This window comes from Oreochromis niloticus, linkage group LG22 (genome assembly GCF_001858045.2).
Source record: "Oreochromis niloticus isolate F11D_XX linkage group LG22, O_niloticus_UMD_NMBU, whole genome shotgun sequence".
NCBI classification, from domain to species: domain Eukaryota; kingdom Metazoa; phylum Chordata; class Actinopteri; order Cichliformes; family Cichlidae; genus Oreochromis; species Oreochromis niloticus.
This window is the reverse complement of record NC_031985.2, coordinates 2,097,503-2,169,591: the sequence shown is the minus strand read 5'-3', so window position 1 is coordinate 2,169,591 and position 72,089 is coordinate 2,097,503. Positions and strand designations below refer to the sequence as shown.

The following is a 72,089-nucleotide window of genomic DNA, read 5'->3' as shown; positions in this document are numbered from 1 at the left end:
AACTGTATTCTGATTACCACCTATTTAAACTGTAATTGTAAGGGAATACAGTTACTCATATTTTATATTTTAAATAGGTAACGTTGATACATGTGTTCCGTTACTCCCCAACACTGCTTGGGGTTTGGTACCCAATCTCAGGTGAGGTGATGACATCTCCTCCCTGACCTGTCATCCTGGCTCCCCCTTGCCGTAGCATTTGTGTTGTACCTTGTCAATCTCTAGCTGTGATAGCTGTTGCTTCTTCCAGATGTTGGAACACTGAGGTAATAGCTCTTTTGATGTTAGTCTAGATGTTTGATGTCGAAGAATCAATCCCTCACCAATCCAATCGAGTTAAAAAATGCAATAAAAAACAGCGTAGAAAGAAAACTCGACTCTGCGTTTTCCAGTCTAATGAAGGGAATCCCAAACAACTCTGCACAGCTGCACACAAAGTTCAGCCTGAAGCAGCAACTGCAGAAACAAGCAGAAGCTGTTTGTTTGTTAGTGCAGTTGCTGATGCTAACTAAAAACTTGCTAACTGAACTGTGGAGAGATCAGACATGAAAAGAGGTGGACAGACAACACTATTTAATTGTTGTTCCAGACCAACCGCTTGTAAAAAGAAAAAAGTCCTGACCAAAAGGATGTAAATACCTGTGTTGTTACATTAGCTGATGATTTGTTGACTGGAGTTGGTCTCCTGTGAGGAAAAGTCAGAGGTTGCCAGTGATGTAGCCCACTGTCTAGGACCAATGTCAGTTTCACTGAATTGTAACTTAAGTAGCTGTTTGCTACAATACAGTCACAGGTTTTGGTTGTTGATTTTCTTTAATCATTTCAATTATTTCATTATTATTTATTTCAACAAATAATTATTTTATAATTATTTCAACACTGTGCCGTATGTGTGGGGAAGGGGCCTACTGATGATGCAGTGGGGTGGAGGGGGGTTGGCAGTGTGCTGTGTGCACGTGGGGAGTGGGCTAACTGGTGATTGCAGTGGTGAAAAATATAACACCCCAGGTTGTGTCTCAAATTTGATTGATGACCCTAGCCTTGACCTTTTGACCCCACCGGAAGTACTCCGGAAGTGTGTAATATGATCCATAAGCATGACACCTGTTGTGACACCTGTTGTGAAAAAAAAAAGAAAAGTTTTCTACACTTTTCTATGCGCAGACACAAGATGGATCCTTTCATTCTGCACCCGTGCGTTCCTCTGTACTTGGACGGGGAAGAGATCTGCTCTCCCGAGGCCGTTAGCATGGGAGGCAGCAGCGGCGAGTGGTCTTCGTCGATTATCAGCGACACCCCCGTCACCGTCTACAGTAACAGATCAGAAGCAACTGATGCTCCGCGGAAAGAAGGGAGAAATAAGCGCGTCTTCATATTCCGCAGCCAGATACCGGCTCCGAGGAGCTTGCGGGGAGAATGGCCTCTGCCTTTTGAGGGGTGTGGAAAGTGGGGCTACATCTTCGAGTATGACATATTCAAATACAACATATTTACTATTGAAGGCCTCAATCCTGACCTTTTGACCCTACCAGAAATACTCCGGAAGTGTCTAGTCATTTTTAGACCTGTGCATCATGTTCCATAAGCATGAGGGGAGGGGTATGGTTCCTGGGGGGATCAGAGAGGGAGGGGGTTCCTGAAGCATAGAGGTGACGCAGCCGTTGAGTCAGTGCTGTATAGAGAGACAGAGCGGCAGTTAGTTTTCCACAAACTCATAGTTTGAATTCTGTTTCAGTATTATGACAATTTTCTCAGTAAAAGAACAATTGTTTCAATAGCGGATGTATTTTGCTTTCTTAAGCTGCACCAGCGCTTGTAATGAAAACAAAGAGTGACTTCCTATTGTCTGTAGAGAACCATTTCTTTCAATAGTATTTTATTTTCTTATAATACAGACGCAATAAAAAAACCTTTAAGATTATCTGACTAGCAACAAATTGTATTTTTATAGAGCGGGGTGGAGGCAGGCGCTTGTGATGAAAAGAAGAACTTTCTATCCGCTTGTAACCTACCGGCCGCCCACCTCATTCTTGTAAAAAATGAATATCCCTTAGTGAATACTTAGGAAACTTACTTAAACAATTAAAACACCCTTGGATGCGCTACTTTTCTTTTTGAGAGTCCCTTTTACAACAGACTGAAAAACAAACCATAAAAGATCATTGCCGAGGCAGGTGGTCTTGTTTCACTCTCACACACACACACACACACACACACACACACCCCCACCCCGCGGGTCAAGGAGGAGTGAGACAGCAGATATCAGTTTTTCTCAATGCTTATAACCTATAGCGCGCCCAAAAAAATATTATTATTAAAACACCTATATGAGGTATGTTTTGTGCAGCCCGCTCCTTGTCAGACCAAAGTAGAGAGTTTTTCTTCATTATTTTGAGCTACTTTTACAGCAGGTTTTTCTCAATAGACAGAAAATGATCTTGTACAACGCACACTAAGGAGTCAACAACCAATATTATCATTTCTCATTGCTTGTAACCCGGTAAATAATTTCATACATCTCCCCATAAAATAACCCTTAGTGGAAAAAAGCTCATATTCAAGTAAGTTTATTAAATCAACCCCCTCTGTGGGAAAGAGTTCTTTTCTCAGAGTCAAGTTTACAACAGGAGGCGAGTTTTGTCATGAGCAAGAACAAGCGCAGACAACAGTTGCCCATAAAGTAAAACAAATATCCACCTCTAAGTCGTATTTATTTTACCGTCGGAGAATGTGGAAAACAGACCACCCTCACAAGAAGGCACCCAAAAAAAGGAAATTGGACACCTCAACTTTCTTTTCCCCCCTCTCCCGACTGCGCACACGCACACACACACACACACACACACACACGCGCGCGCGCGCGCGCGCACACACACACACACAACAGAGAACCGAAGGGTGAGAGAAAAAAAACCCTCTCTAATTGACGATATTGTCAGGAGAAAGATGCGAAAAAACAGATGCCTCGCTGCACAGGGATAAAATGAGAGAAGAAACGAGAGGGCAGTCAAAAGAGCCGTTATCTGCTCAGACCCTACTGTGACAGTTCTACCAATCGTGAGGAAGAGTCCGTGAATATTATGTCGGCATTCCGTCCAAACAACGCCGTCGATCAGAGCGCCAGGGCCAGCTCGCCAGAACTTTTCCTGCCTCACCCCGGTAAGTTTTTTTCTTTACAATTTTAAATTATATATCAACAAAGAAGTCAATAATTTGATTACTTTCTTTAGATTTCTACATCGATGATTTCACGCAAGTGGACTACGGTGCGTTTAAATAAGCATATATCATTTTAAAAATAAGTTTAGATAGACTTGGGTTTTTTTTAAAGAAACTCTGTTACTTACAGAAGCTATCGATAGCACGGTGAGGAGCAGCATAAATCCGGCCATTTTCCGAGGCAATTTAGAGACCATCCTCCCCGCAGAACCTCCGCTGCCGATCAGCGAAAGACCGCGGCGAGAAGACGACGTTATTTTCGTCTACACACACCAAGAGAATTGCAGGAAAATACGTTTTAAAACCGAAGGTAAACAATATGTTGTATTATCCGCCATTTTGTAGAATAACAGGATGTGACGGAGTAATCAGAGAATGCTATACCGCCCCTCCCGACCTGGAGCGGATTTTTAAAACTTTTTGTTTTATTTCTTGACAGCGGTAATCGAGAATATACAGACCCAGCCACAGCGAAAAGAAGAAGAAGAAGAAGACGACGTTATTTTCGTCACCGCATACCAGGAGAACTGCAGGAAAATACGTTTTAAATCCGAAGGTAAACAATATTTCTAAAAAATGACGTATTCGAAAAGCCGAGCATGCTATACCGCCCCTCCCGACTTGGAGTGGTATAACGTGTGCTAGAAAGTTTTTTAAAATCTTTTTCTTTGTTTTATTTCTTGACAGCTGAAATTGAGAATATACCTATTCAAACCCCCGCTACAGACAATCGGGCGGAGGAGCGAGGTAAATAATGTTTTTTTTCTTTTTAAAAGGATGTGAGATAACTCGCGCATGCTGACCCGGAGGAGAGGTACAATGTGTTTTCTTAAACTTTTTTCTCTTGTTTTTCATGACAGAGAATATACCAACCGATACAGAAAATCAGGCGGAGGAAGCCTCCGGAGCTCCTCCTCTCAGGAGACTCAGAGGTAATTGACGGGGGGATGAATCGGCCCTAATAAATAAAAAACTATTCGTTTGAAAAATAATTATGTTGTATCAATAAAGTTCTCTGCTCTATAAAATAAAATTTAAAAAAAATGTGTGGTTTTTTTTACTCTCAACTTTATACAACAAGAATAAATAAAATGTTTGTGTAAAACATGATCGGGCTATTGTCCTTTCGAAGGAGTAAAAAATACATTTTGTTTGTCTTTTCTTACAGGCCGACGGCGATTTCATAAGAGGAGGATCCTCGGAGACCTCACTTTCATGTACGCCATAACCGTCCGTACCTATGCATCAATATATCGACACAAGGATCTGTAAAGGGATGCAAAGTAAAAGCATACACATGTAAAAGTCTGTGAATTAAGAAATAAAGAAAATCATGTCGGAAGAACACAGCATTCCTGACGCTTTGTTGGAAGCCGTGGCAGAATTGAACAGAGACGTTGATCATATAGCAGCACCGGTCGACCCCCTACAGCCTTTAGAAAACGCTCTCCAGGCCCTCCTCCAAAACATTGAAAACGAACGGCGTGCTGACCGACAGAACTTTGACCCTCTGCAACCTTTAGAAAATGCTCTTCAGCTCTACGGCCAGCAGAGGGAGGAGCGCTCTGCGGAGCGGCAGCAGCAGGTGCAGCCTGCGGAGGAAGAGCGGCAGGTGCAGCCTGCGGAGGAGGAGCAGCCTGCGGAGCATCAGCACGGAGGATCTCGGGTACAGAACGATGCGGTGACTCGCCGTGAACAATTTAATAATTTTGAAATAAGACGAGTCTTTAACATTCCCTCTCCGGATGACGCGGCCGACCTCGCTCAATTTTACCTCGACGTCAGGGACAATTTTGTAGATCTAACGGATAGGGTCAGACCCGAAGTTAGCCATAACGATCGCGTTCAACTGGAGATCATCAGCGAGCACGCGCAAAAGCATGCCGTTTTTAACATCGACGATCGCACCGAAAACATTGTACCGGCTTTTGAGGACCTGTTGGCCAGACTGATACAATCAAACGGCGCGATCGTGGTCAGCTCTCCCCTAGAAATTGTAGTGCAAGTAATTAGAAATCCTAGAGGCGGCAGCAATGGCCCGCGTAAAAAGATTCACAAAACATTAGATAATGAAATTATAGTCAAAAAGCGACGCTGTCTGTACGTGGTAGAAAACAAAAACGACAATCTGTGCTTCGCCATTAACTTGGCTCACCTCACCGAGCCTCATTTCACAGATAAACAGGCCCTGGAACCCGGCAGAGAGCTGCAGCGTTTATCGGGGTTGAGTGATCGGACCCAGGTAACCCTCACCGACATAGATAAATTTGAGCAAATACTAAATTGTAAAATCGTTGTGTTTTACCGCCCTCCCGAGGACAGGACTCTTTTGCTAATCGAGACAGAGTCCCCAAACACGCCTCACTCGCTGTACTTATTCTTATTCCAGCATCACTATTACGGGATAAAAAATCTAAAAACATTTTTAGGAGTCAAACACATTTGCGAGGAATGTCACCGCGGATACCATATCCTGGAGAAACACGTTTGACAAGATCGCTGCAATCTCTGTTTCGACCCCGCATGCCCTGCTCACTTTCTGGACGCTGTAATCTGTCCGGATTGTAACAGGCCATGTCGCACTCACAAGTGTTACTTGAAGCACAAGCAACCCAGAATTCACTCTAGTTCCGACCTCAGCATTTGTCAACGACTGTATAAATGCCCGGACTGCAAATTCCTCTCCCATCGCGGAAAGCACAGGTGCGCTGCCGTCAGATGTAAAATCTGCCGCGCAGAGCTTCCTCCTGATGAAAATCAGCACCTGTGTTACATTCAACCTCTGAAACACGAAACCCTCGATACCGCTTCCATAATCTTTTATGACTTTGAAACCTTCCCAGACCGGGAGGGGACGCACGTCCCTTACCTAGTGTGCACAAAATCGCTAGAAGGAGAAGAGTGGCACGCTTACGGTGTAGACTGCGTTGAAAAGTTTGTTCAAAGATACAGAAGGAAAAGATACAGGGAGACCACGTTCATTGTGCATAACGCCAAAGATTTTGACAGCTACATAATTCTCAGCCACCTGGTGGAGGAGGGCATGACGCCTTCGCTCATCATGCAAGGCAGTAAAATTATATGTTTCACAGAATCCGATTTCCTTCTCAAATTCATAGACTCGCTGTCTTTCCTCACCATGCGTCTCAGCGACATGCCAAAGCTTTAGGCTTTGAGGACAAATCCAAGGGGTTTTTTCCCCACAAATTCAGCTCGCGGGGTCGTTTAAAATACATAGGCCCATACCCCCCTCCTTCGGATTACGGCGTAGAGCGCATGTCCCTCACCGAACGGGAGGAGTTTCTGCGTTGGCACGGCGAGGCCTCGCGAGGCATCTTTAACTTTGAAAAAGAGTCACTGTATTACTGTCAAAACGACGTTAATATCCTGAGGGAGGCGTGCATAAAGTTCAGAGACGGGTTTATAGGCGAAACTAACGTGGAGCCTTTCAGCTGCATTCAATTCAATTCAATTCAATTCAATTTTATTTATATAGCGCCAAATCACAACAAAGGTCGCCTCAAGGCGATGACTATAGCTTCCGCGTGCATGAAAGTGTTTCTCACCAATTTCCTTCCCAAAATGTCTGTGAAGGTTCTCAGTCATCCAGGTCATCGTAGTCAAAGGAGTTTGCAAAGAAAAGCGTCTGGACTTCTTTAAGTTGCTTGAAGACGTTTCACCTCTCATCCGAGAAGCTTCTTCAAGAAGAAGAAGAAGCTTCTCGGATGAGAGATGAAACAACTTAAAGAAGTCCAGACGCTTTTCTTTGCAAACTCCTTTGACTTCCTTCCCAAAAACACTCTGGCCATCCCCTCGCCCGACAACTACGGACGCACCTCCAAAGCCTATTCGCACGCGTCCATTCAGTGGCTGGAGTGGGTAGCTCGCTCTCAGAAAATCCCCATTCAACACGTTCTCACAACTGGAGGGGAGAAAAAAATAGGCCCGTATTTTGTGGACGGATATGCGGTGATAGATGGTGAAAAGTGGGTGTGGGAATTTCTGGGGTGTTTTTATCACGGCTGTCCAAAGTGCTACAGGTCTGAGGAAATCTGCCCTTTGACCCGCGCTCCTTACGGGAACCTGCACGCCTCTACCGAGGCGAGGCTCCGGGAGCTGAGAAACGTTTACCGCGTCCGCACGGTCACGCTGTGGGAGCACAAGTGGAGCAAGATGAAAAAATCGGACAAGGAGGTTAAAAAGTTTTTGCAAAGCTACGAAGCTCCGGAACCTCTGTCTCCTCGCTCGGGTCTTTACGGAGGACGCACTTCGGCCTTGAGGCTGCGTTACAGCGCCTCGCCCGGAGAAAATGTGTATTATGTAGACGTCACATCCCTGTACCCATACGTCAACGCCAAGCGCGCTTACCCTCTGCATCACCCTAAAATCATCAGAGAGAATTTTTCCGACCCTCGCCATTATTTCGGGTTGATCAGAGCCACCGTGTACCCGCCGCGTGGGCTCTATTTCCCCGTTCTACCTTACAAAACCCCCAGAGGTAAATTAATATTTTCCCTCTGCCGCACCTGCGCCGAGACTAATCACCAAAGCCGGTCCGTGCCCTCACGATGACGAGGCCAGAGCTCTCACCGGGGTCTGGGTCACCGTCGAGTTTAACAAAGCCTTAGAATTGGGTTACAGGGTGGGTAAAATCACAGAGGTCTGGCACTTTGATCACCACAGCAGCGACATCTTTGCCGGCTATATTAACACTTTTCTCAAAGGCAAACAGGAAGCCTCCGACTATCCTCCGGAAGCTCGCGACGAGGAGGAGAGGAGCAAATACGTGGAAGAGTACCTCAGGCATCAGGGAATACGTTTAGACCCGTCTAAAATCGAGAAGAGGCAGGTGTCTAAATTGTGTCTCAACAGTTTCTAGGGAAAGTTTGCTCAGAGAACCAATCTGAGGCCGACCACTCAGGTCAGAAAGCCCAGTCAGTTTTTTAACTACGTCTTTTCGGGCAAGTACGACTTTAAACACGTCTCTTTTTTAAAGAGCAAAAAAAAAGGACGTGGCGTTAATTCAGTGGAGTTACAACGAGCGTTGCGTGATACCTCCCGGCGCGTCCAATAACGTTTTCATCGCCGCTTTCACCACCACCTACGCCCGCCTAAAACTCTATGAATATTTAGAAAAATTGCAGCGCAACGTTCTGTACACCGACACCGACTCTCTGATCTACATAGTGAAAGAGGGGGAGGAACCTTTAGAGCTGGGCAACTATCTTGGCGATCTCACAGATGAATTAGACGGGGACACCATCCAGGAATTTGTCTCCGCAGGTCCAAAGAGCTACGCCTACCGGACCAGAAACAAGAAGAAACTTGTGGTAAAAATGAAAGGTATAACGCAGACAAGAGAATGTTGCGAGCGGGTCAATTTTGACAGTATGAGCGAGCTGGTGGAAAGTTACCTTTCGGGGATGAAGGAGGCGGAGCTCGAGACCCCTCAGCACGGCATTCAGAGGGATAAGAGAGGGTTTGTGCTCAAAAACAGAACATTTCAAAAAAAGTTTCGCGTGGTCTACAACAAGAGGCGCCTCTTTCCAGACGGCACAACTCTGCCTTTCGGGTACTAGTGTGTTTTGTTTTGGTTTTTGGTTTTTTTGGTTTGTTTGTTTGTTTTTTTAATTATCGTCGTTTTCTTCTAAAATGGAGGAAATTGATTTTGATCACAGACTGAAAGTGCCTTTTTCCTGTCTCGTTGTGGGGCCTAGCGGGTGTGGGAAAACTCATTTTGTAAAGTGTGTTTTGGAAAACTGAACGCGCCATGAATACTGTGCCCGCGAATATTGTGCCCGCGAATATTGTGTGGATTTATACTTCTTTTCAACCCATGTACGAGGAACTGTCAAAGACCAATAAAAACATTAAATTTGTCGAGGGGTTGCCTGATTCTTTCGAAGATTTCCAAGACGCTCTGGTGGTGCTGGATGATGTCATCTTTCAGGCCTCGGATCACCCGGAAGTGGTTAAAATTTTCACTCAATACCGCCACCATAAAAACGTCTCTGTCATGATGCTGACCCAGAACGTTTTCCATCAGGGCAAATACAGCCGCACCATCAGCTTAAACTCCAATTATATGGTGCTGTTTAAAAACCCCAGAGACAAGCTGCAGATTGAGATTTTGGCCCGTCAAATTTTCCCTTCGCAAAAAACATTTTTCTCAGACAGTTTCAAAGACACCACGGAGGAGCCCCACGGGTATTTAATCCTCGATCTCACTCCCTCCTGCCCAGAACGCTACAGAGTGCGCGCCGGTCTGCTTCCAGGACAGCAGCCCGTCATCTACCTGCCCAAATCCAAGTAGCGGCTCGCCATGTCTCAGCGTATAAAAAGGAACGCCGTCTTACTACAGGCTCTGTACCACGCGTCGCCGCAGAAACGCAAAGACATTCTCGCTCACAGCTCCCCAGATTTCCTCCAGGCGCTGTGCGAGATATCTTTTAAAGGGGAACATACCTCTTTCCGCTTCTCAATACCAAAAACTGAAACGCCAGAAAAAAATCATCAGACTGCTGGCCGACAAGAAAACGAGCTTAAACCGTAAACGCCAAGTTTTAAAGAAACAGACGGGAGGGTTTCTTTTCCCTCTCCTGTCCGCCGCCGTGCCTATTCTGGGAAACCTGCTGGGAGGAATATTTCAGAAACGCTGAGATGTTTTATAAATGATTCTCGTTCCCTCTCACGAGATGAAAAAACTGACCCGACCCGCCGAGCCCACGGTCAGAGAAGCCGCCAAAGACGATTTGGACGAAAGGATGAAAGCTATACTGGAGGATCCGCGGCTAAATTTGTACGAAAAAAGTGAAAAGATACGAGTCTCTGCTGCGGAAATATCTCACGCTCTCTAAACAGGGTCGGGACGAGGAGAGTCGGGTGACTTTCCACCTGCCGCCCGAGGAGCCACAGCAGCAGCAGCAGGTGCAGGTGCATCTGCAGCAGGTGCATCCGCACCAACAGGAGCAGCCCAGGGAAGAGGATGAAGTTGTGGAAGAAGTATTAAAATCCCTACCCCCTCGAGACCGCAAAAACGCTCGCTACATCATGCAGAAATTAGCGGAGGGGGGAGGAGGATGGACTAAGAGGGGGAATTTGTTTACAAGGGGGATGCGGTGCGGGGCTCTCACATGATCGACCTATTTAAAAACCTCTCCCTCTCTTTTAAAAGTAAAAACCAAACGCGCCCGAAAGGATGGACGGCGTTTTTAACTACTTTGGTCGAATCAAACATCCCCTCATCCTCCATACATAACCGTAGAGCCCGCGACCAGTATGCGCGTCTTAAATCTGAGGAGGAGGAGGGAGGACTGACACCTGCGCGAAGGGGGAGAAAACCCGCTCGGTTCAAAAAGATGCTTTCCCCGACCTGGACCTCTATATAAAACCGTGTTCTGTTTTTTTTTTGTTCTGTTTTTTCACAAATGAAATAAAAAACGCTGCAAACAAATTGATCATTGTTTACAATTCTTTATTTGATACATGCATTTTTAAACTTTTGTAAGGAGCACGCCCCATGATGACTTCTGCGCGATCGAGCGGGACAGGGCCCTTTCAGAAAGTCATACACCATGTCATCATTTTTAAACACATCGTTATAGTACAGAGAAAGTATTTTGTCGACGGATAACCCCTGAGCCTTGTGACATAGATAAAAAATGCAATGTTGCCCGCAAACGACAGACAGAGGGTGCTGAAGCTGACGATTATGATAGAGTATTTTGTCAGAGCGGTCTTCCAGAAACTCTGAGATGACCGAGTGAAGAAAGTCGGGAGGGAATCCGTAAGAGTCAAAAAAAGTGGAGGAGCCGTCCTTTTCCAGAGTCAGAGCTAGCCAGTGTTCTCCCCTCAAGTGAGATGGGTGAGTGTTTACTATAAAGTAGGCGGGTGCTTTAAAGTCGTGTCTCAAAAAGGCCAGCTGGTCCGAGGCCCAAACCCCACAGAAAACGTCTCCCAAAGCGCGATGCAGAATGTGCTCCAGCTGAAGATTATCCATGTATTTTAATAATAATCCACCAGCACCTGCCTGTTAGAGTCAATCTCCAAAATGGAGTCGTAGCAGGCGTACACGATGAGCGTGGTGGTCTGAGGCAGAGGAACTCTGAATCTCATTTCCAGCCTCAAATTTCCGTTGGAGACTGGAGACAGGGCGTCCGCGTCCTCGCTGGGCTCCAGATTAAAGGCAAACAGGGCGTACCCCTCGTTAAATTCCCGGCGGTCGATGCTCAGAGGCAAATCTTTGAGGTGTCTCCCAGTGGCGGAAAACATGTGGTAAAACTCTCTGACCGAATTTCCGCGGTCAAACTGGGGCTGGAAAGCTTTGGCGGGCACCTGCCTGCCGTCCTGACACAGCGCCAGATACTCCACGTCGTTGTGTCTAAAGTTGAAAGGCGACAGGTCCCTCCTCCCGGTGAAGGCGTCGTGATGAACCATGCCCAGGACCACGTATTTAGGCATGGCTCCCAGAAAGAGATTCTCTTGGTTGCAGATCCTGGAATTTTCAGGGATGGAGTAGGTTTTCACAGAAACGCGTGAAAGAGGATAGAGGGCATTTCCTTTCATCAGGGCCGTGGCGTGGCCCAGCCTGACGGCCGGGGAAACGTCACCTTTTTGACGAATAGAGAGGCCGAAGTTATTTTCAGGGCAAACTGTGAATCCTGAGTCCCCATCAGGGAAAAGGCGTCTCTGTTGCATATCAATTTAATTCTCAAATCCACAGAGTTCAGCAGGAGCCTCTCACAGAAGAAAATGTCAGCGTGAAGAGGACCCAGCAGGTCCACTTCTCGCGACTCGGTCGTGAAAGCGGCTCTCTGCTGTATCCCTTTGTTCGGCCCGTTGTTTATAACTATAGAGTCCATGGCTCCCGCCGTGTCTTTGTAAAACAGGCCGGCGCTGAATTGACTCTTTAGAGTGTCTTCTGAAAAGTTGAGCAGCGTCTCGATCATGGCCCTGTAAGGGTGGGTGGCGCTGGACTGTGAAATCAGACGATCCCCCAGAATAACGTCGCACTGACTGAAAATTGTATTGAGGGGGTGTTAAGAGATTTTTTAGGATTTTGGGATTTTTATTATGTTATGCTTAAAAGTACGTTTCATTATCTAAATGTGTTTGCTCTTTTCAGTATTCAGCTTAAACTCTGCAACTCTGTGCAGACTCCTAAATGGGGAAGTTACACAGGAAGCCTGCAGTTCTATTTTCTCTCTTCCTGTATGTGCTCTCTGAATAAAGACTCTTTCTTTTTACTGCACGGGGCGAGTCTCCCTGAGTCTCACCCGTGTACACGTTAAACCTGTCTGAGCGTTTTTATTCCGACCTGAGTTGCAATACAGGAAAACTCCTGACAGGGGGTAATTGATGAGCACTACGCCGGCATCGGGTGGGATGTCGGTCCCATCTCTCTCCGTAATCTTTACCCTCAAATGGAGCATGGTGTAGTTCAGATCGAGATACTTTTCCCCGTCTCCGGGGATGAAAAATTCAATGGGTGAGTTGTCATTCAGCGCAGAGAGGGGCTGGCATTCTTGATATTTTTTATCCTCTATGGACACTTGGGTCATGGGAGCCGAAAATAGATCCAGTTCGGCCAGGGTGCATTCGGCAGATTTCTTGTGTAAGAGAGACATTTTTTTTCTTTCTCAAAAAATATGCGTTATTAAAATATGTCTGAGCTCCGTTGAGGGATCCTTCTCTTTCCGCCGCCGGTCTTGACTGATTTGGTTTTTACTCCAGGGCTTTTATTTTTAACCCGCTCGCCCGGAGGGCGTTTCCTCTTCCTGCGGGACAGCACCATCATGCCTCCCGCCCCCTCCTGGCAGGGCTCGGTCAGCTTCCCCATCACTCTTTTCACCGCGTCTGTAGCGATGTTGGTGGCGGCCGTTTTCAGATGAGGTTTGGCTACGGCGAACCCCGTTTTGAAGAGAGGAGATACGAAACGAAACAGCCTGGAGAAGATGGATCCTATCCCTCTGCCGTACATCACGGGGGCTCCGTAAAAACCCGGAAGGGATCCGCCCACCTGCCCTTCATAATATCGCACAAAACGGTGGGGATGCTGAGGGAGGCGCGCCGCCATTCTCAAGCGGGTTTAAAGTGCAGCTTGACTATCGTTTTCCCGTAAACAAAATCCACGAACCTGTCGCGGTCCGTTTTAATTTCGACGCGAATGGTTTTAATGTATTTTTTAGATACGCGCAGGTAATGCACCGTGTTGTGCCTGATGCTCACCACGTCTCCGTAATCACCTTTCACGTACACTATGCTCAGCAGCGGGGAGTAGCTGTCACCGACCGGTTGATACTGAACGATGTCAGTGTAGAGAAACAGGTCATATACTCCCGCGCTCATATCGCACGGATAGGGGGTCGAGCGCTTCAACAGAGTCCACCACTCGTTCGCTCTCAATCCCAACATGTAAGCCAGATGAGGGAAGGCCTTGATTTTATCGCTCCCGTTGCCTTTCACATCCAGACGTTTGGTGATGTTGTTGAAAGAGGCCTCGAATGAGGGGTCATACTTTTGGATCACCGGCACCAGGTGCTCCAATAGATCTTTAATGCGGCCGTAATGACCTCCCCTGCCAAATTTTAAAATCACCAGGGGCTGATCTTCCTCCTCCTCCTCCTCCGTCGTTCGCATCAGCTCCAAGTAGGAGGCGTCCGGGGGTAGGCTGCACCAAGTGCGCAGGTAAATAAATTCGCAAAGACCCACGGTTCATTCTCCGGTCAGCTCGATGGGTTTGGCCAGGTCCACGGTGTAGTATCCGCTTGTATTATCTTTAAATAATTCCTTGCTGGCGTTGGAGGGCAGGGTCACGTAAAACCCTTCAGACTTCATGAGGCGCGTGAAAATAAAATGAGCCGAATGATCCGGGGGGCTCTTTTTTTATACGCCGACCACTTCCGAGGCTTTCACCCAGCTGTTGAATTTCTCCGGCCAGTTTTTCCACTTGACAAAAACCTGCTTTTCGCCTCTGACTGTGCGCCGCTTTAAAATCTTCTCCACATGAAACGCTTTGTCCTCGGTCATTTTCACTTTCTGCAGCTCGGCCTCATAAAACGACCCTTCGATGGGCTCCCCATCATAATCTTCCAGCTTGTACACGGGGGGTGAGCGCTGAAGGGCCCGGGTCACAGTAAAGGTTTCGTCCGTGAAACTCTGCTCGTATTTTTTTATCAAATACTCCTCTCAATTTAGATATTCTCACCAGATCCCCCCTCTTAAATTTCATGTTTATTTTCGGACGGGCGGGGGTCGTTCCGTACAAGTTGCGAAACACTTGATCCGCGTTCTCGGGGCACACCTCGGCAGGTCTCATTTTAATGCTGGTGTGATAACTGTGGTTATACCCTTCTAACAGATCGGGTAACACCTCCAGATAGCGTCTGGTATTGTGGGCAGTGAAATACCTACACATTCGCGGTTTTAGCGTGCGGTTAAACCTCTCCACCACTGAGGCCTTTAGGTCGCTGGCGGTGGCAAAATGAGTGATGCCGTGATTTTTCATCAGAGCCTGAAAACTCTTGTTGAAAAACTCTTTTCCCGCATCGGTTTGTACATTTTCGGGTATTTGACTCTCTCTCAACACAAACTCGAAAGCTTCAGTCACTTCTGACCCCGTCTTCTTTTTAAGGGCGCGCGCATAAGCCTTTTTTGAAAATACGTCTATGACGGTCAATAAATAATTAAATCCGCCGTTGTATTCAAACAGGTGTCTCATGTCGCACAGGTCGGCCTGAAGCTGCTTCAGCGGTTTGGTCACAAACACTCTGTTTCTCTTAAATCTTACTTGCGCCGGTTTGTGCAGGGTATAAGCGTCCTGCTCGGATAAAAAATCTTGCACCTTGCGAACATCCACTTTTTTACCCATCTCCTCTTCCACACCGAGCCTATCTACTCCTCCGAAACTACCGGGGTGAAAGGGGTCGTAATACACTTTTTTCATCACTCTTTTCTCAGCTATCCCGTCTTCTGATAAAAAGCCGTCTGCGTTATCGCGTCGCGGGAGTCGGCTTTTATTATTTTTTATTTTATTCAATAACCGGGGATCTGTTTAAACATACTTTTATATTCAAAAACCAGAGATGAAGGCTTTTTAAAACTATTTTTATTCAAAACCAGAGGGTTTAACATGCAAAACGGAAATACATTTTATTTTTCAAAACCCTGAGATAAAACACGCTTAAAGAATCAAACGGGATACATTTTATTCAAAACCAGAGATAAATGCTTTAACATGCAAAACAGGAATACATTTTTTAATTAAAAAAAAACCTGAGATCAAACATGCTTTTGAAAAAGGTTACAAGAAAGAAAAACAGGATACATGTTTTTAAAAGTGTGCTAAATGCAGGATGATCAGCGTTTTTTTTAAAAACCCTGATATATGCTTTAAAAACAGGATACATGTTTTTAAAAAAGCAGCATACATGTTTAAAAAATACATGATTAAAAAAACGAGGTAGGATTTTAAGAAACACAATACATGTTTAAAAAAAGCTGCATACATGTTTGTTTTTTTTAAAAAGCAACATACATGATTAAAAACGAGGTAGGTTTTTTAAGAAAGAGGATACATGTTTAAAAAAACAAGGTTAAATATAGGATACATGCTTTAAGAAACCAAAAAAAAGAAATCAGTCTCCTCTGTAGCACTCTGTGACCAATCGCAACTGCCCGATTTTGACCACATCCTGTCCCACCAGATTGTCGTAAGCCTCGGTGATTGCGTCAAAAACTCTCCTCACCAACTTCAGTTCATGGAGCAGAGTCTCCGCCACCGTGCTGACTTTGACGTCGTCCCTCTTGATGTTGCGGGCAATCAGCAGACGTTGAATGGAAGGGATGAAACGAGGGGTGAGCAGTTTCTTCCTGATGGTGTAATAGTTGTCCGAGTAAAAATCATCCTCCAAGTTTTGCAGACACTCATGTTGTCTCTGGCTGGGATGATCGATCTTGCAGCCGTTGCATTCCTCGGTGCGGTACTTGTTGATCGCCAAGTTGACCAGATGATACACAGCAGTTTTCACAGCGTCGATGAATAAAGAAGACGCCCAGCCGTCCGGCTCGTCGGCATGCTGCTGCTGCTGCTGCTGGTGCTCCGGAGGTCTGTAGTAGCCGGGAGTGTCGGGTACCAGCTCACCCTCCTCCGAGGAACTGACCTCCTCATCGCGAAGCAGGGGTGCAGAGTCAATCTCTCTCTCTGAGCTACAAAAGGCTTTTTGAACGACTGTGGGCTTCCTTTTTAAAACAAAAGAAAGGGGGGCGTGGTCCGGGATGGGCGGGGATTTTCAAAAGCTCAGAGATTTTCTCACCGCTACAGCATCTCTCCAGCAGCGGCAACAAAAGAATTGTAATATCCTTCCTCACTTGCAGCATCCTTACGACCCACTCTTTGGCGGGTAAAACCATCATGCTGCGAAATGCATCAGACTCATCCGTTGAGCGCAGGCTGGCCCCCAGTCTCCATCTCCCCGTGGCTGTAGTTCCTGAAGACCAGACGGTTGACAAGATTATTTTAGTCTTGACCAGTTCTCCGTCCTTGAAGCGTATGCCCCCATTCCGGGGAGGAGGAGGGGGAATATCCTCTTCTTCTTCTTCTTCTTCTTCTTCTTCCGAAGCTTTCTCCAGAGCTTTTTCTGCAGCTGGGGGAACATTTTCTTTATCCTCATCCGCTGAAGCAAGGGTATCATCTCCTTTCTCCTCTTTTTCTGGAGCTGGGGGGACATCCTCCTCATCTTCTGAAAGTTTTTCAGCCAGGGGCTCATCTTCTTCTTCTTCTTCGGTAATGATGTGGAGAGGATTATCATCCTCATCGGAGGAATCTTCCTCATCCGAGGAGGAATCATCCTCTACAGGAGGGTCCTGTTTGTCCGGAGTTTTTTCAGCAGGGAGGCGAGGAAGAGGATCATCAACCTCTATTTCATCGGAGGAATCCTCATCATTCTCAGCAGCGATGGGGGCAGGAGGATCAACCTCTATTTCAACGGTGGAATCTCCATCATTCTCAGCAGCAGTGTGGGCAGGAGGATCATCAACCTCTATTTCATCATTCTCACTAGCCTCTTGTTGTATTTGAAGACGTAGCCCCACTTTCCACACCCCTCAAAAGGCAGAGGCCATTCTCTCCGCAAGCTCCTTGGAGCCGGTATCTGGCTGCGGAACATGAAGACGCTCTTATTTCTCCCTTCTTTCCGCGGAGCATCAGTTGCTTCTGATCTGTTACTGTAGACAGTGACGGGGGTGTCGCTGATAATAGACGAAGACCACTCGCCGCTGCTGCCTCCCATGCTTACGGCCTCGGGAGAGCAGATCTCTTCCCCGTCCAAGTACAGAGGAACGCACGGGTGCAGAATGAAAGGATCCATCTTGTGTCTGCGCATAGAAAAGTGTGCGCCGCCCTCTCTGTTTTTATTCTCCTCCCTCCACAGACCCCCCCCCTCCCTCTAAGGGAGAAAACTTTTTTTTTCACAACAGGTGTCGCAACAGGTGTCATGCTTATGGATCATATTACACACTTCCGGAGTACTTCCGGTGGGGTCAAAAGGTCAAGGCTAGGGTCATCAATCAAATTTGAGACACAAGCTGGGGTGTTATATTTTTGTGGTGTGTGTGTATGTGTGGTGGTTGGGGGGCATTGTGCTGTATATAGAGGTGAAGGGGAAAGAAAGGCAGGTCAAACAACAGAGGAATGTTATGTATATGTACATGTTATAAGAATATGACATTGTAAAAAGAATGTAGACTAAATGTTACTGTATTACAGTAAACTTCTGTGGGAAACACTGAAAGAGGCCAAAAGGTGTTTCAAATGCATTCCAACTTCTTGGTAAGGGAACATGCATTCTGCAAAACCATATATATGGAATATACCACCCCTCTCAAACCATTTAAACATTAACTGAGCTTTTTTATATCAGGTTCAAGAGGTTTGCAGAGCAGGTGATCAAAGAGGGACTCAAGGAAGCACGATGGGGAGAGAGGAGGCAACAGAGGAGGAGCAGAGGAGGGTGAAGGTGGTGGCAGAGGAGGTGCAGCAATTGAAAAAGGAGAGACACAGAAAGGCTGCACAGGAGGCACGGATGACCAGGTAACACACATACAGAACAACAAAAATGATTGTGCATGCAAACACACACTGTCAGAACACTGAACTGATGTGTATTTGGTTCGTGTGGTTTCCTCACAGAGGAAGGTAAGAATGCAAGGACATATTAATAGATTTTTTTTTTTTAATTTAACAATGTCAGTAATGTTGTTAATGTGTGCATAATGTGCAATACAATCATTTAATATACAGCTAATATACAGTTATTTCAGAGAGTGACAGGTTTTCTTGTTATGTTTACCACAGGGTCTCAAGCCCCATGTCAGGAACCAGTCACACAGATGACAGGGACAGAGAAGGATTTGATGTTTAGACATCCTCAACTGGACGAAGCCTGCACAACCTGATCCTGAGCTTATAGTAGTGCAGAAGCGAGCTAAATGTGTGTTGTCTTTTCAACAAAAATGGTTCACAACTTTTCCCGGGTTGCATTACAGTGCCACAAGGGGTGCTGTGTTTTCACTGTGCCAAAGTTTATTCAAATCAGTCAACATTTGCAAGCAAGTGTGAGCCTGCCTTTGTGAGTGTAGGCTTTAGAAATTGGAACTAGGCGATCTTCAGGTTCTCAGGATGCAGAAAGTCAGGTACACATCCATGCCATGAACATCTGTGCTCAAAAAGGGAACACTGTAGCTTCACAGCTTTCTTCGGCTGTTGCCAGACAACAGGAAGAAGCAAGGTATGGATTATTGAAGATTGTGGGCTTCATCAAATACTTAGCTCAGCAAGGTTTAGCTCTACGAGGTCATGCAGGTATACTTGTTGGTATAGTTTATTGGTGTCAATACAGTGACGTAAATGATTGAATATATACATAAATAAGCAGAGACACCATGTGGCATTTTTGCCATCTGGAAATAATTTCCTTAGGGATTAATAAAGTATTCTGATTCTGAATACAGCAGTGGAGAGCCAACAAGCAAAAATGCTGGTGATCCTCTGGCGTTTAAAACAAATCTCTTCATTTAGACAGAGATCTTGAGTCCCCCAGTGTTCAGCACAAAGTTACGCCCATGTCAGACCACCTCCGTTGCTTTCCACTGGCGTGTTTCTTTTGAAACTTGACAGTGGGGCGTTCCACCCGGAAACATTAAGCTGGGCGTCTTGTCAGAGGATCTTCACTCCAAAAGGAATATGTGGCGTGTGTTTGTACCATATGCATGAAGAGCAATCAGGCATCAGTCAGCAATCAGGCGTCACACAAGAGCAGGTGGGAAAAGGACTTTCTATGGCTGATTTACTATGCGAAGGCACAACTTTTATTTTTTCATTACTGCTCAGAAACAGCAACAAAAAAGTATATAAGACAATCCTTATGTCGTGGAAACAAGATATTTAAAAGAGATAATGTTAGATCATGTGAAAAAAATATCACAATTAATGCTTGTGCTACTACTTTTTGGTCTGCGCTACAAAACGAGCAACCTTTGTAGCACCGGAGCTATAAACCAACAAAGTTAGGGTACAGCCCTGCATATTTTGTTCAGTGTGCTTGTAACAGGGTCTAGGGGTTTGAAAACTTTTTTTTAACATGAGCAGGAGCCCACACTTACACTGGTCACATTCCCAGACTGAAGACGCATTAGTGTCCTGATATCAGGCAGAGGGATCACGCTGACTCTTCTGGCAAACACAAGAGAGGACAGAAGAAAAATCATGTGAATGAACAGTTACATTAGTGGACTCCCACACATGCTAGTTAATACGTAGAGCCCCAGTATTTCATTCTTCTAACACTGGCCAGAGTTCATGTACGACTTCAGCAAAAGAGGACGTGTCTGATGCACAAACAAAATTAAACAGAAAGCCATCTGCAGATTTTTCTTTTTAATGCCGTCATCAAAATGTCTCTTCAAGGTATTTATTTTCCATTTCCTTTTATGAAGTCTGAAAGCACAGATTGAAAATGATTCATATAAAAGCCTTTTATAGAGATCGACAGACCACGTGACTTGCGCGTGTTGCATTGTAGGTACGAGTGGCAGCAAAATCAAATCAAAAATCAGTATTTCCAGCACTGGTAACTATTCATTCTGCGGTTTTGATCCCTACTTGCATTTTATTTGCCCCAAAAACAGTTATGTACAAAACAATGGAGAACACAGCAGGTCCGTACAAAGACAGACGTGACGAAAGGCAAAAAAAAGGTACGAGGAAAAAATCAAAGGAGTGAAAGGGTCAGACCCATACGAGCATACAGAGTGGAGTAAAGACGTTAGCGTGCTGCCCAACTTTCATATTTATAATTATATGGTCCTAAGTGTGAGTGCAGACACTCATAAAGTGTTTAGTAATTCTGAGTTCCGAGAAGAACATAAGACTGTCGTCCATGTAAAGGTTTACCAGTCACACAAATTGTCTTCATAAATACCCATTAGAAAACCATGTAATAAAGTTCTGTGAAAATATGACAAAATATATCAAATTACAGATGTTACACGCCCTTCATATCATCCATCCACTTCTGCTTATCCTTTCCAGGGTTGCCAGGGGGTGTTAAAAGATTATTGAACATATATGTGATCAGCTCCATGAAATATATTCCTTAATTCATTATTAAGCACATGTCTAAGTGACTTTTCACCTAGTAACTTGTGTGCAGCTACTAACCGCTTCCTGTCTTCAGAGAACATTTAGAAGTGAAACCTCAGCTCTTTTACGAGTAGAGAAGGGAAAAACCCGCTGCTCTGAGTGACGTTGTTACCTTGACACACACACACACACACACACACACACACACAGAAACATCTTGTATAAATAAAGAACGCAGACAGAGATGGGACGCAGATCCTGCGTTCCATGGCTGCCCTCGCGAGTTACAGAAAATCTGCAGTGTTTGTATTTTCTACCTCAGGTGTCTCAGCCGAACAAAGAACGGCAGGGTGATTTAAAGAAATCCCCTGTCATTCAAATTGGTCCTTCGAGCCTAGCGATGGAAACAACAGACACGTTTCTGTGACTCCAATAAGGTCTGACTGCTGCATCCTGACGTCGTGGGTAAACCAGCACCGAAGTCTGTCGACAACCCTCTCCAGGTAGAGGTGAGAGTCCTGGAACATTGAATTCGGGTCCAGGCCGGTGATTTAGTTCTGGTCCACGACGTTGGGATCCAGATGACCTGAACAACCAGCAAAAGACGACTGAGGGTGAAAAAACACTTTTTTGGTTTTAAACTGCCGGAAGGGTTTAGAAGAATGCGCAAAGGTTTGTTGTAGCCGGAATTACTTCGTGAAATGCGCAAAATAGGTTTGTTGTAGCCGGAATTACTTTATGAAACACGTGAAATAGGTTTGAGTTCGCCGGAAGGAACTAAGTTTAGGTTGGTTTTAGAGGTAGCCGTCAAATACTTTGTGACAAATAAGGTTTAAGTTCGCCACAAGGAACTGTGTTTAGAGTGGTTTTAGAAGTGACCATGAAATACTTCGTGACAAATTAGCGCGCAAATGTCTATCTGTGTGTATGTCTATGTGTGTTGTGTATGTCTTTGGGAGTAAGTTGATTTTACAGCACACTACGCTGCTGAACTACTTCCATTGTTTTTTGTTTTTATTGTTTTCTTTGCTGAGGCTCACGTACTGGTGACAAAAGGGAAAGGTTGAGTTCCGCCTCATAAAACTGACACCGCTCCGTGTGCGGAGTAGAAGGGCGTGTCAGCCACCACTCTGAAGTCTAGCGTGCTAGTAACGGCCCAGCAAAATCTTTGAGAATGGAGAATAAACAAGCAAAATTAACACCTGATGAGAAATGTTTAGAAAAACAACAAACCAGATCAGGCCTAATCCAAAAGACAGACAGAGGAATGCATAGTGGAATAAACAAAAGGTTAAATTAAATTAGAGCTTATGTCTACTATATTCAAAATAATAATAGGAAGGATAACAACCTGTAAATTGGTATTACCAAATCAAACAAAATTGGGTAGATAACCATGCCCAGAATGAACAGAGTGAATGAAAGCAGATAATTCACACGAAAACATATTAAATAAAATAGAGAAATGCATAAGGTATATTAAGGCTGTGTCATTGTTCAGCCAAGGAAAAGGTAAATGTCTCCAGCTTGGGAAGGTGTGAAGCTGCAGATCACGCCGGCCCATGATGGATACATAATAAAATATAAAATAATAAACTATTGTATATTAGTAGTATAGTAGTATATTGTAATATACTAATAAATATTGTGATATACTACTGCTGTTATAAAATAAACAAAACAATGATAACATTAATAATGACATAATATTAATAAGACGAGGCACCTCAGTCAGTTATGATGTGAAGTGGATAATTGTTAAAAGTAGTCTGATTCAAGCTTAAGGTTTGCTCAAATTCAGTATAATGATATATGAAATGAAGAAAATAAGGAAAATAACTAATCAGGTGCATAGAGACACTTGACCAGACTGAAAACCTGTCATCCTAGACGAGACATTGTTGAGATATAGAGCACTCCTATATTAACAACTACTAAGCCAAACCCTGTATACAACAGCTAAAGCTACAGGTGTGAGAAGTTGTCAGGCCTGAGAGTGATTATAAATAAAAGACGTCTGTGTAATATAAAATAAGAGATCTTTGTGTGAAAGGAGTCTCTGTGTCAACAGTGCACTGCCTGTTGACTTCTATTTTTAGATGGCGTGTGTGTGAATGCAAATGAGGAGCGGTGACGCACATGGAGATTGTTGCTTTCGGTTTAGAGTGTTATTGAGCTTTATAACTATTGTTTGCAAATATTGCTAAATGCCGGTGACTGAGATGCTGGTTTTGCTCACTACAATTGTATAAATAGAGTTTGAATTCATTACTGTGGATGTATCTTGAGCAATAAATGCCGGTGTGTTTTAGTTTTTTTTTTCCAGTTTATGTGTGTGCTGTGAGAAGCTGTGAGAATGATTAGAGGTTTCAGTTGTTTTTCTTTGACTTGCTCTTTCTGATTATGAAAAGCATGTCTAAAATACTCGTATGAAAGCATATTTTGAGTGATTTTAACTGTGTGAATGCTGTCACTATTTGATTTGAGTGACTCTGTGTGATTTGTACCAAATAGTAAATAAGTAATAATAACACTAGGGAGGTTTATAGTGGAATGAGTGAAAAAGTAGAAGTTTGAGAGAAAAGGCAGTGTGTGTGATGATCAGAGATGGGCAGTAACGCGTTACTTGTAACGCGTTACTGTAATCTGATTACTTTTTTCAAGTAACGAGTAATGTAAGGGATTACCATTGCAAAAACGGTAATTAGATTACCGTTACTTTCCCGTAGGAATGCTGCGTTACTGCGTTACTAAAACCGTGATTTTTTGCCAGAATGTCTCATGACAGTGACGTAAGCGAGTGCGACGTTAGTGACAACAGCTGTTCACAGATCAACAATGGATAATATATCGAGTGCGGGAGAGAGTATGAGCATGCAGCGTTTAAAGCGTGGAAGTACTGACCTTATTTTGAGTTTGATTCCATAAAAAGTGACAAAAACATTAGTGTCCATTGTGCGTGGGAAGAAAACTTCTTTTTACAGCGAAAAAAACCCCTAAACTTCCAAGCAAGCAGCGAGTGCGCTACGACTGTAATGGGAAATTCAGAGAAACTCGCGGATTCTTCCGCTGACCGCTGCGGCACACCTGCACCAGGGTAAACCTCCGCCTACCCCAGTCCTGCTTTACAGGTGAAAATAGAGCAACTAGTCTTTGATTTTATTTATTTTCTGCTGTGTTTTACTTGCATCTATTTGAAAGAGTGAGTGTAAACACAAAAAAATATTTTATTTTATGTGCTGGAATGTGCAGAAAATAGGTTTAAATGTTAAACAAATTTCTTCCAGTCAGAGAATGTTGCATATAATTAAGTTTTTGCTTGATGCATAAAGTTAAAAGATTTAACGTTTTAAAAAGAGACTTTTCCATTTGATTACATTTTGTATGATGGATTATGCAGAAAAAGTAGAATTGGGCTGAAAGATCTATCGCTTTATCACCTATTCAGGTTGTAAATTGTGTTTTTAAAAAGTAACTAAGTAACTAAGTAATTAATTACTTTTGAAAATAAGTAATCAGTAAAGTAACGGGATTACTTTTTGGGGAGGTAATCAGTAATTAGTAACTGATTACTTTTTTCAAGTAACTTGACCAACACTGGTGATGATTCCTGATGTCTGAAAGAGCTTAGAATATTTCAAAGTGTGCGTGAAATGAAGGTGTATTGTTTCTAGATCAAGATTTAGTAGAATTAAAGAGGGTTTGTAGGCTATCAATACAAAGAAAGACAAAGAGTCTGCAGAAACAGGAAATGTGTGCCTGTGGTGTGTCTGGGACAGGAAATCGTGTGTGTAACAGGAACTGCATGCCCATAGAAGGAGCTGACTGTGTCAAGACAGCTCACAGAGAGAAACAGACAAGTTAAACTCTAAGAAGATGAAGCGAATGAATGTTTTAAGAAAAGTAATGAAAATGATATTAATTGTATGCTTTAGTGTGTCAATACAGGTGGATTTCTCTCAACCTGGAACCTTGAGTACAGCGGCAAAAGCATAGATTAATTGGGAAAATAAGCCAGTCTTTGGCTAAAATTTTATAGCTTGACCTCCCACTTTGTCCTCGACCCTGAGAAGAAGCTCAAAGGACAGTTAATCTCATGATGAAGACCGACAGAACATCGTGGACTTGAAGAAGGCAGCAGGCAAAAGACAGTGGAAATAAAATAAGGCTGACTGATGACTCCAGAAGCAGAATGACAGAAACCACATGATGAAAACATGCACGAGGAAACTGCAGGCTGGTAAAGAACAGTGTGACATGACTGTTCGAAGGCACTAAATGTGATATTTTGCCGGGCTGGAACTTAACTTAAAAGAAGAATACTGAAAGATCAAAACAGAGAAGAAACAGACTGTGTTTGCTGGAGCTTTGAAGGCCACACAAGAACACTGTGAAAAAAGGGACAAGGACCGGTGGGAGGTGAAGCAGGACGAGTTCGAGTGCGAGAATACAGGATATAATTGGATTGAAATTGAAGGCTGAACTCATGATTGTTTAGAGATGTCCACCATGTCACAAACAAAAGAAGGTAAAAATAATGACAGAAATAACTGACAACTATATTAATGAATAGAAAACACACATACACAAATTGTTATATGTGAAATTATTTTTGGAAAGAGTCAGAAGTGAGATAGTTTGAATTTAGAACTCAGTGATAAGATGCATGAATTAAACCTTATTGTAACAAACACTTGCAATGAAGAAAGCAGCTTACACTCAATTAACATGAACGCAAGGAACACGCTTACATTTATACACTTGTACACATGACATAATGGGTATTTCTGACCAGAGAGCTCAGTTTTTTGTTTTTTGTTTCCCTAACACTTCTGCTTTGTTTCTGGCAGCAGTTTTTCTTTTTGTGTCCTGACTCATGTGTGTAAAGCCTTGATGCCATAGGCAATTTGTTTTTGTTTTTGTTTGTTTGTTTTGTTGGCTTGAAAAGCAAATTTGTGATCATACTTGTGGATCACAATGACACATAATGATTAGGCATATGATTTACTAATGTCTGGTTTTAGAGCTGTGAGCAATGCAAAGTTTTTTCCTAACTTAAAAGTTTGAAATATGTAAGATGTGTGAGTTCTTTGAAAAAATAGAAATGACCTAAATGCCTTAAGTAAAAATATAGTGTTCTCAGGTGGTAACTGGCGTCTCACTACTGGCAACGGCTCTGCTCATCACACTATCCACCCAGGAAGAAGGAAGACAACAATACACGAGCCGAGAAAAGAGATGGACTATGCCTGGTACAGATACGTGTTTAACAGAACTGCAGAGAAAGACTGTTATGTTTGCTCGCACATGCCGAGTGTATTAAAACAACCATATATGGGAAACACCCTGAGAATGACTTTTGTAAAGTGCACAACAACATCAACATCTTCATCCAGGAAGAAGCGCTCAACTTTAACAAGTTTTAAAGAGACTGTTGATTGTCGTTGGACTTTTCCTGATTTTATTTTGTTTTCTTTACTTATGTTATTCTTTGTTTAAAGCTGTAGTTTCACAGATGATAAGTTTGTCATTCACAGTAGGGCAGGGCGATATGGCCAAAAATATTTATCACGATATAGATTTGAAAATTTGCGATAACGATATAACTGACGATATAACTGACGCAAAACAAAATACAACTCTACAACTTTATTAGTGGAAAAAAACCCCATCAATTTATTTTTGTTTAAACAAGCAGCTGTTTATTTTAACGTGCATTACAGCCACACAAAATTCAACAGTGATTATCCTGTTATATACATGGTTATCCATAATCATGTATATCCACAAAACATAGGAGGTGCTTTGCAACAAAAGTGCAGTGTGCAAAATCAATAAGTCAAATAATAATATTGCACAAACTCTTGAGTAAATACAAAACAAACAAAAACATAGATAAATTATGCTACTGCTCCTGGAAGTTTTTTTTACATTTCAAGTTTTAAGATTCTTTGTCAGAAACACTAACATGTTCACAGATGCGGGCTTAAGGGAGGACCTTTGACAAGTTACAACATTTCCACCTGTGCTGAACAACCTTTCAGATGCAGAGCTAGTTGCTGGAATGCAGAGGTATTTCCTAGCTAATCTGCTGATGTGGGGAAAGTTTACTGTGTGAACTTTCCACCAAGAAAGAGGATCACACTCACTGTCTGCTGGTGGACTATTCACATAACTGCTCAGTTCAGATGATAACCTCTCTCCAGTTACCTCTATCTTGCCACTAACTGGTCCCTTCAAAAAACTCCCGAGACTCTTCTTTTGCTTTTTAACAGCTCCCTGACTTGTTTGGTCACCAGTAGATGTATGAGGTGTTTCTGAAAAACATGTGGCTGTGCTACCCTGGTGTGGGACAAGATGCTCTAGTTCACTCATGACTTGAACTTTGATGGCTTCACTTTCACTCTCACTGAAATATTCTGTATGAAACCGTGGATCAAGGAAAGAAGCCATGTTAACAAGCCCCTCTGTGACACTGTCTTTGTAGCTTTTGTTCATGTAGTCAAGTATTGCTGTTTTGATGTCTTTGGTCAGTTCAGTGTCGCCTTCTTTTACTTTTAACATGTCATTGTTAAACATCTGAAGAACAGGCTTAACACATGAAATGGTTACATACTCTTCAGCAGAGAAAGCATCTGTAAACTCTAGGAGTGGACTCAATGCAGTGCTGACCGAGTCAAGTACTTCAATGTCTTGCCATGTCAACATGAGGTGCCTTGTGGTTTTATCAGCAGCTAAAACCTGTGTTATAGCTTTTTCTTGTTCCAGCAGCCGTTGGATCATTCTCTGCTTTGAACCCCAACGAGTGCAACATTCAGTTATGAGTTTGTGTTCTGGTAGGCCCAGTTCCTTTTGGGCAGCCTGCAGAGCTCGCTGGCGCTTCCAGCTGTGGCCAAAAGCAGCAACAATCTTCTTTCCCACTCCAACTGCTCGTTCGATCCTTGGGTCCTTCACACTTCTTTCTAAAAGACATACATTTAAAAGGAAACACAGGATATTAATGCGGTGTGGAATGTGTGACATTTAAGTTATGTATAACACACACACACACACACACACACACACATCTATATCTATATATATCTATATCTATCTTGCAGTACAACTACCCACATTCAGAGACTAATAACACAAACAGTATTATTACCATCATTTAAACTAATACAATAAGTGCTTAATCTGGCGTTATAATTAACTTACCTATTGCAAAAAAACAAAAAAAAACAAAAAAACTTACCTATTGCAATGTGCAGGCGATGTCCGAAGCATGAAAGTCTGGTCCAGTTGTTGAGTGCGACGGCTTTCACAATGTTGGCCCCGTTGTCTGTCGTCACACACACTTGTTTTTCCTCCTGAAGATTCCACGAGCTGACGAACTCTTTTAAGACTCTGGCTATATTTTCCCCAGTATGGTCCTCGGGGAAAAAACTTGTTTCGAGGCACTTGTTTTGTAGCTTCCAGTCTTTGTCCACGTAATGTATTGTGAGGCTCATGTAGGGGTCTGATGTTCGGCTTGACCACATGTCCGTGGTGGACGCAAAAAACTCCACCGAAGATAACGCATTTGACACCTCAGTGCGGATCTCTTCATATAAAGCAGGCAAGGCGACTTTAGAGAAGTATTTCTTTGTGGGTAGCTTGTAGCGTGGCTCGAACGTTTTAAGCATCTTTTTGAAACCTTCTCTTTCCACACTCTGAACAGGCATCATATCCCTGGCTAAACAATGTGTCACTGCATTAGTTAGTTCCCCCCAGCGTTTGTTACTTTTGTCATAAGGCGTGCAGCTATTTAAAGCTACGTCGATTGTTTGTTGAGTCATCTTCTTTGGTCTCACCACCTCGCTAGTTGAAGCGGACAACTCTTCACGTGCTTTAACAGCTTTTTTGTACTCCAAGAAGTGCTTCTGCTTCAAATGATGAAATAGGTTTGTTGTGTTTCCTCCCTTCGCCAAGACGGCCCGCTTGCACGTTCTACAAAAAATTCTGCTTTGGTGGGTATCCGATGGACGAAAACCAAACCACTTCCACACCACCGAAGTTGCACCGTTTTTACTGACCAGTTCTGGTTCACCTGCTTCATTCAAAGATGCGCTTTCGTCCGTGTCATCCTCCATTGCCGCCATACTTTTTCTACCATGTGCGTATGAGCGTATGTAAACATAGGCACTGCGCATGCGCATTTTGCCCACATTCTATCGCGATATTTCATTTTCCTATCGTTGCCGAACTTTATACCGGTATTACCGTGAACGGTATAATATGGCCCAGCCCTAATTCACAGCATACGCAGATGTACCAAAACCGATGAAGATCATGAAGACTTCTTTTCCTATTTGTTAGATAAAGATGAAGTGTAACTAATGATGTAGTAACTGAGAATGTGAAAGACAAGTAGTTGCCTAGTATACATTTCATTTCTCTGATAAACAGGGCGGAATGTTAAAAGATTATTGAACATATATGTGATCAGCTCCATGAAATGTATTCCTTAATTCATTATTAAGCACATGTCTAAGTGACTTTTCACCTAGTAACTTGTGTGCAGCTACTAACCGCTTCCTGTCTTCAGAGAACATTTAGAAGTGAAACCTCAGCTCTTTTACGAGTAGAGAAGGGAAAAACCCGCTGCTCTGAGTGACGTTGTTACCTTGACACACACACACACACACACACAGAAACATCTTGTATAAATAAAGAACGCAGACAGAGATGGGACGCAGATCCTGCGTTCCATGGCTGCCCTCGCGAGTTAAAGAAAATCTGCAGTGTTTGTGTTTTCTACCTCAGGTGTCTCAGCTGAACAAAGAACGGCAGGGTGATTTAAAGAAATCCCCTGTCAGGGGGTGCTGGACCATAGAGCCAGAGGCAGGGTACACCCTGGACAGATCGCCAGTCTGTCGCAGGGCTAACAGAGCCGCACTCACATTCCCATTCCCACCTATGGGCAATTTAGAGTTCCCAGTTAACGTAACCCCACTAACAACATGTCTTTGGACGGTGGGAGGAAGCCGGAGAACCCACACAAACATGGGGAGAACATGCAAACTCCACACAGAAAGACCCTGGCCTGCTGGTGGAATTGAAATCAGGACCTTTTTGCTGTGAGGCAACAGTGCTAACCACCGTGCTGCCCCTTTATATCATAGCAGGGCCGGCTATAAGCTGGGGTAAGAGGGGGCAATGCCCCCTTAAACAAACGTCCTGCCCCCTAGAGTCAAACTTTTAGAAGTTGAGAAACAAAATAACAGATTACCCACAAACTGAATATCAACCACACTGTTAGCCTTTGCAGTAATTTCCATAGCTTAGTACTGCAAAATCAACAGTAAAAAACTCTAAAGGATGTTTGCAGTTTAGTACTGTAATTTGCAAGTAATTGTGGGAAAATTCCATGGGATTACATTATTTTTACGGTAACTCACCGTACTCATGGAAACAGCTGTAAAATACAGCAAATGTAACAATTGGTGATGTTACTGAGATTATACTATTACACCATCTGGATTTCTGTTGTTTTCTACTGTAGATCTAAGAGTAATTACCTAAATCCTCATTCAGAGTGTATTACTATAAAATGCAATTCATTGTGAGAGTAGTATCACATGTAAACTACAATATACAGCATCATTTTTAACTTAAGGAGTAAGTTGCAGCTACACTATTTGAAGTATTTGAAGTATAACTGAAGTATACTAAGAAGTACAATGAAATACCCAGCAAGCATTGCAGTGCTTTAACTGTAAAATTAAAACAACTATGAAACAAATAATTGATGTTTTAAACAAGAATTTGTCAGAAATTCTTGTGTAATGTCTTTTACCTTCTGAACAGAGTAAGTGGGATAAAAAAAAATGTTTAAACCGTGAGTGAAAACGGTTAATAGTTAATAAAGCTCAACTCTCAAATCATTTTCTCACCTGTTTGCAATATAATTCTGGTACTTGAACTATGAGTGTAGTTCTCTGCAAAGGAAGCCTTCTGATAGTTGGAACTATTATCTGACTGTCTGGGGAATGGAGTGATTTGTTACATGTGAAAAATGTGTTTCAACTGGATTTTAATTACTATGTTTCAACCAGAAGTAACTCAAATATAAACTAAAAAGTAAATCAATAGTATACTTGTAAGTTTAGTATTGTGTTAGAGTAGAGTATATTTTAAGTATACTCTTATAGACTGGAAAGGACATTATGTTAGTACAGTTATAGTGAACAAAAAGTACATCCAAAAGTTCATTTCAAGTATACTTCTATATACTAAAACGGGGGCCAATGTAGGTAACGTATACTTAGACTGATTTCCTTTCTATATGTTACATTTAGACTAATGTTTAAAAGTTACTTCATTTAGCAGGGTGTAGCTTTTTACTCTTCTTATTCTTTTTTATACTGGAACTTCATTTTTTCTGTATAAGGTGGTACTTTTAAGACACCTCTGCCTAACTACAGTGAACTAACCAGAAGTCTCGGAATATGCTCTGGTGGTCATTTTACACAAGTTCAGGTGTCACATCCATGAAACCTACACCACTAACCAGCATCAGTCCTACAACTTCACTCTCAAATTTAATAAATTCTGGGACAAGCAGAAACTGTATTTTTAGCGGTGCATTAATGCACTCTCCTTGTAGCACCACTTCGTCTTGGTTCAGAAGAGATGTCCTGGATATACATGATAATGTAACACGGGTGTTTTTGTTTGTTCATGTTTAGCACGTTGGGTTGTGTTTTTAAAGCGAATGTTACGTTTTTAAAGCGTGTTATGCGACAGGTGTGTGTAGCACTGGTTACACATCTCAATGGGAGAGCATTAGTCGAGACCACACCTTTACCTGACGTACAACGTGACGTATGGCGCACACTTTCAAAACAACAATGGCGGATAGAAGATATTGATCGAGGCGGCTAATGCTCCTTTCGCTGGTTGCCAACAACCATTAAATAACAAGAAGAAGAAAATATTGATCTGCTTTTCTTAGTTTTGCACGTTTAAGACGCAATTCAGACTCAAACAAAGCTGCAAAGCAGGAGAACAACATGGCCATCAACTATTCTGTGCCACAGATCCAGTTCGCTGCAGCACAGAGTGATGATGAGATGGTGGAAGAACAACAGAGACAATTTACGGACCGTTAAGATGTGCAACTTAGAAGTAGTCAGAGGTAACTGGATGGAGTTCAGTCAGGTTAAATGCACGGTTGATTGGATTATATCTGAAGATCGTATGCTATTCGTGACAACTCTACTTGACTCCAAATTTCTCGTCCATGAGGGAGTATCTCAAAAGTAAATGAAACAACTAAACTTAACACTTTTTCCCTAAAACGGACTGACATGGGAAACATTAAAGTTGGACTGACACCAGCTAATCAGTCTGAAGGTAAGTGTTTTTTCACTTATTCGAGAGAAGTCAGAATGCGTTCTTATTACTGTTTGTTTTGACTTTTAAGCTACCCAGCCAGGTTATTTTCAGTCAAATGCTATGACAAAATATCAATATCTATGAATGTGGAGACTCAAAAGACTAGTTAGGTAATAGTTGCCGATGGATTTATGAGACTTGTTAGAAAGTTGGACGTTTGCAACAGGTGAATCGGTGAACTACCGAGGTTGCGCCCAAATGCTTAAAGCTGGTCAGTGTTTTCAGATGTGCTTGTACTACCTGTACAGTGCGGAGTGCTGACTTAGTCAGGCTAAACCCATTAAAGCGTCGAGCTCAAATATCTTTTCATTTTTGTGCACTGCTCTCTTGTCTTTTGTCGGCACACATTTTCTGTTTATTGAAGCCTTTTGTGAATAATTTTGATCATGTAAAAACTGGGAATTGGTCCCTATTGACAATACTCTTATTTTTCTTTCTTTCTTTTTTGTTTTTTTTGCATTGCATATGTCATTTAGGAAAGGTAATTGGTCATTGAACTTTTTGCAACTATGTGTATTTGTAAATTTTGTGGCTTCCGTGCACACAAATTTATATTGTTCAGTTTGCATGTTAAAAGCCACAAACATGTAGCTAACTATAGGCTTTCTTGTGGAACTGAGAACTGTCCTGCCACTTTCAGAACATTTTCTGCCTTTCATTCACATATGCATTGGAATCACAGAACAAGAAGGGAGACCACTGAGGAGAAGTTCTATGAGTTCACGGGTGACCTCAGCTGTCAAGTTCCTGGATGTGGGTATGCTGCACAAAACTTTACAACTCTGTGCCCATCTCAGATTTCACATCAAAGACGGGAAAAAAGTATTATGTCCATTTGAAGATTGCTCTAAATACGTCAGTGTCCGAACATCATTTTCCAGCCGTATTTCTCGAAAACATAAGTAGACAGTTCAGCAGTCAAGGCAACAAGAAATTGGGGAATTTGCCATAATACAAGGACAGGACACAGTTAATCTATTAGAAGACAGTTGGCTTTGTGTAATGCAGGCTAAAATGCTCTTACCAACCAGCACTATACAGAGCATCATAGAGGAATTTCAGGATCTTCGCAGCTGTGCAATGCACAATGTTCTTGCAATACTGTCTGACAAACTCTTCATTTAATATTCCACAAGCAGAAGTGGACAAAATCAATCAAGAACTTTTTTCATAGAGGACTATATATATCCTCTCTATATATCTGAAACATAAACAAAAGTAGACACTAAATCTAACACCATTAACCTTTCATTGGTAGTGGTACAGCTAAGGGTTTGAAATTGTGACATACTGTAAAATATATTGACTCAAGGTCTTTTCAATGCAAGACCTTGAGTTTGTAGTTCTTTTGCAGTCCTGGGATTGCTTCTTTTCATCTTCAGACAAGGTCCCCAAAAACTGCCTTGCCGTTACTACTCAATCCTAATTGAAGGGTTCATCTTTTAGTGAGGACATATTTGTTGACATAGTAGCTTTTTAAGGTAACTTTTCCAATGATCTGTATTTATTTATTTATGTGTTTAGATGGCAACAGACCAGAGAACCTGAATGACACCATTACTCTGAAGCCTTGCCCTGCTGCATCAGCTGAAACATCAAGCCATCCACGTCCACCCCTCCTCCTCCACGTCCACCACTATGTACAACCATTACTCCAGCTCTTGGGTCTCACACTTACAGATTCCTTGGGAAAGATTTCCACTCCGATTGTCGCATGCAATCACAAGAGGGGACAGACCTCATCCAGAGGACAGGAGAAGTCAGCTAATAGTGATAGATGATGAATGAATTATCCCTAAGTAACTCATTATTTCAAATCACAACTCAATGTTACTGTATGTTACTATTTATTGTGGCATGTTTTAAGGTTTTTTGTAAGGATAAACCCTGAAGAGGGAACAAAATGTACCTCCAAGGTTGGGACAAGCAGAAAGACTGGGACCACTGTGAAGCGAAAGGTTGTTCACATTAACCCTCATGTCACAACTTTCCTCCAGCGGCTTACTGAATTTGAGTGGAAAACTTCAAATTAGGTAACTGTTTTTGCCATTTTAGTGAATTTCTTGTATAATTTAAGTGACCAATGTGTTGTTACCTGTGTCTCCACAGATGATCCATGGCCCATGCTTTCTGGACATTTACACAAGACGAACAACAATGAAGACAAGCTCTCTCGCCATCTTGCAAGGCGCTGTCTCTGTCCAATAGGTTTTTTGAGTGCAACAGTTTTGATTTTTTTTTTCCTTCTTTTACCCGTTTGTTAAAAATTATTTCAGCTACTTACACTTTAGTTGTCACATGTATTGGCTCACCCTACAAATCAATTAACTCAGTCCACTAAGCAAGGTCAGGGTTCAGTGCAGGTCAGTCAAGTTCCTTCACACCACACACACTCATCCATGTCCTTGTGGACCCTGCTTTGTGCATTGATTTGGTGGTGTGAGCCAGTATTTTGGATAAAGTGTATATAAAGGCAGAAGTTTGGGGCTTGATATTCTATTCATTACAATTCAGTTTATTTGTATGGTGCCAACAAAATGAATGCAAGGCACTTCACATTGTAGGTTTAAGACCCTACAAAATATAACTGAGAAAACCCAACACTTGAGCATATGTTGTCTGCCATGATATGGATATGACATAATATCGTTATTGTTTGTACAACCATCTGAGAAAATAATGGATTACATGGTTTAGTAAAAACAAGTGCTTCCTCAGTGAAAATATGTTTTCAGTTCTTTTCAGTTTTTGTTTTTGGAAATGTGTATTTCATCAGGGAAAAATCAGAACAAATAAAAAGTGGTGTGAAGCACATGAATTATTTTGTGTGTGTGTGTGTGTGTGTGTGTGTGTCTATCTATCTTGATCAATCGATCTTTAGTGGGTATATATATGTTTTTATATAAATATAAATAAATAAATGGTACCTTTTTTTTTTTTTAAAATACAATACAATTTTTTTGAACCCTCCAGTCTCTTACAGTATGTTACTGTTTCCTTAAATTACGGTAAATTACGACGTGTTAAACAGTAAATGACCGCCTGTTGGGAAACGGTATCCTCTAGCAGAGATTAATATGTTTGGTACTGATGATGCGTGATAACGGTAAGTTACTGGTAAATATACTGCAGTTTATTACCTTGTAGCGGGCTTACAGTGACATACCGTGAATAAACGGTAGTATACCAATTTCTTAATCACAGTATAATGTTACTTTGTTGACGTAATTTACGACATAACGACATAACGGTATCTCACTGGCGTCAGTGACGCCAGTGAGATACCGTAAAAAAAGCTACGGTGCGTTACCATAATTTGTCCAAGAGTATTATGCCACAACAGCAAAAAACAGTATCATCCTGCACAACGGTAAGCTACCGTAATACGGCGTCACGGTATGACGCTGGCAACAGTGACGCCAGTATGTTACCGTAAAGTGGAGATGAAAAGTCTAACAGTGCAGATTTACTACAGTAGCTGAAAAATCTGCTGAAAAGGGCACAAATGAGATGATAGGTTTCACGTCTTGTTCGCTCTTTGCCTCCATGCACTGTTTGTGCCCAGGCCCACACAGCACTCGGTAGAGAACTCCCCCTCCCACTAGCTAAACATCCATGCCACTTGCCACCGCCTTAAAGTTGGACCCAAGTTTATACAGAACCCATGTCAAAGTATCGTTGTTAAGTTAAATCCAGTGTATTAACCTACCCCTGAGATGAAGTGCAGCTGCGAAGAACGTACTTTCTCCGTTTAGCTACGGCAGGCAATGAGGTGCGTTTAATGTCTCTCTGTTAATTTGAGTTTCCATGAAACCGCGATAAAGAGGTATTTATGTTTTTGTTTTATTACTATGCCAACCCTTTTTAGTTCTGCAAGTATTGGCTATATTGAGAGGTCTTATTTTATTCTTACTTCATTTTGAATATTTATCTGAATTAAGCCATCCAATTAAGATAGATTTTATGTTGTTGGTTGTAAAGATCTGGATGGATATTTAAAACTGAAAAATAGAAATAAAGAATATAATAAATTTTCAAGACTTTGTAAATTCTCTTTTTTCAAATAACGGGGCCTACTCTTTTTAGTTTTGTTAATATTGACAATAGTGAGAAGTGTTATGTTGGTTTTGAATATATTCGATATCGGCTATCCAGTTAAGGTAAATGTTTTTAATTGTTAGAATCTGAGGGATTGCCACCTTAACATGGTCAGGGGGTTTGCATGCCTCAGTGACCCTAAAAGCTAGACCAGCAGAAGCTTAGCCTTCAGGTGGGACACTTAAGTTGGTCAGGCCTTAGGGTAGAGGCATGACAAAGTGCAATCCAATTACATGACAAAAACAGTTATCCAGAGTAGGGCTGCCATGATTAGTCGACTAGTCACGATTACGTTGACTATCAATATCGTCAACGACTAATTTAATAGTCAGCACATCGTTTGAAGCTTTGTAAGATCCTGAAAGACGAAGAATAACTAGTAGGATTTAAGAGTGTAATAAGGGACTAAAAAAAAGATGGCAGCAATGCATCTACAAGGATGCACACTGCCGTTAAATGCCAAACAAGAAGAAGAAGCAGTCTCCAGTATCGTAGCTGTGTCCAAATTCAGGGGCCACATCCTTCGGAGGCCGCATTTGTAGACCAATTACATCACAGCAACGCGATGAAGGCTGTTCAAATTCGAAGACTTCCCCAAAATCACCCAACAAATGCGTCCTCCTTTTCCCCAGATTTGAAGGATTGGTCCAGTGTATCCTTCGTGACCCAACCTATCCCAGAATTCATAGCGTGGCCCAGCCAATTCACCATTGTTGGAAATTAGTTTTAATATTACTCTTATTATTCTTTCTGGGTAACAAAATTAACGTTTTACATATTTTCAGGCGAGAATGTAGCTGTGTAAACTTCAAATATCTGCTCGGTTTATCAAGACATCACATGTTTGCAGAAGTGCTCCGACGTGATCTGATTAGTCAACTAATCGCAAAAATAATCGGTGACTAGTTGACAGAGCACCCCACCCAACCCCCACATTGCCACCATGTACCCCATTTACATTTCTTTCTGCCCCCTCATATATGCCTGTCTAGAACCGGCCCAGTATCATAGGATAATAAAATAATGAGAAGCTGATCCTAACATAATGAGGTATTAAATCCAATGTGGCTTTCATCATTCCAGCATTTTGTAGGCTGGTTTTCCTACAAAACACAACAAACATTAGCCCGCAAAGCCACAGTACACAAAGCAGCATAACGCAGCGAATTCAATTCAAATCAATATAAGACTTATTTGTAACTTACATCAACAATTATGTTATGATAAATTACTTATTAACTACAGCACATACAAACTTACCTTTGTGGAAATGCTTGGAGCAGACAAACATGTGAGCTGGAGTGTTCTGGAACGTCATATTTGGTCTTCGAATAGCCGCAATCCAAGCCCTCCGTCACCTCTTCGTGACTTCGGAAACATGACCTGAACAATTTTTCTTTCACGAATGAAAATCGATGTCTTTATCCATCGGCGTCCTGTCATGCAACCGGATATGACAGTTAATAATACAACAGCTTCTTGCCATTCTTTGTGTCTCTGTTTATCTCTGTGTGCAGTGTTGAGGAGTAACGGAATACATGCACCGCTGTTACGTATTTAAAATATAAAATATGAGTAACTGTATTCCGTTACAGTTACTGTTTAAAAAGATGATATTCAGAATACAGTTACTTTGTTCACATGAATGGATTACACGGCGGTCTTTTCCTGTTTCATATGTTAGGCCATGGTCTCTCTATTTTTAGTTTCCACGCCAACATGTTCTCACTCCCAAAGCCTAACATTTTCCGCTAGGTGACAAATCGTCAACATATTATGTTTTCGGGCACCCAACGCGTTCCTACGTGACAACATCGGAAAACTGCGGACACATGAGAACCATTTGGACTCAATCTACACATCTTCGCTTTTTCCCTTAAAATCGCTTGGGAAAACACTATTTCATGTCACTAAAGTGCTGGTTAAGGTTAGGAATAAGGTTATGGTTAGGCATAAGGTTATGGTTAAGGTTACAAATAAGGTTATGGTTAGGCTTAGGGATAAGGTTAGGTTTAGGGCTGCAATACAGGGCTGGAACCCGCCGCGTACCATAACAACGTGGAAGGTCACCTTTCGCGTTCCTCAGGAACGCCGCGGGACGTGACAAAACGTCGGGATATTACGCCTTGGGAGTGAGAACGGGCTCTCCACGCCGGTGGAAACCCAAACAAAACACACATTAAGAGGCTCTAATGCCTGTCTCAATCTCGCGGCCCATGTCACCTCTATTGGCGGCCCGCAAAATGACGTGAAGAAATATTTTTAAAAATTGTTATTAAAAAAATATATTTAATATGAAGGCAATAGGCAGAGTGTTACAGGCATAGCCTTAAACAATGTAGCCTGATGGGCAGTGTAGTCCGTGCTGCAGGGAGAATGGACTGTCATACCCGTGAAATGTCTGTGAGCAAGGGAGGGAGAAAAAGGAAAAGTACGACCTGTCACCGAGCAGAAACGGGAGCTGGAAGCATGTAAATATAATAATAACCACTGCAGCCAAGAAGAGTGCCTGACGAGCCCATTTGTAAGTAAGCTATTAAGACTCGACTGTACACTGTGTTCGTGTTTTCCTCTGAAACAATAAGTTCCGTTGGAGCAGCCTTTCAACGCCTCTCTCTGTCTCTCACTAGCAAAGTTGACCCAGACAACAAAGTAAAGCTAGTTTTCGGCCACGAACCCGACGTATTAGCCAGAGGTCCCTTTACGGTTTTACGCCTTTACGGTTCGGAACCGCGGACCTGTTTTACAGGTGTGGTATAGTTTTCTATACGAGATCGCTGCAAAAAGTGCAGCCTTACCCTAATGTCAACCTACTGTTACTCATTTATATTAAGAGTTAAATCTAGTTGGTATTGGTATGGCAAATAACCTTCAGTAAAAGTAATAAATCACACAGCAGTAGTACATTCATGTAGTTGTAAAAAAGCATGAGAATATATTAAGTAATCCAAAGTATTCAGAATACGTTACTCTCATTGAGTAACAGAACGGAATACGTTACAAAATACATTTTGGGGCATGTAATCTGTAATCTGTAATCTGTAGTGGAATACATTTTAAAAGTAACCTTCACAACACTGTCTGTGTGACAGTTATCTTGAAATAGCCCGCGCACTAGCCACTTGTACCTATCCTTTACGGTTTTACTCCAGAAATGACGTCATATTTTTTAACTCTATTGAAAAACTGCAGGAAGTTCTTAGTTTTAGCCCAAGGTGTTTCACGTTCATGTGTAATTTCTTGCTATCGCTACAAAGGAGGGGAGGAGTGCGCAGTTAACACACAGCAGATACGTTACCTGGAAATAGTGCAGTAAAGCTACAGGAAGTGATGGCTGATGTTGTTCGGCGGTTCGGCAAACAACATCAGCCATCACTGGCCATCACTAACCCTAACCCACTGAGAGGCTGTGTAGTGTCAGACTGCAGGGCTGCACTGCCTCCTCTGTCAGCTGTTGCTTCATTCATTCACACAAACTTTTTCTTCTTTTGTCGCATCGACGGTGACCTCCTTATTTACCTTATTTACCCTACAAGCTTTGAAAGCTGCCGCTTGTTTCCACCTAGAAAAGCAGAAAAGGTTGTTCCTGCTTCCCACTCAGTTAACTTTTTTTTTTTACCATCTTTTATGTTCTTTGATAAACCCATCTCTATCCTCCGTAGCACAGCCATTTTTCCTTATCTCCTATTCCTTCTTTCTGCTTCCCTTTGTTAGGAAAAAAAGGAGCTAGCCCTGCAGCTTTTAAAACATCTTTCTCACACGGTCTTTCCTGCCGCCTCCTCCATTTGCTCTGACCATCGGTGGCCATGCCAACAGCTTCAGGCCTGTTTTCTTTTTGGGGTCTTCAGCTTGAGCTTCTGTCGACTTAAAAGGAAGGCTGAAAATCATCAAACTGGCTGGAGCAGAGGTTTGGCTTTAAGGACTGATGGAGGAGAGGTGGCAAGCACCAAAAAGCAAAGATGTGAGTGTCTGTCAAGGTTTTTTCTAATGAGTTACAGTGGTGCCAAAGTGTGGAGTGACACAGACCATCACGCAAGAAACAAACGCTGGCAGCAGTGAAGCGTTCAAAGACACTTTGAAGCAGACGACACTGTTATCTCCTCAGAGGGTTGCTCGCTCTCACCCACTGCTGGCTGAACAGGAAATTACACCGTGAGGTCACAGCAGGCTGGAAGTGCCAATGGGTCAGAAAATAGGGAAGGTGAGAAGAGGAGAAAATTATCATTGGTGAAACAGAAAATCTTTGGAGCCTTGAGATGTTCAGAGAAATCACTTCTCTACGTGACAGAAATACATTTTTCCTTTAGTTACACGATGTAGTTCACAGCAGCAGGGTGTATTTTGTCGTTGGACTAGATGAACTCGGGTATTGTGGCGCTCAGAGCTCTTAGGCTGATCTCCTGTCAGGGATTATACTCATCAGTTTGACCTTGTTGTCATTTTATTCCTTTTTTATTTACTGGTGGATTTAAGTATGGAGTAGCAGTATTTGCAGAAGAAAATAGGCTTTCAAGTATTCAAACACTCTCTCCCTGCGTGTATTCAAACACACAGGGAGAGAGACAGCAAACTGATCCAATTCAGTCCACACTGAGAGTGTAGCGCCTTTGGAGTGCTGATGTAAAATTACTGTGGTTTTTATTTTATTTTTCTCCCTTTACACTGTACTTACACTGTATTCTGGCGCAAGTACACGACACTGTCTGGTCCCTCTGACTGTGATGACACAGATCTTTGAACAGTTAACCCCATGAGCCCCAAAAACATGTCAGATTTATTCACCGACAGCGTCACATGTCCTAGTCCTCGTATCTGCTCAAATCTTTCGTTTCTCGTCCAGTGTGTTTCCCCTGCTACGTCTCACTGTTACTGAACTTCAGTCTTGGCATCGCTCTCATACAGTTATGTTGTTCGTTTTGTGTCTTTCAGTATTTTTACTTCATACCTTAGCTATTCTTCTCACCCTATTCTTTGAATCTTGATTGTGTTTACCTGTCTGTTTATTTGTAGCTGATATCTGCTAATATATGCTAAATATTGGATTCTATACAAGAATTTCACCAAATTTGGAGCGGAGACTTCTTGGATAGTCTGTTTGCAGACGGCTTTACGGCTCCAACAGCACAAACACGGTCCAGAGGGACTCCAATTAGCTGAGGTGAAGCCTAGCAGGAAGCTAGCAGCTACCGCTGTCTGTGTCACCATCCACCTGTCAGTCAAAGAGGTCATGACCCTAACAACACCTCTACAGACCAAAACAGTGTTTAGTATCAGGCTGTTAATGTCTGCTGTGATGCTGGAGACTTTAACATGGGGACAGACTCACTGCTAAAGACAGCTACATGTGGCCACTGAAGGAACTGCAGTTTTTTTGGCAATTAGATGCCAACTGAATGTCTTCGTCTCCAATTTTGACTCAATCTTTTAACTTCACTCTCAGCATACATGGCATCAGGTTGTAGTTTATAACCATACAGCCTGGTAATGAGACAAGCATTCAAGATAAATACACTCACATCATGAGCATCTTTTCGTCTGCTTCTAGCTGTGAACTCGTGTGTCATTAGGGGCTCCTCGACAGTTGGGACTGGACCTGCAACGTGTTGCTAAAGGCTGAAGCTGAACACACCACTCAGTCTCTGTTCTGTCAGGTGAGGCGATTCTTTCAGTGGCTGAGGATGTAGCTGCAAGGTAAATGTGAGCACATCAAGGTGACTGAAAGTGGCTGGAGGACCTCCACAGATAGAGGTGGCAGACTGACACATGGCAAGAACACAGACAGACACACAGGAACATGTTGTGGGGCATAAACCAGAATACAGACTCACACATGGTGGGGTTTGTTATTTTAGAATAAAAGCTTTGATTCCATAGCCATCTGCTTCATCGAAGGGAACCTCACAGTTGGAGAAACAGAGAGGAGAAAGAAATGCAGTTAAAAGGATCATTCAGTGGATAAAAAAGGATGGATGAACAGAAAAGGGACTGCTCAACTCCACTGATGAAACGATGATCACAGAGATGGATGAAGTTGCTTACAGTTTCATGCTTGGGGTGAAGCAGTTAAACTGTTTGGAGGACCACTGAGAAGACTCTGCAGTTCATCCAGGCTGCAAATGGACTGTGTGTGTGTGTGTGTCTGTCTGTGTGTGTTGGCGTAGTACTACTCTGCTACCTCTAACAGTATTTTCACTACTTTTCTGTAATTTTTGCTCATGTTTATGCTAAATACCTAAAAATAACAATGAAGGTGATAATCAAGTTGTCAAAGCTGAAAATATTTGTAGGTACTTTGGTTGAAGCATTACTTTTAATCTACCGCCATCACTGCTGTTATAGAGTTCTCCCACAGGCTTCTCTGTTAAAATATTTTATGATTTTGTGTTTGATATCAGCTCTAGTTTAAATACAATGCCCATTTTCTGCTGCTTGTCTTCGTTTGGGACTCAGGGGCATCGGTTTAGCCCAGATCTCCTGCTCAAAGCCCCCTTCTCCAGCTCCTCTGAGGGGATACCGAGGTGTTCCAAAACACTTCCCATGTAAGACATGAGGTCTCCGAGTCAGATGACTGAACCACTTTGGCAAATTGTTTCTGGGTTAGGAGCCAAACCAGGTGCAATTAAAAAGACTACTGTGGAAAAAAAAGTCAAGCTCCGGGGCCCCACACTGAACCAGGCCTGAATGAGCTTCGTGGCTCCGTCATCCTTTGGACTCCCCATCAAACCGTAGCTGTCTGATCCTCAGCTCTTCAAACTGGCTAAATACAGTAAAGCTGGTTTCCCCAGTAAAATCGCTGCCTGTTAAATTTTCAGAACAAAGAAATCTGAAATATTAAGTCTGTGTGTTTGTTGACTCACAGAGCAGAGCATTGTGCATCTCCTGTGAGGTGTGTGTGTGTGTGTGTGTGTAGGCCAAAGAGCTTTCATGGAGCTGCAGCTAATAAAGGTTAAATGAAAAGATTAGAACAGGCCGAGCAGCTGAAACAAGGCGACCGGGGAAGGTCGGATGGCAGTGATGAAGAAGGCACGCTCCTCCTCCTGTCCACTGTGATGATGTTATTTCTTTAAAGCAGTGAAAGCTCATTATGGACGCAACATCAACTCCATTATAGATTTAAGAAATCCTTCTGCTTAACCGGGCCATCAATCATTCTCAACAGTGAAACATTATTTACAGCAGCTGCACTCAGAGCCTCAGGCACAGGTTTTAAAAGGCTGATTGGATTTTATTTATTGGCACCACCGTGGAGCTTTTCAGCCATGTGGGCGAGCCTAACAGGCTGTGCAGGTACGTGTGGTAATTAGCAGACTTTTTTAAAAACTGGCAGTTTGACTTTAACACTAGGTTTACTATCCTGCGCAAATTTGCGTAACTTCCCTAAACCCAATACCCCCTAGAATTACTGGCTTTTTTATTTTCTGGTGCAAGTCCCGAGGTGTTAAGCACCCCTGCTGAGATTTTCACAGGTCGTCAGCTTGTTTCTCCTACAGCTTTTGTTGTGCAAACCACCCTTTATCCTTGAGGCCTGGCACATTTGCATTTGCTCACTCAGAGTTGCTCAGATCCAAGGCAGGCCAAACCTCTGTGTTACAACTTTCAGAAATGCCTGGTAGAAATGCTTCAACTTACTCATGAGATTTTGACCACATTTCTTGCGGAAGTCACAGCTATACTGAATGCACGACCGTTGTTGCCAGCTTCCCTACGAACCTTGGTAGGGAACAGCTGTTCCCTACCAAGGTTCGTTGTCCATTCTCACAGTATATTGCAACCAAGCCAGACAAATTTGGGATCAAGTTCTGGATGGCCACGGATTTGGACACCAAATATGTCTGCAGTGCATCTCCTTACTTGGGAAAGGACCCCAGTCGTCAGAAGGGAGAGAGGCTGGCAGAGAACGTGGTCATGAAACTGATGGAGCCGTTTTTGGATGATGGGAGAAACGTCACAATGGACAATTTCTTTACTTCACTGTCACTGTCGCACAGACTGCTGCAGCGCAAAACAACATTACTGGGCATGGTGAATAAAGTCCGGCGTGAACTTCCTCAACTTGCAAAAGATACTGCAAAGCGAGAGGTATTCTCCACTTCAGTGCTTAGAAGTGGCAGTGTCTCCTTGACAATTTATGCACCTAAAAAAACCAAGACTGTGTGTGTTCTAAGTTCCATGCACCAAGACGTGACGATCGGTGACGGCAGAAAGAGGAAACCCAACACGATAACAGACTATAACCACATGGAGGTATGTGAATGTGTGTACAATTTTACACCAGTGCTACAATGTTTTCTGATGTGTGCTATACAGGCCTATAGAAAAAAACATATACTCATGACTCTCTCTCTCTGCTTTTACAGTGTGGTGTAGACGTGTTGGACCAAATGGCATGGATGTATTCTGTAAGATCAGCAACACGCAGGTGGCCAGTAGCTGTTTTCTACAATATGCTGGACCTGGCGGCAGTGAATGCCTACATTTTGTACAAGGCATGTACAGGGTGGACCGGCAAAAGAAGATTGCTTCTGAGTCTTCTAGCTCAGCAACTTCGTTGCCGATTCATGCAGCACAAGGAAATGTTAGCACAGAGGCAGGCTGCTGCAGCTGCTGTGCCAGGGACTGTAAAGACAACGCAGTGCCAGGTGCAACAGAACTGCAACAGGAATCGCAGCAGGTTTACCTGTGCAACATGTCAGAAATTCACCTGTGCCAAATGCAGGGATGATGGACACTGGGTCTGCAAACGCTGTAAAGTTTGAAACACTTTGAAATAAAACAGACTTGTGTACCCATATATTGTGAATGTCTGTCTTTTGTGTGTAGGTTGTAACACAGAGGTTTGGCCTGCCTTGGATCTGAGTAAACAAATGCCAATGTTGCACAAACACACACACACACACACACACACACACAAACAGCAAATCTGCATTTATTTGTCCCACAAGTGGAAAATCTGCATTGTCATTGCAAAAAAGTGGACAGAGCATGGTATAGAAAGTGCACTATACAAACAATCTGGAAACATATATATGGACACGAGTATTCAAAACTATTGGTGTATGTATACACACACACACACACACACACACAGGTACTGCACTGCAGTGGTTTGTATCATATCTATCTAATAGACTCCAATTTGTTCAAGTAAATGGAGAGTCCTCTTCACACACTAAGGTTAAATATGGTGTTCCACAGGGTTCAGTGCTAGGACCAATTCTATTTACATTATACATGCTTCCCCTAGGCAGCATCATTAGAAGACATAGCATAAATTTTCACTGCTATGCAGATGACACGCAGCTCTATCTATCCATGAAGCCAGGTAACACACACCAATTAGTGAAACTGCAGGAATGTCTTAAAGACATAAAGACCTGGATGGCCGCTAACTTTCTGCTTCTTCATTCAGATAAAACTGAGGTTATTGTACTCGGCCCTGAAAATCTTAGAACTATGGTATCTAAGCAGATTCATACTCTGGATGGCATTACCTCGGCCTCCAGTAACACTGTGAGGAACCTTGGAGTCATTTTTGACCAGGACATGTCCTTCAATGCACATATTAAACAAATATGTAAGACTGCTTTCTTCCATTTGCGCAACATCTCTAAAATTAGAAATATCCTGTCTCAGAGTGATGCTGAAAAACTAGTTCATGCATTTATTACTTCCAGGCTGGACTACTGTAATTCTTTATTATCAGGATGTCCTAAAAACTCACTGAAAAGCCTTCAGCTGATCCAAAATGCTGCAGCAAGAGTCCTGACAGGGACTAGAAAGAGAGAGCAGATTTCTCCTGTTTTGGCTTCCCTTCATTGGCTTCCTGTTAAATCCAGAATTGAATTCAAAATCCTGCTCCTCACATACAAAGTCTTAAATAATCAGGCCCCATCTTAATGACCTTGTAGTACCATATCACCCCATTAGAGCACTTCGCTCTCGCTCTGCAGGCTTACTTGTTGTTCCTAGAGTATTTAAAAGTAGAATGGGAGGCAGAGCCTTCAGTTTTCAGGCCCCTCTTCTGTGGAACCAGCTTCCAGTTTGGATTCGGGAGACAGACACTATCTCTACTTTCAAGATTAGGCTTAAAACTTTCCTTTTTGCTAAAGCATATAGTTAGGGCTGGACCAGGTGACCCTGAATCCTCCCTTAGTTATGCTGCAATAGACGTAGGCTGCCGGGGATTCCCATGATGCATTGAGTTTTTCCCTTCCACTCACCTTTCTCACTCACTATGTGTTAATAGACCTCTCTGCATCGAATCATATCTGTTATTAATCTCTGTCTCTCGTCCACAGCATGTCTTTATCCTGTTTTCCTTCTTCACCCCAACCGGTCGCAGCAGATGGCCGCCCCTCCCTGAGCCTGGTTCTGCCGGAGGTTTCTTCCTGTTAAAAGGGAGTTTTTCCTTCCCACTGTCGCCAAAGTGCTTGCTCATAGGGGGTCATATGATTGTTGGGTTTTTCTCTGTATTTATTATTGTGCGATCTACTGTACAATATAAAGCGCCTTGAGGCGACTTTTGTTGTGATTTGGCGCTATATAAATAAAATTGAATTGAATTGAATTGAACACACATATCTATCTATCTATATCTATATATATATATATCTATATCTCTATATATATATATATATATATATATATATATATGATATAGCTGTGTCTGTGTGTATAACTAGACTTTATGCATATTATATAAGGTGTGGCTATATAAATATATGTACAACTCTGTGTATATATGTTTATGGCCAGGCATCCAATGTAGTGACAAGGATTGACAAGAACTAATATTGCATATGAGAAATATTGCACATAGAAACTACCATGGTGTATAGTATGCTGCAGGTAAGGAAGGAAAGTAGCCTTGCAGGGAAGGAAAGACCTGAATCTCTCATGGTTAGGGGTTGGGGGAGGGTGTGTTTGCACAACAAAAGCAGGAGAACAATGGAGCTGAAGACCTGTGAAAATCTCAGCGGGGTGCCAAGAGGTGTTAAGGTCGGGGGGAATTTACGCAAATCTGCGCAGGCTAGTAAATCTAGTAGTAGGGACTTGCACCAGGGAAAAAAGGCTCAGTAATTCTAGTGTTAATTCTCGTTTTGGCTATTGAGTAAAAAAACAAAACAAACCGTGAGAGCAGAAGAAGAAGAAATCAGCATCAGGTCTATATTCCTTCCAGCTGTAATATCAGTATTGTGCATGGTTACTGAGGCATGGCTTTAAAACAAGAGGCTTCTTGTACATCAGTATAGGTTGTCTAAAAAGTTTCTTGCTTTGATAAAAAGATTTGAAGTCAAATCATCAAAATGTTTCCCTGATCAGACTCTTCTTCAGCTGTTCTTGTCCAAACGGAGCAGAACTGAGTCATTTTCCTATAAATCTCACTCTGCTCGTTACATAAAGGAGCATTAAAGGGAACAAAAGAGCAATTTTCACCCTCAATCTCTGCCAAATGACATGAAAGATAAACTCTGTCCTCCTCCGAACCCTCAGCTCTCTGCTCCAAAAGGTAATGAACTAATTAGGAAGGAGGCTGACCTGGGACGACTGCTCCCGCATCAGCTCTAATTCAGTCACATGTGGCTCCGAAGCTTCCAGTTAGTTTCACTTCTTTGATGTTTGAAACAGGAAAAGAAAAAGAAATACATATATATCTCAGACATTTTCTTTTTTCAGCTGCATGAGGACGAGGTGGTGACTCCTGTTGGCCAGCAGCACATTTCCAGTGACCTGCACAGCTGTAACAATTTTCCCTTTGAAGATCATTTTTCCATTACAACGAGGAGGTGCAGAGGTGACAGTCATTACACAATGCTGATGAAAGTTGTGCGAGGCGTTTAATCATGCTGCATTGGTTCCACATGAAGATACAGCAGGCAGACTTATGCACAGAACTAATGTTTTTATGATAACAAAGGGAGAACAAACCTCTTCAGATAAGAACCTGAAGGCAAAATTACTCTCGAGTTGCTTTTCGGAAACTCAGAGGACTGAGTCACACCTGCAGACATTCAGCTGGCCCGACCATCAACTAGTAGGCTTGGCAACCCCCCAAAATTTACCCCCACCAAGACTGTCCCCTCTCACCTCCAGTCGGTCTCTCTGGTGGCTGCTCCTGCCTAAGCCTTGCTGTGTTGGAGGTTTCTTCCTGTTAATAGCTACAAGTATTTAAATAATACATTTTTCCTCCCCACTTTCACCAAGCGTCTGCTCACAGGGGGTTGTCTGATTGGTGGGGTTTTCTCTGTAGAACTGTTGTCTTTACCTTACATTATCAAGCCCTTTCAGGTGATTCTCGTTATGATTTGGTGCTGCAACTAAAGTGAAAGGCCATAGATTTATTAAATACATTTACAGAGACTTGTACCCGACCAGAAGTCTTTCTGAAACAAAAGGAGTTTTCCCCTGCTAGCTCTCTGCCAACTTGACCAACAGAAGGCTAAAGGTCAAGTCAAGCCTCAAACTCCATACCCCTCCTGAAAGTCAGCTGCCTCACCAAGCTGTTGGCTATTATATGCGATCTGAACAATTGATGAAGTTGATTGCTTAGTTGGAGAGTTCACTGGTTAGGTCATAACTCTGCCGGTCTGAAAACTCACTGTTATACACTCAGACCAGCTGGATACAGTGGGTGGTGAGAGGAAGGTCTGAACCTGATGCTACTCACCTGGTTCGTTTGCTTCATTGACTTCATTAAAATGTGATTCAATATTTAGATTTTGTGACTTGTGGCCTCTGTTTAGGTCCTCTGCTCATAATACCAGTGAGAGGTGGAAGAGTTCATTGTGAAGACAAAGATATAAAACTGACAGACTGAAAGAAAACAAAGATTGTGTTTTCATGAGAAGAGAAATATGAATACTTTTATACTCGAGGGAAAGATCCCACAGTGCTATGTGATCACGATTTTATTTTCTGACCAATATCAGGTTGTTCTTTCCTGCCGTGGTGGATGTGTGTTTGTGTTTGTTGTGGTGCTCTCGTGTACTTTGTGTATCTGTTCTTTGTTGCTTGTGCATTAACGTGATGGGTTCACTCCCAGCTGGTCCATTAGCACGGCAGCGATGAGGCCCTCTTTAAAACTGATAACACACAGCTGTCCATCAAAGTGCCCGAGCACAATTAACAGCTGCGTGCACATTAACGAGCTGATGCATTCACAGGGTAACACAATCAGAGATCCCTCCGTGAAAGGTAATGAGTCGAATCAGTGTTATTAGTCCCTTTGTCCCAGTCAGGGACACATTAGCACAGCCACGAACACAAACCTGCAAATTGAGGAAATACATGTGCACAAAGAAAGAAAATAAACTGCTGGTAATAAAAGGACTTTAAAATTCTTTTGTTTTAGGAGCTCAAACTTTCACATGACCTTACATTACACTGAAAGATATTGTTAAGGGTTCAGAATTGAGGAGGAAGACCACAAATAATGACCACTGATCCGGCCGGGTGCAATTAGACAAAGATTTTAATGAATACACGCGTGGAGTCCAACACTGTGCAGATTCAGTGTTGAACTGTCTTACAATAGTCAGAACAAAGGCTTTATAGGGTTTCTGTTGCCAGGCAGATCCAGTACAGCATACGTCAATCCAAAACCACAACCGTTCAGTTAACTTTGAACACAGTTTAAAAGAACATCGTCTTCGGCTCGAACCCAGGTGCTTCCTGTCACCATCCTGTCACCAACCAGGCTTATCTTCTGGAACATCAGGCCCACGTTCTGCACAAACTGTCACTCATGCAGGCACAACTTTGCCGTTGCAAGCAAAACATGATTAAACTCTTACCTATATAAATGAGTCTAACTAATATGTGTGTGTGTATGTGGGTGTATGTGTGTGTCAGCTTCTGCTGCCCTTTGTTTCACCCCTCACTTCATCAGCTAAACCTTGTAACCTTTCCACCAGACAGAAGGCCAGCACGTACACAACTGAAACTATGTGTGTGTATGTGTGTATGTCTGTAAATGTGTGATCCTCACGCTGCACTTTGATTGACCTCAGCTTAGGCACCCAGGCTAAGGCCATCCTGTGTGTGCCGATCTTGACTTATATGTAAAATATATAAAACAAATGTTCCAATCTAATACAACTACTTAAAGCTTAATCAAAGCTTAATCAAAAATATAAATGCATAATAAAATGACAAACCAACTCAGACTGCTTTCAGTTTCACTTCAGCAAGCCTTGCAGAAGTGTTTCCTGTCTCATTTTAGCACAGAGTATATTTCCTGTCCCTGCAGCTCAGGTTCTCACCCACTGAAGACTTCAGTGTAAGAATATAAAAACATTCAAAAGCCTTTAAAATTATAGATTCAACTCAACAGTTTAAAGTGGTTCTTACTGGACTTGTAATAAAAGCTTAATTGGGTGCCAATATGTTTAAACATTTAAATGCAGTATCAATATTAATAATTAATGGAATAATAATAATGATCATAAAAATAGCAGCAAATAATAGCAGTAAAATATCTTTCTACTCTTCACAATATATAAGGTAAAATGTCTTCTGTTTCAACAGAAATAACCATGTTTAACAGTACAATGCAAAAAAAGTGCATTATTGAAAGCATGGCCATAGCTGCTAGCTGTCTGCTAGGCTTCACCTCAGCTAATCTGAATCACTGAGTTGGACCGCTGGACCACGTGTGTGCTGTTTGGATCTTTTTAAAGAATGTTAATAATGTCCAATAATGACTCATGTGCGTCTAATTGTACTAACAGACAATCCAAGAAGTCTTGGGTTTAGTTTGGGTGAAATTCTAGGATTTTGTTTGGATGTTACTGAACACAGATGTATGTGTCTGTGTGATACAGTGTGATACAAGGACTGAGTATCATGAAGCTGTCATGGTCCTGGGTCATATTGACCCAGTGTTCTTAGTTTTCCTGTGGTTTTATATTTTGTTCTTTGTGTTCATAGGATTGTTTGGTATTTGGATTCCCCCCGTGTCCGTGCTTGTATTGTGGTGTTTGTTCTGGTACCGTGTTCCATCCTTTGTGTTCTGTATTCTCCTCATCCCCTCGTGTATTCCTTCTTGTTCTCTGCCTCTCTCTGTGCTCCTCTCTGTGTACTCTGTATTGTGTTTAAGGTCCACATCTTAGTGTCAGTATTTTCAGTTTCGTGTCCTCCCCGCTCTGTCATTGGTGATTGTCCTCAGCTGTGTTCCCCGTGTGTTCCCACTTCCCTCATTACCTTCTGTGTATTTATGTCAGAGTATCCCTTTGTTCCGTGTTGCGTCGTCCCTCTAGGTTGTGTGCATTCCCTCGTGTCTTCCCAGTGCCTCAGCTCTAGTTTCCCCCAGTATAGTTTTGTATGACTTATGTTCCTATTAATAAAGACCTGCCTTTTGAGTTATCCCCGCCTGTCTTGAGCCGTGCATTTGGGTCCTCTCTCGCCTTCACACAGCCGCCGCATGACAGAAGTGCTGTGAGGAACCAGGACTCAAGAGGCAAAACAAGAACTCAAAAACTGCTTTATTGCAGATGATGTTCCAGAATCACAAAAATATAAAAAACGGAAAGCTGGAGCTAGGAATGCAAAAACTTTGAAAACCAGGGAGGACATGACTCCAGAAAACACAGCACAAAGAACACATAGCAGTGACAGGAGACAGCGGGAGACAGAGACAGTGAATACAAGGCAGGTGATGAAGCTAATGAGGGATAACGAGACAGAGGAAGACAAACCTGACATAGACGGAAGGTTAACAAACATGGAGACATGACTATCAGCAGCGTTGGAGAGTAACGGAATACATGTACAGCCATTACGTATTTAAAATACAAAAAGGTGGTAATCAGAATACAGTTACTTTGTTGAAATAAAGGGATTACACGGCGGTATTTTCCCGTTTCATATATTAGGCTATGCCCTCTCTATTTTTGGTAATTCCACACCGGTGGAAACTGTTGGGATGTAGAGATTCTTTTATTGCTGCCATATACTCTGCCTTATGATAAATGCATTAATAACATGTTCTACAGTATTATTTTATCAGTAATATTGTTTACAGGGTTCATATTGCATTGAATATGAAAATCTAGTAGCAGGCCTGAGCGAAGGCCCAAGTGTCTTCTGCTTCTTATTTGAGACCTGCGCCAATTCAGTCTACTTAGTGATTGAGGACGAGGGTCCATTATTAGCCCTTAGAGGCCCTGAAGCTTGAAGTTATTACCTTAAAAGGAAGGTGTTATCAAAAAGAGAAGTTATATGTCTGTTTATAGTTATTAGAGATGTACAAGATGTACCCTTGTCTGTAAACAATGACTGGACATAATGTATTTTTGACCTGTATTGACGTGTATGTGGGGGTGTGATCCTCTATGCTATAAAACCAGAACTCAGTGTATTTTTGTCAGAGCAAATAAGCCATATGCTGACGGTTGTTCTCCGTTGTCAATAAACTCATCGTTTGATTGTACTTTTCTGGGCCTCCGTCGTTTGTTGTCTGGTCTACAGTTGACCGATCACAAAACACACATTAAGAGGCTCTAATGCCTGTGTCTCAATCTCACGTCTCATAATGAAGTGAAGAAATATTTTTTAAAATGATTTAATATGAAGGCAATAGGCAGAGTGTTACAGGCATCGCCCTAAACAATGTAGCCTCATGGGCAGTGTAGTCCGTGCTGCAGGGAGAATGGACTGCCATACCCATGATGTGTCTGTGAGCGAGGGAGGGAGAAAAAGGAAAAGTACGAGCTGTCACCAAGCAGAAACGGGAGCTGGAAGCATGTAAATATAATAATAACCACTGCAGCCAAGAAGAGTGCCTGACGAGCCCAGTTGTAAGTAAACTATTAAGACTCGACTGTACACTGTGTTCGTGTTTTCCTCCGAAACAATAAGCTCTGTTGGAGCAGCCTTTCAACGCCTCTCTCTGTCTCTCACTAGCAAAGTTGACCCAGACAACAAAGTAAAGCTAGTTTTCAGCTACGAACCCGACATGAACCCGACGTATTAGCCAGAGGTCTCTTTACTACGGTTCGGAGCCGCGGACCTGTTTTATATACACGCGGAATAGTTTTCTATACGAGATCGCTGCAAAAAGTGCAGCCTTACCTAATGTCCACCTACTGTTACTCATTTATATTAAGATTTAAATATCTAGATGCATGCTCAATCATCCAGGTAAGTAAATCTCCAAAAGTTGATTCTGTTCATCTGGACGTAGCATTTTGTGGGAGAAATGTTTCGTCACTCATCCAAGTGACTTCTTCAGTCTCAGCTGACTGCAGGTTTCCCCAAATCTTATAAACAGTACATTTGCATAATGACTGAAACCAGCCCACTGAAGGAACAAATGTAAATAATGTAAACAATATAAAATATGTAGATCAACAAAAGGCTTGTTTGAACAGAAAAGTTTTTAACCGTTTTTTTAAAAGAATCCACAGAGTCAAGCAAACGTAATTGTAGTGGTAAACTGTTCCACAGCCTTGGTGCAACAGACTGAAAGGCTCTGTCCCCTTTTGTCTTCAGTCGTGTACGGGGAAAACCGTAAAGCTTTGTAAAAAAGCATGATAATATATTAAGTAATCCAAAGTATTCCGTTATGGTACTCTCATTGGGTAATGTAACGGAATACATTACAAAATACATTTTGGGGCTAACCTTCACCAGGGCCCAGCCTCAGCACACATGTGCTGAGTGAATCTGGATCCGAATAACTCTGCAGAAAGTTTGATCGCTAAAACAACATTCCTTCTTAATGACTTTTTCACCTCACAGGAGTTGGATTTTTATATTTGTACGTGAGACATGGCTTCATGCTGAGGAGTCTGCTCCTTTTTCCAACCAGCTATTCTTTTTTTTTTTAGCTCCCTGAGGACCTCTGGAAAAGGCAGTGGATTAGGTTCTCAAAGAGTGACCTTTGACCTTTAGATGCAGCTGAACAGCTGAGTCTTGTCCTGTCAAGGCGGCTTTTCTATGTTGTGTCATGTGTTTATGAAGTGGCTGTTTGGTCTCTCCAGTGTGGAGGTCTGAGCATTCCTCGCTGCACAGCATACACTACGTTGTTAAGTTTGTGTTTGGGACCCAAGGGACGGGGGATGGGTGTGTGCATATCAGTGTAAGTGTATGTGTGTGCGTGTGTGTGTGCGTGTCCAGAGTTCAGCTGAGACAATGTCCTTCGCCCTGCCAGGCTAAGTAAACAGTTTTCCAGCCAACCCAGGTGGCCTTGCATAGAATGGGAGGAACAGTCTAAACACAGTCGTTATCAGGGAGTTTTTTGTTCGGCTCCAGCCTTGAGCCCACAGCTGGCACCGAAGGGATAGCCGCATTATGATGGTGGTTTTTCTTTTATCCTAACAGCTCATGAGAATTTCAAAGCTGTTCTCTAACACTCCGACACCGACACTGGTCTCTCAATCTCCCGTTGGAGAGCCGCGAGCTTCTCCATGATGTTATCAAACTTGCGCTCCGTGGTCTTGTCATTCTTGTGCTCAGAGAGCAGATTCTGAGAACTCACGACCGCAGTGAGCGGCTCCGAGATGTGATCCAACTTTCGCTCAGAGGTGTTATCCTGAGTGAACTTCTCCTTGATGTAATCCAATGTACGCTCAAAGGTCTTATTCTGAGTATTCACGGCAGCCGTGAGTATGGGCAGAAATCTGTGCCATCAGAAACTGAATTTGAATAAGTTAAATTTGAATTTGAATTACTCGGATTGAATCTGAATTGTAACTTGAATGAAAGCTTTTGAAAACTGAATTTGAATTAGTCTAATTTGAAATTGAATTTATGGTTTGAAAATGAATTGATTTGCTTTGAAACTGCATTTTATCCTTTAAAAATTCAGCTCTCGAATAATTTCACATTCACTTCTCACCATTCAGTTTCAGTTCCAAAATTCAGTTTTTTGGGACTTACATCCGGTTCCGGTTCAAGCGCAGATTAATAGAACTACAGACTGATAGCGTTACTGACGGAATCTACAGCGTCTTGAGCTGAATTAAGACTTCAGAAGTCATTCGTCATGTAGAATGACCAGCGGATAAACTCTCAGGTTGGTAATAAATGTATTACATGTATAAGAACAAGCGTCATGTTAACAAATGATAGCTGTACAGTAACCTTTATGCTTATTGTAGCTGTTAGCTAAAAACGCTAATTTAGCGTAGTTTGCCCTGGATTCAGCTTTGACAAACAAATATGATCGACTGTTTCTAGTAGGATTCCAAAGTTGTCATCTTGTACCCTGTCAGAGCCCTGTATGCTTGCAGAGACCCCTACAGTAGGGAAACATACAAAACGCTGTCCAAACCTTTGTATTTGAGCTTTATTTATGTCTTACACAGCATCCCAACTCTTTAGCGAACTTAATAACTTTAGCTAAAGTGAATAGTTAGTCTAATTCATTAGTGCAGCGTTACTGGATCACCTCTGTTTGAAGTGATATAATATGATATACAACTATCACTGTGTTTAACTACCATAATAATTCTTAGGGTACTGAGTGCATGCTTATTAGTTGTTTTTTTTAAAAACATACTGCTCCATTGGTATGTTTGACAGGCTGAAGTTGTCGGGTCACCTCCTAAATCGACCATCTTTTACAGGTGTTTTGTGCCAGAAATGGAGTGTCCACTGAAGACTGAAGATACTGAATCTCTACGCCGTGCCATTGATCCCTCCTGTGCCTTCATCTAGACAAGAGACATTAACTTAACCACTCTCACATGCTCTGTACCTACATCACCTTCCCTGACAGTCGTAGCTTGGCTCATCTGAGGGTGAAATTATAAGAATGTGTTATTTTGCAAAGTGCTCTCTAGGGTTCCTAAATAAAATATGGCATTGAGGTCATTTCTTTTGAATTAATCCCTTCTTCTGAAATATAAGAACCTCTCCTGGTTTAAATGGCACTTTCTGTTCCTTACTTCCTGTTCCACTCCCAACCCCAGATAGATGCTGACAAGCTGACACAGTAATATGGAAGAGGGAGAGAAGCTGGAAAGGACTACTACAAATAAACCCAATGCCTAACAATGAAAAATGTAAAATAAGAACAATAATAATAATAAAGATAAAAGATGAAGTAATAATAATAATAATAATAATAATAATGCATTGGATTTATATAGCGCTTTTCAAGGCACCCAAAGCACTTTACAATGACATTATTCATTCACGCTCACATTCATACACTAGTTTGAATGTGAGTAACAAGTTTTTTGTTTTTTTGTTTATTCCAAATGATCATCCAGATGTCTGTGACATGTGATGACAAACACCATAATGGAAGGCCTTAGTCATCACATGCTTAAACTCATCATATATTTTTGAATATGCTGAACAGGCAGTCAGACATGCTGTAACTGTGGGGTAGAAAACTGCATGAACACCATACGGCAGGGGTCTCAAACTCCATTCCTCGAGGGCATGGAAAAGTTGCATGACACCGGCCCTCGAGGACTGGAGTTTGAGACCCCTGTCATATTCCATATGACAGGTGTGGTTGAACTTCATGAAGACTCTGAAGTTTCTCTTCTCTTCTGGCAGGACAGGAATGTAGCCTTGTCCTGTGAGCCACCGTAAGGATGTACTCAGAGTAGAACTGGACTGTCACCGGCCTCAGGCTCTTCACCTTTTCAAAGACAAAGCAGTCATTTAGATAAAATATTAGATATTGTTTACCTGTAAATGCACAAAGAGAATTTAGAAATGTAATTATTGTCAAGAGTGAACAAGCACTGATAGTGTAATCTACAGCTGTGGCCAAACGTTTAGAGAATGAGAAGTGTTGTTTGTTTATTTATAAAGTTTGCTGTTTCAGTGATAGTTATATATATTATTATATTGCTTCAAACAGAGGCGATCCAGTAATGCTGCACTAATGAATTAGACGAACTATTCACTTTAGCTAAAGTTATTAAGTTAGCTAAAGAGTTGGGATGCTGTGTAAGACATAAATAAAGCTCAAATACAAAGGTTTGGACAGCGTTTTGTATGTTTCCCTACTGTAGGGGTCTCTGCAAGCATACAGGGCTCTGACAGGGTACAAGATGACAACTTTGGAATTCTACTAGAAACAGTCGATCATATTTGTTTGTCAAAGCTGAATCCAGGGCAAACTACGCTAAATTAGCGTTTTTAGCTAGCAGCTACAATAAGCATAAAAGTTACTGTACAGCTATCATTTGTTAACATGACGCTTGTTCTTATACATGTAATACATTTATTACCAACCTGAGAGTTTATCCGCTGGTCATTCGACATGACGAATGACTTCTGAAGTCTTAATTCAGCTCAAGACGCTATAGATTCCCGTCAGTAACGCTATCAGTCTGTAGTTCTATTAATCTGCGCTTGAACCGGAACCGGATGTAAGTCCCAAAAAACTGAATTTTGGAACTGAAATTGAATTGTAGAACTGAAACTGAATGGTGAGAAGTGAATCTGAAATTATTTGAGAGCTGAATTTTTAAAGGATAAAATGCAGTTTCAAAGCAAATCAATTCATTTTCAAACCATAAATTCAATTTCAAATTAGACTAATTCAAATTCAGTTTTCAAAAGCTTTCATTCAAGTTACAATTCAGATTCAATCCGAGTAATTCAAATTCAAATTTAACTTATTCAAATTCAGTTTCTGATGGCACAGATTTCTGCCCATACATGAGCTTCTCCAAGATCCTAACAATGCTGCACTCAGTGAGCCCATTCTGAGAACTCGCGCCTCGTCCCATCGTTTCAATCCCAGCGGGTAGCCTTGGGGGGGCGGGTTTGGACAGCCGGTTCTGCTTTCTTAATTCTCCGATAAGCCAGGGCCAAGCCAGCTCTGATCAGCAAAAACCCTGTTATCATGGTTCCGAATAGGTAGATATCTTCAGCGTCCTCGATCGACTGTCCCGCCAGGCACACGATCCTCCATGTCTGCCACCCGTCCATCGTGTATCCGGCAGGGAAAGTACCTCCAGGACACTCTGGCTCTCCCGAGTGTGGTGGATTTTTGTGTGATATGTATAACTATGTAACTATATACTCTATATATCTATGTGCACTGAACATATATATTTTAACTTTCATGTAGAGTCTTAAGCACAAGACATTTTTGCTTCACCGTGGTTTATTAAGTTGGTACATTAACAGGGCAGTTAATGTAAGGGGAGAGTTCCCCTGAATAATTTACTCTCCGGTAACTAACCTTTCCTAATACACACTCAACGTCTTTAACGCAGCACAACCAAAACAGTAACATTGTAACAGAGATCCTGAACACATCACGATAAAATATCATACAAAATACACACACACACACGCACACACACGCACACTTTGAACCCAAACTGAAGTGTTTTTTATATGTTATAAGATTGTGCCACTTGCTGTATAAGATTTAATAATTAGGATTAATGTCTGACCTTTGACCGTGTCATGACCTATTGTGATAAGCCAGAGCAAGGGGTACTCAGAGTCCTGACTGGCCTTTGGCCAAGACCTTGGCCGCTACCTGACCCCAGCAGCTGTGCTGGGCGTGTGGGAAAGTTACCCAGCAGCAGGGGGCGGGGATACTGGTCCCTATATTAGGGGACCAGAGGACGCCCCCAGAGCTTTTTTTCCTCCTGCTGCTGCTTCCTGTCCGTCTCTGTGTTGCTCTGCTGTCTGTGCTTAAGGCTGTACACCCCGGGGTTTTGCTTTGCTTGCTTTCTGCTATGTAATTCTCTTGCTAAATGTCTGTATGTATTTTTCCTGCTGTTCATATGATTCAGTGTATTAAACTCTGTTCTAAGAATTCTACTCTTTTACAGAACATCTTTTTGAGTGTCTTGATTTTAATTGGATCTAAGAGGGTTGGATCTCCACATTGTTGGTGGGAGAAGGTTATCAGGATGGCTTCAAAATTTGCGACCACAATTGGCGACGTACGAAGGGACAAGGAATTAAGGTGATTGCTGGCAGCCTTGGGGAATGCCAAAGCCTTGCACATCAGAGAACACCAAGCGGCCGCTACAATAAGGTAAGCAGAGTTCTTTTTTTTCTGCTCAATGTTGGTGTTGTCTGAGTGCAGAAGGGGGGTTCCACCTTGGCTCCAAGTAGATTTCACCTAACCTTGAAAAGGACTTTAATCAAATGGTCGCTGTTATTCTAAGTGATAAAGTATTACACTGTAAAAATAATGCTAGTTGCGGATGCTGAAGGAGTGGAGTTTAATACTGCATCATATGTGTGTGTGTTATTCCTGTAACTTGTGTGACCCGTGGGGGGAGTGTGAGTGAGCGCTGTGTGTGTGTGTCTGTGTTTGGGGTTTGTGTGTGTGAAAGGCTACTCTGCCCTGTGCTGGAGTATGACTCCAGGGCTGTGTTGGGGGAGTTTGGGTTTATTTTTCCGCTATTCTTTAGTGCATCTGAAGAATAGGCGTAAGTTGCGCAGAAGTAAAAAGTTGAAGTGATGAAAAGTGATAAAAGTGATGAAAAGTGATGAAAATCTTCCTTCCAAGATGGCGCCGAGTATGGCAGCCTCATCGCGAGCTCCCCCAAGCAACAGCTGTTTTTTGTGTTTAATTTTACTTTTTCTTTATTTTTTCACGAGTAGCACAGGTCTCCTTGTGTACGACCGACAAACCTTACTGGACATAAAAGACGGACTTTCTCATCACTTTCCGGAGTTCAAGTTTTGCAACACGGACCCTCCGTTTGCAGACCCCCCACTCATCTCACCTGAGACGCCTTTGTTCTGGGCCCGTGGAGGCCGCAAACGCCGACGCAGAGGGAGAAGATCTGGCGTTCTGGTTCGACTGAGACGGCGCACTAACAGACCACCGTTACCCAGCTTATTACTGGCTAATGTGCAGTCTCTGGAGAACAAGCTGTGCGAGCTTCGGGCACGGATCTCATTCCAGCGAGAGATGCGGGACTGCTGCGTGATCTGCCTCACAGAAACCTGGCTATCGGACAAGGTACCGGACTCCGCAGTACAACTACCGGGGTTCTCTGTGCACCGCGCGGACAGGTCACAGGAGCTTACTGGGAAAAGCAGAGGCGGTGGTGTGTGTTTCATGATCAACAACAGCTGGTGTGATTATGCGAACGTGCACCCGGTCAAATCCTTCTGCTCACTGGACCTGGAGTACCTGATGGTTAAGTGCCGGCCATTCTGGCTACCGAGGAATTTACAGCAGTGATTATTACGGCTGTTTACATTCCCCCACAAGCCGACACTGACCGAGCACTCAGGGAACTGTACAGCGCGATCAGCAGTGAGGAAACCGCACACCCAGAGGCGGCGTTTATCACGACCGGGGACTTTAATAAGGGTAACCTGAAGAAAGTCTCACCAAAACTACACCAACACATCCATTTCAACACTCGTGGAGACCGGCTTCTTGACCACTGCTACACCTCTTTCCGGGATGCGTACAAAGCCCTCCCCCACGCCCCATTCGGCCAATCAGATCACCGCTCCATCCTGCTTCTACCCGCCTACAGGCAGAACCTGAAACAGGAAGCTCCAACCCTGAGGGCGGTGCATCGTTGGTCGGACCAATCGGAGTCTACGCTGCGGGACTGTTTTGATCACGCGGACTGGGAAATGTTTCACGTGGCTGCTAATGACATTGATGAGTACACAGACTCAGTCTGTGGATTTATCAGAAAATGCGTGGAAGATGTCGTCCCATCCAGAACAGTTAAATCCTTCCCAAATCAAAAACCCTGGATTAACGGAGATGTTCGCACGGCGCTAGCGGCACGGAGCACCGCTTTTGCCTCCGCGAACACATCGGACTACAAACATCCACATTACCAACTCCGGAAGACGATCAAAGCAGCCAAACGTGAGTACAGGGACAGGGTGGAGCAACAGTTTGACAACCCTCGGAGTATGTGGCAGGGACTAAACACAATCACAGACTTTAGAGGGAAAACCAGCACACCGCAGACCACGGCCTCTCTGTGTGAGGATCTAAACGTATTCTACGCTAGATTCGACATAGCGAACACCATGAGACCGGACAGTGTGCGCACCGCGGATGACGTCAGTGCGCACACTGTGTCTGAGGAGGATGTGCGGAAGTGCTTCAGGAGAGTGAACGGACGCAAAGCTACTGGTCCGGACGGGATTCCCGGCCGCGTCCTCAAGTCATGCGCGGCTCAGCTGGCTGGAGTGTTTACACACATCTTCAACCTTTCCCTCTCTCTGACTGTAGTCCCAGCCTGCTTCAAAATGGCCACCATCGTCCCTGTACCCAAATCCTCCACCATCTCCTCATTGAACGACTGGCGACCTGTAGCCCTGACCCCTATCGTGAGCAAATGCTTCGAGAAGCTGGTCAGGGACTTCATCTGCTCCGCACTACCCGACTCACTGGACCCTCTACAGTTCGCATACCGCCACAACAGGTCCACTGATGATGCCATAGCCCTGACACTCCATGCTACCCTGTCACACCTGGAGAAGAGAGACACGTATGTGAGAATGCTGTTTGTAGATTACAGCTCAGCATTCAATACCATCGTTCCCTCAAAGCTGGACAGGAAACTGCAGGATCTAGGACTGAGCAGCTCCCTCTGCAGCTGGATCCTTAACTTCCTGTCTGACAGACGCCAAGTGGTCAGACTGGGCAGCACCACCTCATCCCCCATCACACTGAACACTGGTGCTCCACAGGGGTGTGTACTGAGCCCTCTCCTGTACTCACTCTACACCCACGACTGCACGGCCACTAACAACTCCAACATCATTGTGAAGTTTGCGGACGACACTACAGTGGTGGGTCTTATCACCAACGGTGATGAGACGGCCTACAGGGAGGAGGTCAGCGCCCTGACCCACTGGTGTCAAGACAACCATCTCACCCTCAACGTCGCAAAGACAAAGGAGCTGATAGTGGACTTCCGGAGGTGCAGAGGAGTACACACCCCCATCACCATCAACGGCGCCGCTGTGGAGAGAGTGAGCAGCTTCCGCTTCCTTGGTGTACATCTGGCTGAGGATCTTACGTGGTCAGTACACATAAATAAAACAGTGAAGAAGGCGCAGCAGCGCCTCTTCTTTCTCAGGAGACTGAAAAGATTCGGCATGAGCCCCCGCATCCTCAGGACCTTCTATCGCTGTGCCATTGAGAGCATCCTCACTGGATGCATCACCACCTGGTATGGCAACAGCACCGCTTACAACCGCAAAGCTCTCCAGAGAGTAGTGCGGTGTGCTGAACGGATAATTGGAGGTGAGCTTCCCTCCCTCCAAGACATCTACAGGAAGCGGTGCCTGAGGAAAGCGGGGAGGATCATCAAGGACTCCAGTCACCCCAGCCATAAACTGTTCAGACTACTTCCATCAGGAAGGAGGTTCTGCAGCATCCGGTCCCGAACCAGCAGACTGAGAGACAGCTTTTTCCACCAGGCCATCAGACTGCTGAACACGTCATAGACACCTCATCCTCACTACTGGAACTTCAACATTATGCACTCCACACTGTACATTAATGCCACTGTTTTGCACATACCAACCTCTGTACATTTTATATTTTATATATCTTATTTTATTGTTTACTCTATTTCATTTGTAAAACATGTATATACACACTCACACACACACACACACACGTAGAAAAACATATTTAGTATACACATTCAGTAATGTACATACCTTTATATATGGTACATATATTTATTACTTTTTAGATTAACCATTTTTATATTTTGCTTGTTGCACGTTATTGTATTTTGCACAACTCTGTTGCTTGTGAAGCTTGCACACAAGAATTTCACTCGCATGTACTGTACCAGTGTACCTGCACATGTGACGTGACAATAAAGGTGATTTGATTTGATTTGATTTGATTTGAAAAGTGATAAAAGTGATGAAAAGTGAAATATATGTCGGCACCCCCAAGGTGGTTACCGCTGGAAACCTAGTTATCCATTTAGGTAGATAAGGTGACACAGGCTAACTAGGTTAACCATTTAATTGGTTAACCTAGTTAACCCAAGTGAATTGCTAGGTAGTCAGGACTGCTCGGGCTTTGGGGAATTTTTGGAGATAAATTCCTAGCAAGTAACGTGGGGACTTGGGGCTCGCAGTGGGATTCTGAGGGCTTTCGAGTCCACCGGTCTGGACAGGCTAGATGAACTGCGCGCGTCGCTGTATGAAAGGCGACACCTTCGGCCCAAGTGTAAATATGTAAATAGCTGTTACTAACCTTTAAGTATAATCGCTGCTGTAAATATTTCTAAGTAGTAGTCTAGAGCAGGGGTCGGCAACCCGCGGCTCCGGAGCCGCATGCGGCTCTTTAGTCCTTATAGTGCGGCTCCGCGTGGTTTGGGAAAATAAATTAGAAGTATTTCGCTGAAGTGTATTTTATTTATGTTAGTTCTTTTAAACTTGTAGTTCTAAATTGGAAGATTATTGTGATATTGAAATATAAATATAAAATTATATTCTATTATTTTTTCCTCGCTCAATATAAGCGTCACACTCGCGGAAGCCGGTATTCCCGCCGAAACGCCGTGCATTTACTTTCAACCCCAGATAGGCCAATTATGGATCTTCGGATCCACATTATGTCAGTAGCTCCACCATGAACTATGTTAAAGACAAACACTGCTCACGCCTCACAGACGACAGATGACAGCTTACAGTCCTGCGTAAACTGACTTCGCACAGCACCAATTAGCAGACGCTGTGAGCAGAGGTTCAGGATCAGAAGTCCCATTGTAAACACATCACGGCAGACCCGACGATGTTTGCATGAACGCGCTTTTCAGCATCTCTTTATTGACCACTTTTCACACACGGTTGCTGTACGCATACAGCCGGCTGTAGCTTCGCAGCTCACAGCCCGACACACACCACCAACAACAACAGCAGAGAGAGCACAGACTTTAAGGCAGCGAGGCGTGATTGCGGGTGCCGCTCAGGTGCGTCCGCCTCCCCTGCAGCGGCGCTGCAGACCACGCCCCCGCCGCACGCATTAACCAGGTAAAATACATATTTAGGCAGAATTTTGCAAATATCTATTTTTCATTTTTCAGCAGCATAGAGCTTTTTTACCAATTATTTTTTAAAAGTCAGGTCAAGGCTCCAAAAGCCCAAAGGAGATATAAGGGTGGCGGCTGACAACAGTTTTTGTTTGCTACATGGATCATTTTAGTTCAGCTGGGTGTCTTTCCTTTTGTTATATTTCTTTAAGAGTTCAAAATGTGTTGATTACATAAATAAAATGTAATTTTCTCTGTAGCACTTCATGGATTTCATAAGCAGCACACCTTAGTTATTCACACAAAGGTAGAAAACAATATATACAGTGTTATCTTCATTTTAGATGTCAAAAAGTATTTGCGGCTCCCAGTGTTTTCTTTTGCGTGGAAACCGGGTCCAAGTGGCTCTTTGGGTGTAAAAGGTTGCAGACCCCTGGTCTAGAGTATAACCATGTATTGCTGTAAATATTGCTTAAAATGACTCTTGCTGTAAATAAGAGGAATACGCGTAAGGGGTGGGTTTTGATAAATAAGTAAGGAAAAGGGAAGTTAGTAGGCAGATGAGTAAAAAGTTGTAGAGGGACTGATTTGAGAGACTTAAAAAAACCTGAGCTCTCTGTGCTGCAGAGCGCTGTGTCTGCAGGCAGTTTGTGAATCATCCCTAAGGTATGTGGACGAGTGAGAGGAGCATCAGAGCAGTGAAAAGATATAAGTCGGCAAAAATTAAGAATTGTTGAATATAAAGAGGAAAATAGACACTGCTGCTGAAATATAATGTTGTTGCTTAAGGAATTTAAACAGAAAGATCTGCAGAAATAATATTTGTTAAGCAGCGACATGAAGTAAGGTGGAAAATTTGTGGGTAAATTTGAGTAAAAGAAGATATTAATTGCCAAAATAGGGATAATGAGTAAATAGGGATTGCAGGCATTTTTTTTTTTTTTGGATTATTAACTTAATAAAAGTATGACCAAAAGTTAAATAAATTGGAAATAGAGCTGCTTGACTAAAGTAAAAAGAAGGATAATGTCAAGAGGAGAAATATTTTACTGCTATTATTTGCTGCTATTAGTATAATCATCATTACCATTTCATTATTAATAGTGATGTTGCATGCAGATGCATTCAGATGTTCAAATATATTGGTATTATATTAGTCTTTATTACAGGTGCAGTTATAACCACTTTAAACTGTTGAGTTGAATTTATAATCTTAAAATGTTTGTACGCAGACGGCATGGTGAAAGAAAAGGCCCCACGTAGAGTAACTCTGTGCCAAAATGAGACAGGAAACACTTCTGCAAGGCATGCTTCTGCAGAAGTGAAACCGAAAGCAGAGTCTCAGTGCAATAATTCTGAGGAGCAGTTTCGATGATGCTATTGTCTTTTATGCATTTATCTTTGATTAAGCTTTGATTAAGCTTTAAGTAGTTGTATTAGATTGAAACATTTGTTTTATATATTTTACATGTAAGTCAAGATTATTACACACACACACACATAGTTTCAGTTGTGCAGGCCTTCTGTCTAGTGGAAAGGTTACAAGGTCTGGCTGGGGAGCTGAGAGGTGAAACAAAGGGCAGCAGAAGCTGACACATACACACACATATTAGGTAGACTCATCTATATAGGTAAGAGTTTAATCATGTTTTGCTTGCGACTGCAAAGTTGGGGTGCGTACGTGTTAGTCTGTTCCAGGAAGTACACCAGATGTCCCAGAGATAAGCGACAGCGGAGGCGAGCGTCCGAGGATGGTGACAGGAAGCACCTGGGTCGAGCCGAAGACAATGTTCTTTTTAAAAAACTGTGTTCAAAGTTAACTGAACGTTTGTGGTTTAGGCTGACGTATGCTGTATGGAGTCTGCCTGACAACAGAAACCCTATAAAGCCTTTGTTCTGACTATTGTAAGTCAGTTCGACGCTGAAATCTGCACAGTGTTCGGACTCCACATGTGAATCCATTAAAATGCCGTCTAATTGCACCCGGCCGGATCTGTGGTTATTTCTGGATTCCTCTCTCAACATTGAACCTTAACAATAACCTAACCTAGAGCTAAATTATAACATATCCAAACTAATAACAGTAAGAATGAGAACTATAAACTAATTCTAATAATAAAACATAGCTGGGATAAAACCCAGGCCTAAAATAATTAGAGGGAAAGTAAATAAATCACACAAACAAATAATAAATGAAATAGGGAGGTTTATGTTGTGTTTGGAGAAATATAGAAGGCAGTGGTGATGATCCAAGAACATCTGAACATCTTAGTAAAGAGGGAGAGATAGAGACTAAATAAAAAGAACATGTTTGGGCTACAACGGAGATAAGAGAGTCAGAAGAGCTTCCATAAATCGATCTCAGTAAAATGCAGGAGTTGTAAAAGAATCTAATAATGTCTCAGAGTTTGCATGTGAAATGTATATTGAGGGTTTGTCATCACTCACCAAAGAATAGTAAATAATGAAGTTTTGTCTGTTGTAGAGAGTTCTGCCGAGAGGTCATAAACTCACCCAAAAGCATACAGAGAGTGGAAAAGATTCCTGAGTATTTTGATGTGAAATGAATGATTGTTGGAAATAAATTGTGTGAAGCTTAGAGGAGTTCAGAATAAACAGGCTGACATGTTGGGTGAAGTGGTAATGATGAAGAATAATGAACAAATTAACAAAAAGAGACACCTGCTAGAGATCTGTTTAAAATGCTGCCATCACAAATAAGTAGTTGGGAAGAGAAAAGAAGGTAGACAGGGTTTAAATGCAACTAACTGATGTATTAAACCCAGAGTATGAGAGCTAAAATCACTGGATGCAAAATAGTGAAGTGAAATAGAAGAGTTGTTGGAAATGGTGGTTTAATAAGTCAGAGATTGTGACTTAACAATTTCAAGTAAAGTTTAGCGCCTGTTGAGTGTGGCAGAGGGAGACAGGAGCAGAGACAGTAGCAGAGGAAAAAGGAAAAGTGTTGTACTGAGAGAGCTCACATCAGCTGAGCCGCTGCTGCAGGAGGCGGCCCGTAAACAGCGTCACAGGGTGTAGTTGGCTCAAGTTGCTCAGACTGTGGAGTGTGTGGGGTGGGCCCCGACATCCTGCCAAGAGTGTCCTTGACCAGTGCACAGGCTTTCAAGTGATCTAAGCCAAATGCAAGAGTGTGAGAAGAAGAGTAAAAGACTGACCTGCATGTCTCAAAGAGGTTAACCCTTTAAGGCCTCGAGTGTCAGGCTTGAATCAGGAAGTATTTAAGTTTTAAGAGTCCCAAAACATCAGAGTGATTTTTACCATCCAAGAAAGTAAATAAATAAATAAATTGCACTTTATACATTTAAGGAATAACTTGCAAAATGCTGTCTTTAGCAAATGCAATATGGTAATTCTTACATATGCAAAATTACTATTGCTTTTAATTTGTCAAGTTTAATAGGTATTGTGACAAAATTTGGGGGTAATTGTTTCAGGAATCAGGGTTTTGAATTGTAACAGGGTTAAGCCCACAGCTGATTCTTGTCACTTACAGGAAAGTTGGGGAGAAAAACATAAAACTGTTGTATATGATAATAAAGCCCCTATGATCTTGTTTTAGTTTTACAAGGAAAATAAAAGCAAATATAGATAAATCTCTGCTGCCAATAGGAAACAGAAAGCTCCCTAAATAAGCAGTGTGCATCATGCAGGTGGAGATACACAGCAGCAGGGTTTGGAGGGGATGACAGAGCCTTTGTTCCAGCAAAAGCTGGTAATTAGAAAGAAAACCTAAAATGCAATAAGGAGAAATCAAAAGTTGAACCTTTGGACTAAAAAAGCAAAACAAAAAACAAAAACCATGACAAAAGTGATTATGGCTTAGAAGAGGAGAAGTAAACATGAGAAAGTCTGAGATGTAGGAAGTTAGATAAAGGAGCTGAAGAGTGATTAGATAGGTGGGACAAAGAAAGACGTAAGTCAGAGGAAAGGAAGCTAAATAGGAGAATTCAAAGACCAGGAGTAAGATAATGGAGAGTAACATGAGGTCGAGCTCACAGGCAAAAGAAAAAAAATGGAGCAAATGAAAACAGTTACTAACTAACTGATGTATGCACATACTCGAAACAATGACTCTCCTGCTATGGAAAAAAAGAAATAACCCCTTACAGATGAAGGAGCTTACCGACTGAAGGGGAGAAACACAGAGCACCAGTGAAAGACACCAGGCCATGAGCCTGTGGAGTAGAGCAACACTGGCACTGCAAAGGCCTACGTCACTGATGAGGCCTGCACAAGGGTGGAGAGGAGGAGTCAGCTGTATGACGACATCCAATGGCTGGCACATGTGAAAGCCCAGGAACTCCAGAGAGGAGTGTCCAAGTGAAGATCCACAATTCATGAAACCGAGTCTCCTCGAGTCCAATGAAGGACTGTATCTGCAGAGGGCTGGAAAAGTGTATTAAAACACACTTTTAGTCAGCTGACATACTCATCAATCTGCTGAGGACTGACAATCGGTGGGCTCAAAGAGCCAACATCGTCTGCATCTGGGATGTTCTCTGTGTGGATGTTCCTGGAGAACTCCAAGAGGAATGTGGGCAGCACCATAACAACAAGGAATTTACTGCCAAGAGAAATCTTCAGTACATGGACTGTGACTGATACCAGAGTACTAACTATCCATGATATCTGCAGTGAACAACATGAAGCAGCTGCATCAGTAATGCTCCCAACAAACTAATAAGTTTAAAGCCCTGGGCTCCACCCCTTGTGTTACTCTCCCAGTAGAAAAAGAACACAAATAATAAGAACTAGGCCACATGAAAGCGTTAGATAGGAGATTATTAGAAATATATTCATTACTAACACTCTTACATTAGAATATTATTGAAAAGTTTAATACATAAAGGGCACAGACATGACTCCCATTGACACTAGAACAGATACACACAGAGCATTAGAACCCCAGTAGGGCATGGGATAGATAAGTAAACTTAGAGAAGTTATTAATCACCTTATGAGCATTGCATTATTGAAGAGATGAAACGTACACATGGGGATTTACTAAAAGTTGTGGTACTGATGAAACTCAGAATCCCTGGTAACATGAAATGAGAAATTTAAACATTGCTGTTTCTGACCCTGATACACTGCTCTTGGGTATCCTCCTGACATGTATGTAACTGTGTGGGTGCAAATGTGTACATATGTGTAAATCTGTGTGCAGATATGACAAATAATCTGTCTTTTGTCTTTTTCAGTGTGACTACATATAGACCAGTGGCAGTGTCGGGAGTGCTGGAATATTATGCTGCTATTATTTGCTGCTATTTTTATGATCATTATTACTATTCCATTAATTATGAATATTGATATTGCATTTAGATGTTTAAACATATTGGCACCCAATTAAGCTTTTATTACAAGTCCAGTAAGAACCACTTTAAACTGTTGAGTTGAATCTATAATTTTAAAGGCTTTTGAATGTTTTTATATTCTTACACTGAAGTCTTCAGTGGGTGAGAACCTGAGCTGCAGGGACAGGAAATATACTCTGTGCCAAAATGAGACAGGAAACACTTCTGCAAGGCTTGCAGAAGTGAAACTGAAAGCAGTCTGAGTTGGTTTGTCATTTTATTATGCATTTATATTTTTGATTAAGCTTTGATTAAGCTTTAAGTAGTTGTATTAGATTGAAACATTTGTTTTATATATTTTACATATAAGTCAAGATCGGCACACACAGGATGGCCTTAGCCTGGTTGCTTAAGCTGAGGTCAATTAAGGTGCAGCGTGAGGATCACACATGTACAGACATACACACATACACACACATAGTTTCAGTTGTGTACGTGCTGGCCTTCTGTCTGGTGGAAAGGTTACAAGGTTTAGCTGATGAAGTGAGGGGTGAAACAAAGGGCAGCAGAAGCTGACACACACATACACCCACATACACACACACATATTAGTTAGACTCATTTATATAGGTAAGAGTTTAATCATGTTTTGCTATAACTGCAAAGTTGGGGTGCGTACGTGTTAGTCTGTTCCAGGAAGTACACCAGATGTCCCAGAGATAAGCGACACCGAAGCTGGGGAAAGCACCTGGGTTCGAGCCGAAGACGATGTTCTTTTAAACTGTGTCAAGGGTTGACTGAACGGTTGTGGTTTTGGATTGACATATGCTGTACTGGATCTGCCTGGCAACAGAAACCCTATAAAGCCTTTGTTCTGACTATTGTAAGACAGTTCAACACTGAATCTGCACAGTGTTGGACTCCACATGTGTATTCATTAAAATGTCGTCTAATTGCACCCGGAGAATCAGTGGTCATTATTTTTGGTCTTCCTCCTCAATTTCTGAACCCCTAACAGCAGCTACCTCTGTTCCTGTATTGAAGCTAATAGTAAGATGCTAGCTCTAAACGTGCAGCACTAAACCATCCATAGTGCGATAATTCAGTGTGTGTGCAATTTGTAGTTCCTTTCAAACGGAAGAAAGATAAAAATGAATGCAGTGTGGAGGAAAAAGCAGTGAAGGATTCTGTCATAATCTTAACTGCATTGAGAAAAGGGGGGCATATAGCTTAGCAGAGCTAAATTGTTAACTCTCCCAAAGAATGAACCAAACAAAAAAAAAAAAAAATCAACAATTTAGGAGAAAATCTAAATTATCAGATATTTTGGAGGGAAAGAGGCTAAAGCCTGATCCCCTATAAAAATGGGCAAACCTCAATTTAGAAACATGGGGCATAAATTTTCTTTCCAGTGGGTGGCAGGGTCCAGTTGTCTGTGGATTGACATATTTAAATTACTTAAACGCATATTCTAGCAAAAACTGCAGAGCTAAATGACTTTATTCTAGTTCTATTCTAGTTATAGTGTGCAAAGGTAGAGTTTGAAGCACTGAGGAGGAACATGCAGTCTGACCGGGCACTTGGCAACCAAAAGGAAAGAGAAGAACATTTCATTGGTATGGGGCAAACTGAGAAGATTAAGTTAAGGCAGAGTTGAGTCAGCATGATTAAACCTCTATGGGTGAGCGACTATTGACCTAGTAAAATCCAAATTTACAAACTGTTGAAGTAGACCTTTTACCCTGCAATTAGCACTGTTTGTTTTTCAGGACGTCTCAATGTTCATCATGGCCATCCAGGTGTATTATAAACATAATACCAGTTACATGTATTATTTACGGTCCACAATTTACTATCACTCAAGTTAAGGAAAATGGGGTGTGAAGTAATTGTCTGCCTCAGAGTCCACCACCAAAATGTGTAACAAGATTACAGTTAGGGAATTTCTTATGATTACTGCCTATGAACAATCCATGCATGGCTGAGAAAAGTTTTTTATTAGTCTAATACAGCCGTTTTATCTTTTCAATGGCTATTTTTCTATAAGAACAAAGGCTGTCATGCTGTATAGCATTCAACTCAAGGTTGAACAGGCAAGAAATTATGATGCCAGTCATCTAAAGGCAGTTTATTATCTAAGGATAAACGGCAAAAATTAAAAATTAAAAAACAATTATTTATCTGACCCCCTTTTAGCAAGAAATTTGGAGAGGAGGAACTCCCTTTTTAACAGGAATAAATGCCCAGTAGAACTGGGCACAGGGGGGAGTGGTCATCAGCTGCGACCAGCTGAGTAAGGAGGAGGAGAAAGAACTAAAAACATGCTGTGTAGGAGAGCCAGAGATTGATAATAACTAATAACTAATAATAACTCAAAAGAGAGACCTAAAAAACTGGCGGCCTGGCTTCCCATTCTACTTTTAAATATTCTAGTAAGCTTAAAGTTTGAGAGTCAAGTGGGGAGAG

General features: G+C 42.4%; 1 protein-coding gene and 3 long non-coding RNA genes across 4 annotated transcripts; 2 read left to right on the top strand and 2 right to left on the bottom strand.

Moving 5' to 3' along the window:
* The first annotated feature begins 3,171 nt into the window (after nucleotides 1–3,171).
* On the top strand, nucleotides 3,172–4,512 carry LOC102081381 (uncharacterized). The gene is made up of 6 exons (XR_268531.4): nucleotides 3,172–3,266; nucleotides 3,350–3,529; nucleotides 3,659–3,775; nucleotides 3,907–3,966; nucleotides 4,080–4,151; nucleotides 4,388–4,512. It is a non-coding gene; the product is annotated as an uncharacterized LOC102081381 (long non-coding RNA).
* Nucleotides 4,513–16,984: 12,472 nt separating this feature from the next.
* LOC112843453 (uncharacterized) lies at nucleotides 16,985–40,532 on the bottom strand. Its single transcript, XR_003215791.1, has 3 exons — nucleotides 40,403–40,532; nucleotides 37,637–37,812; nucleotides 16,985–19,948 (listed from the first exon to the last, which is right to left on the bottom strand). It is a non-coding gene; the product is annotated as an uncharacterized LOC112843453 (long non-coding RNA).
* On the bottom strand, nucleotides 26,498–29,091 carry LOC109196464 (zinc finger BED domain-containing protein 1-like). Its single transcript, XM_019350476.2, has 2 exons — nucleotides 28,095–29,091; nucleotides 26,498–27,819 (listed from the first exon to the last, which is right to left on the bottom strand). The coding sequence occupies exons 1-2, from the start codon at nucleotides 29,035–29,037 to the stop codon at nucleotides 26,792–26,794; spliced, it is 1,971 nt and encodes a 656-aa protein (XP_019206021.1). The 5' UTR covers nucleotides 29,038–29,091; the 3' UTR covers nucleotides 26,498–26,791.
* Nucleotides 30,300–35,096, top strand: LOC109196465 (uncharacterized). The gene is made up of 4 exons (XR_002057915.2): nucleotides 30,300–32,236; nucleotides 32,961–33,035; nucleotides 33,803–34,236; nucleotides 34,388–35,096. It is a non-coding gene; the product is annotated as an uncharacterized LOC109196465 (long non-coding RNA).
* Nucleotides 40,533–72,089: the final 31,557 nt, after the last annotated feature.

Coding starts and splice junctions, on each gene's coding strand:
- LOC109196464 (XM_019350476.2), bottom strand. CDS start 29,037: ATGCGCATGCGCAGTGCCTATGTTTACATACGCTCATACGCACATGGT. Junction 27,820..28,094: donor TCGCCTGCACATTGCAATAG/GTAAGTTTTTTT, acceptor TATGTCTTTTAG/AAAGAAGTGTGAAGGACCCA.